The sequence below is a fragment of the Lemur catta genome, chromosome 10 (assembly GCF_020740605.2).
Source record: "Lemur catta isolate mLemCat1 chromosome 10, mLemCat1.pri, whole genome shotgun sequence".
Taxonomy (NCBI): Eukaryota; Metazoa; Chordata; class Mammalia; order Primates; family Lemuridae; genus Lemur; species Lemur catta.
The window spans coordinates 25,471,908-25,543,420 of record NC_059137.1 but is presented as its reverse complement, the minus strand read 5'-3'; the positions used below and the strand labels follow the sequence as shown (position 1 = coordinate 25,543,420).

General features: G+C 47.8%; 1 long non-coding RNA gene and 1 other non-coding gene across 3 annotated transcripts; one reads left to right on the top strand and one right to left on the bottom strand.

Moving 5' to 3' along the window:
- Nucleotides 1-26,188: 26,188 nt before the first annotated feature.
- Nucleotides 26,189-26,295, bottom strand: LOC123646715. The gene has a single exon (XR_006737977.1). It is a non-coding gene; the product is annotated as a U6 spliceosomal RNA (small nuclear RNA).
- A 17,720-nt stretch (nucleotides 26,296-44,015) lies between these two features.
- Nucleotides 44,016-66,903, top strand: LOC123645981. Of its 2 annotated transcripts, XR_006737751.1 has the most exons (4): nucleotides 44,016-44,181; nucleotides 47,620-47,773; nucleotides 49,215-49,294; nucleotides 66,708-66,903. It is a non-coding gene; the product is annotated as an uncharacterized LOC123645981 (long non-coding RNA). The 2 variants fall into 2 exon arrangements; XR_006737750.1 differs by lacking the exon at nucleotides 47,620-47,773.
- The last annotated feature ends 4,610 nt before the right edge of the window (nucleotides 66,904-71,513 follow it).

Below are 71,513 nucleotides of genomic sequence, written 5' to 3'. Positions count from 1 at the left end.
TTCCGTCCTGCCTGGCGAGCTACTGGCTGCTGCCGACAAACAGACAGACGGTGGACGGACAGATGTGAGGCCTTGGGGGTGCCTTCTCTCTGTCCCTTCCTGCCCTCTGCCCAGGGCTGCCTCAGCTGGGGCTCTGCCGGCCTGGGCAGCTGTGTGTCCCTGTGAGTAGGACCAGCCAGGGCGGAGCTCCCGGGGCTCCCTGAAGCCTCCTTGAATGACAGATCTTCTCTTGGGGCTGAGGTGGCCCACCCGGCTGGCACATGCACTCACACTCACACCTGCGTTCACGCACAAGCACACACTCCAGGCACAACCAGGCATCTCCCTTGCTGAGCCCTTTCCCAGAGAGACAGCACTGGGGCCATTTTTTATGGGGGACGAGAAGAACAGCGAGTTGGCTCCAAGGTCCTTTCCGATGTCCCATCTGATCTGCAGGACAGTGAGGAGTTGTCCATATAGTTATCACCTCCGTTTGACAGATGAGAAAAACGGGGCTGAGAATCAATGGCCCCCTTTAATCACCCCTTTATTCAACGAGAGTTTATAGGGAGCGCACGCCTACCAGGCACCGGGGATTGAGAGGAGACTCGGGCCTGGGCCCTCCTCACGTTGCTCACAAAGTCAGGGGGCAGAAGGCCGGCAGGGGCACCCTGGGGTGCATGAGGGCATGGAGTTGGGCGTGGGGAGGGCTGACGAAATGCCCCCACATGGTTTGACCCAGACCCCAGGGAAGCACGAGGAGACCGGCAGAAGGGCTGTAGCCCTTCGTGGTACCCACAGGACGTCCCCGCCTACCAGGGTCCAGGCACAGACTGTGCATGAGGCTCCCACGACATGGACTCCCACAAGGCTACAGGTCTCTCTGCAGTGGACGGCCAGCCTCCCAGACACAGAAGGGGCTTCGCCCGTTCTGTGAACTGTTTTATCTCCAGGCCCTAAAATGGAGCCCGGCCAAGGCACTCGATAAATATTTGCTATTGAATGAATAGACACATACTCCACACACGCACACACACGCACACACACACTGCATGCCTCTCTATATTTCACAGCTAGAGAACCCACAAGCTGAAGGAAGCTTCCAGAATAGTACAGATGACTAGCTGGGGGCACATCCAGAGCCAGAGCCATGGAGACCCGACTCTGAGTCTCGTATGTGTGCCCTAAAGACCATGGCACTAGGGCACCCAGGTTCTGCTCTCATTTATAACATCTTCCGATTTTGTGCGACCTTGTTTTCCTCTCCTGCAAAACAAGAGGGCCCTGGTGGCCAACCTCTGGAAGGCCCTTCCTGCTCTCACATTTGGTGGCTCTGGGAACTGGCAAATGGTACCAGGCAGGCATTTCTCCAAGCAGAGGAGACTCCTCTTTCCAGTCTGAGAAGGCAGGCTTCTGTCGGGTCTTCCTCGCCAGCCCTTGTGGCCGGAAAGATGCCTGGTCTGTGGTCACTGCTGCCGGTCCCTCGGGTTCCTGCTGCTTGCTGGACGGAGGGGCGGTGGCTCTCCATGTGGCTCCACCCCTGGGCCCGGCCTCCGTATTCGCTTCCTTAGAATGTGGTGTCTAGGACCCAGGGTACCTGGGGGTGGCAGAGTGTCACTGGGCTCTGAGGCTGTGGTCACCCCGGGGCTGCCCTGCCTGGCCTGACCTTTCTCCCTGCCCTCTCGTGGCTGCTGCCGCACGATTTGTCTCGAGGTTCACAGACTCCGGCGTGGCTGGGAGAGACTTGGAGCCCCCGAGGGGCCCTCGGCCAGCATCCTCTCTGGGAGGTGGCACCTTGAAGGTTCATGGGGAGGAACATTCCCCATCAGTCGGCCCCACCAGCCAGCCTCTCGCACTTTGAGCCTTTCCCAGCGGCATCCATTTCCCTTCTGTCAGTCACCTGGTGCAGCAGAACTTGAAGTTAGAAGGACTGGAGAGCCTTGAAATCCCTGCCCTGCGACAAACCAGCGGTGTGACTTGAGCCTCAGGCTTTTCATCTATAACACAATTATTTCTTCCCAGGTTTGTTGTGAAGATTCTATGAGATAAAACTTTACATGAAGCTCTGGGCAGGTGCTAGTAGGGAACAACACCATAGAATTAGCTATGTGCTAGGCGCTGTTCCAAGCATCCCTCGACCCTAGGAGGCAGGAACTCTTTTCTCCCATTTTACAGGTAGGCTAAGTCGCGGCCCAAGGTGAGGTAGCTTGTAGGCGGCAGAGCTGGGATCCTGAGTCCAGGAGTCTGGCTGAGAACCAGCGTCCGCTGCCTTGCAGAGATGCGCATGCGTGCTTGCCCAGTGCTCTTCGGGTCCCTTTGCCCCCAGCTAACTTTGGAGCTGCTTGCCTTTTGCTTTGATGAGGATGATTCCTAGCCATCTTGGGGTTTCATCCACCCCTTTTTCTCCCTTTCCCGCCCTCCCACATCACCTCTGCACATCTCAAGCTCTGACTCAGCTCTATTTTCTAGTTCTACACCCAGGGGTGGGGACAGAGCGCCTTAGTCCACAGGTTTGTTGAGAGGCATGAACTGAAGTTGTGTCTGCTTGTCTTTGGGCTCTGCCACTTAAAAGGAGGCCAGTACATGGCTTCCCAGTGATTTGATTCAATAGGCTGCTCCCACGGAGCCTGTAGCCTGTGGTGTGACAAGCAGGGTGCCGCCACAGCCCCTGCCCCAAGGCTAAGTGCCTGGGAGCAAGGGGGTGTGTCTCAGCCTCAGCACCCAAGGGCCTCTGAGACCAGGCCGGAGGGGACCTGGGAGACTAGGTCAGAGTTGAGAAGGGGCTGTGCCCGTTTCCCAAAGAGGAAGGGTGAGGGTCTGGGCCCGAACCCACCACTTCCCACTTGACTGGGGGTCATTTCTTTGACTCCTTTTTTCCTTTTATAAAATATTTTGTCTCTATTTTTAAAACTCCAGAAGACAGAAGGAGGCCCCCAGTGATTCATGATGGATGTCAATCTCACATCTAGAGGAGGGGCCCTGGAAGGAGGCCGTTGTTTGTCCCAAGGAGGAGCAGGGGGCAGGATGAAGCTGAGGGGGGCTGAGTGACAGGAGAGGCGAAGTGACTTGCGCGGGGCCACATAGCCTTCCTGCCTCCAGGAGGGCAGCATCACTTCTCACCTGTCATGCTGACAGTTCCTTCCGGGCAGAGTTTGAGAGAACAAACTGCAGGGGCTCGGTGAGGAGCACCCGGAGCCTTGGGTTTGCCACCTGGCTCTGCCGCGGCGTCGCTGAGTGGTCTGGAGTGTGGCTCTTCCCATCTGGACTCACATGTCCCAAAACACGAAACACAAAAACACACGTTCCACCGACCATACCTCCCACCAGCCTTCGACAAACGGATCCAGGCTCAGTCAACCATTCTCACATCCTTGCATTAAGGATCAGGGTATGGGAGTAGTCCTGGGCTGGGAAAGAGAAAATCTCTTATTTTCTGTTTCCCCAATCCCTTAATTCTTCTGCGAGTCTGTCCCTGTGAGACTCATTACAAGGTCAGAGAGTTTCCTCTTAGTTCCTAACAAGGGATGCATAGTTTCCTTCTTCTGACTTGACGTGGGGAGAGGAAGGCAGGGGTGGAGGTAGGGATGCCTTACTTAGGACAGAGATGAGGTAGGAAGGGGGACCTCAACTCCCTTGCTTTTTTATTTTCTTGGGAGAGCGGCTACAGCTGATGGGCCACCTCACTTCTAAGGCCTGAAGTAAGTCACATTCTCAATTCAGTATCAGCCTTTACAGGGAGAAAGAAAGACACATAGTCGCTGTGCATATCTGCGGTAAGTTGCACCCAGACTTCAGAAATGCTCAAATGTGAAAAAAAATAGGTGTGTTAGGATCGGGGAAATACGATATTTACTTAGAAATGAAAATCGATTGCCTTTAACTTATGATAAGATAATTATGTTCCTCTGAGTCATTGTCATGCATTTGTGTTCATAAACCTCCCTCATTAAGTAGTAAGGGTATGCATTTTATCTTAATTCATTTTTTATAGGACTGTGAATTCCTGCATTTATCTACCTTTGTTTTCCTGTGTAGACACAAGGCTGCCTGGCCTCCCAGAGGTGAGATAACTTATTATCTAGCAAGTATTTCCTTGGAACCCAGCCTAAGGCCGAAGTGGGCTTTAATGCCTGTTCTTATTGCCTGATGGTGTAGCTTTGGATAATTCACTTTCTCTGCCTGCCCCTGTTTTCTTGTCTGCGTGGTGAAGTTAATGTATCATATCTCTCATGGGGCTGCTGAAAGGGTAAATGAGATACTGCTATAGCACCTCTAGGAAGGAAGAGCTGGTGTTGTCTAAAGCCCTGTGTGGTCTTAGCCATTTCTCTCTGCCGTTCCCAAGACTGGCCTTGTAAACATGAACCGGTTTTGGGTGGACAGTGTGATCTTCTGAGCAGGGACAGGGGAAATCTTCGGAGAATGGAGTCGGTTTGGATGGAGGCTCTGGGTTCTCATCCTTGCTCAGCAACTCACGAGCTGCATGACCTTGAATGTGCAATCTTAAAACTTGTTAAGTCTCAGTTTCTTCATCCACAAAATGGGGCTAATAATGGTATTTACTGCATAGAGTGGTTGTGAGGATTCGCTGAGAATATTGAATGCATGTATGAAATCTAGTACAGTGAATAGGAGCTCAGACCTTGTACTAGACACTTTACCTATATTAGCTCTGATGACCCCTTGCAAGGTAGATGTTAGCTGCTTCACGTGGCAGACGGAGAAACAGTCTTGGAAGGGTCAGGCACCCCCTTGGTACGTGCCGGAGGTGAGAGTGGGCTCCGAGTCTCTAGGCTGCACTCCTTCCACCTCACCCTGCTGCCTTCCCGCATCCCCAGGGGTGACCCAGCTCTCCCTGTGACCGAGTGCTGTGCCCTCTCATTCGTTGTCAAGCAGGGAGGAATGCACCTTCGAAAGCATCTCATTGAATGTTGTCTTCTGCCTCAGAGACTCTCAGTGTTGATCTTGGTGGTCATTGATGTTGACCGGGCCCAGGAGACCAGACCCCAGCCCACCTCCCGGGAGCCCTGCCAGTTCCCCCAGTTGGCCACGGGCATCTCCAGCCCAGAGCTGTCTTCAGGCCAAGAAGCTCCCCTGCAGCTGACACCAGCAGGTTCCCTTGAAAGCTCAAGTCACCTCTCCTGGGTTTGTTCTTGGGGGGGAATTCTGGGACTAGATGGAAGCGTCAGTGACTGCTGGAGAGCTCCACGGGGCAGTCATTCGGCATTATCAATTTCTCTCCTGGGGCAAAGCTCACCTGGAAGTCTGGAAAAGTCCCTTCCAATAGCAGAGCCCCCTTTAAACTCTGGGGGCTTAGGGGAGTAGGCTAGCACCATTTGTTGGATACTCTCTCTGTTCCCAGCATCCCAAGATGCTTTATATACATTAGCTCGGTCAATCCTCATGAAAACGCCTCTATCCCGATGTTATTGTCCCATTTTGTGGTTGAAGGACGTCATAGAGTACAGTTGTTAAGACCATGGGCTCTGGAGCCAGACTTCTTGGATCCACATTTAGGCTCTTCCATCAACTAACTGTATGATCCTTGACACTTGACTCTCACTATCTGAGCCTCAGTTTACTTTTCTGTTAAATAGGAATAACAGTAGTAGGATCCCATTTGCTATTTAGTGATGGTCCAAAATGGTGGCAGAAAGCTGATGCTGCCAGGGAAAAGTGACCAGAAAGGGGAAGTCCCACATCTAGGCACAGAGCCAGGATGAAGTGGAAGTAAGTCTGCCGGCATCCGGATAGGCTCGAGTCTGAAGCTTCTGCTCTTATCATCGGCACCACCTTCTCCTCCTTAGCTGAGCTTCCCGACCCAGACTAGTTCCAGACAGAGCCCAGAGCCTGCTGGAGGGTGGCCCTTGGAGACGGAAGGCAACGGTGGCAGCTCCTATGGAGACACCAGTGACAGAGGACCTAACAAGGGTGAAAGACTCACACTTGTTCGAGGAAAACAGTTCACAAACCATCGCGGGCTGACTCTTGTGGTCCACGTAGTGCAGGCATTCAGGGAAAATGTGTCTGGCTTGTGCCATTGACGAGAGAATTACGTGGCACATGTGCTATTTTTGTAGACTCATTTAGGGAATGTCTGTCCTTCTAGAGGGGGAAAAAGGAGGAATATGCAATCCAGGCTGTAGGAATAGACTATAGCCAGCATGTCAGGAGAGGATGGTTGGAGAGGGAGGGAAATAATATTTGGGTACCTACCCTATGCCCAGTACAGAGCCAGGTGCTTCCCTGATTGAGTAGGTACTGTCAAAGGTCATACACAAAGAGGTGGCAGAGTGATGATTCTAGCCCTCCTGGTCAGATTTCAGGTGCTTTTAACACACCCAGACCTTTTCCACTCATGCCCTTGGCACATGCTGGTCTCTCTGCCTGGAATGTCTCCCATTCTGGGCATGCTTCTCCCTTCTAAAGGTATCTTTCTTTCTTTCTTTCTCTATTTCTTTTTGTTTTGAGACAGAATCTCACTCTGTTGTCTGGGCTAGAGTGCCGTGGCATCAGCCTAGCTCACAACAACCTCAAACTCCTGGGCTCAAGTGATCCTCCTGCCTCAGCTTCCCAAGTAGCTGGGACTACAGGTGCACACCATCAGCCCCAGCTAATTTCTTTCTATTTTTAATGGAGATGGGGTCTCACTTTTGCTGAGGCTGGTCTCGAATTCCTGAGCTCAAGCGATCCTCCTGCCTTGGCCTCCCACAGTGCTAGGATTACAGGTGTGAGCCACCGTGCCCGGCCTAAAGGCTTCTTTCTTTAATCTCTATATTTGCTTCATGGTCTCATCACACTTGCCATTATTTATTTATTTGCCTTTTAAAAATGTTTTGGCAGATTTTTCCAGCAAAACATTTAAGTGCCAAGAGAGAAAAGGCATCTATCTTGTTCATCCTTGTTGTCCCAGCCCCTAGAACAATGCTTGGCACTTAGTAGGTGCTTCATATTTTCTCAATGAAAAAAATGAGAGCTAAGATTCTGACCCAGCATCCAGGCATGAGCAGCTTTATTAAAGATATAATTCATATGCCACACAATTCACCTATTTAAAGTATATAATTCAATTGTTTTGAACATATTCACAAAGTTGCACATTTTCATGAACCAAAAGGAAACCCCGTATCCATTAGCAGTCACTTCCTACCCCCTCTCCCCAGCCCCTGGCCACCTTAATCTACTTTCTGTCTCTGTGGATTTGCCTGTTGTAGACATTTCATATACATGGAACCATATCATACACCCACCAGTTAATGGGCATTTGGGTTGTTTCTACCTTTTGGATTTTTGAATAATGCTGCTATGAACATTCGTGGAAAGTTTTTGTGTGAATATATGTTTGCATTTCTCTTAGGTACATACCTTCACCTTGCTTCTTAACTCTCTTTTGCCAGCCAGCTGTAGAAGACGCATTTGGCACAGCCTGGCCTCCTGGGAGGAGCTAATCTGCCTTCCTGCAACTGCACCTACGTGGGCTTTAGCCACCAAGGATGTCTCTAGGAACGATCGAGGGCGGGGGAGCTGGAGCCTTTCCATCAGGTGCCCAGGCAGGCACGCCATCCTCTCAGTGTGGAGTCACCACTTGCAGTAGCACCTCACCTTTCATCTTTATAGAGGGAGACCAAAGATCGAAATGCCCTGTCCCCAGACAAAAACAGACACAGCATTTTAATAATTAACACTGTAACATTGTTATTGGCCTGCGCAGGTCTCCTGCCGTTAATGGGGCAGCAACAGCCCTGTTGCCTCTTGCTTAAACCCCAGGGTGGGGCCAGGCACAATGGCTCATGCCTATAATCCCAGTACTTTGAAAAGCTGAGACAGGAGGATTGCTTGAGGCCAGGAGTTCAAGACCAGTCTGGGCAATATAGCAAGACCCCATCTCTACAAAAAATTAAAAAAATTAGCCAGGTGTGGTGGTGCATGTCTATAGTCCTAGCTACTTGGGGGACTGAGGCAGGAGGATCGCTTGAGCTCAGGAGTTCGAGGCTGCAGTGAGGGGCTCCTTCTGCCATTGAGGGTCTGCCTGGCATGTCCTGGGCAGTTCTGACACTGTCTACCATCACCCACAGTGCAAGACCCTTTTGTAGCTGCGCCCAGGTAGTTTGCTGGGCACTTTGTATCTATTACATCATTTTTCTTCTCTTAGCCACCCCGCCAGGCAGCTGGTACTGTCTCCATTTCATAGATGGGGAAGCTGAATCCAAACTTTAATCTCTCATCCCTACCTACAATATCAAGAATCCAAAAATACCTAAAGAAACGTCTGGAAGTAAAAGCTGCTGCCACAGAGCCAGCAGCTCAACTACTTGTTTGTCTCTTCCTTTTGGGGCCAAATTTCTTTCATTTTAATTTTTCTCGTAGAATCCTCCTATGTCTTAATTCCCCCTTCCCTCCCCGTACCCTGCCCCTTACGTTCTGCTTGGTGTATCTAGAGTGGACGCAGTGGGACTTAAATTTGTCCCAGCACAGTTAGCCCTTCAGCTTCCATTCAGGTGCCAGCTCACACAGTTGTTCATTCAGTCATTGACTCCATGCTCATTTCCTGTGCTCCTTCTCAGCCCAGCACCAGGCTCTGCACCACATACTGTGGCTGCAAATGTGGTTGTGGAATGGTCCTGGTCCTCAAAGTCCTCATAGTCTAGCAGGGAAGGAAGAGATGCAAGCAAGCAGTTTCTGCTTAATCTGGTGAGAGCTCCTATAGAGGGACTCACACAGTGCTGTCAGAATACAAGGAATAGGCCAGGTGTGGTGGCTCACACCTGTAATCCTAGCACCCTGGGAGGCCAAGGCAGGAGGATTGCTTGAGGTCAGGAGTTCGAGACCAGCCTGAGCAAGAGCAAGACCCCATCTCTACTAAAAACAGAAAAATTAGCTGGATGTGGTGGTGCATGCCTGTAGTCCCAGCTACTTGGGAGGCTGAGGCACGAGGATCTCTTGAGCCCCAGGGTTTGAGGTTGCTGTGAGCTAGGCCAACACCACGGTGCTCTAGCCCAGGCAACAGAGTGAGACTCTGTCTCAAAAAAAAAAAAAAAAAAAAAAGAATACAAGGAATAAAAACAAAGCTGGAGAAATCATGGAAGACCTCCCAGAGAAGGTGTCACTAGAGTTGGGAAGTGAGGCACAAATAGGAGTTTATTAATTTCTCATTAATTACAGGACAGGCCACGTTAGTGGTGTTGGCCCACCTGCTCACAGTCTCCTGCATTTAAGCAGACATTGTCCATAGCACATAAGTTTCCATATCACGTAGCCTTTCTTGTCTGTTGAGACAGAGATAGGGCTTGGCTCCAGGAAAGCTGATTCTTAGGTAGGTTGGTGACCACTGATCAGTGGCCTGGCTTGAACCAGATGAGCTCAGCCAATCAGATTCTTTCTTTTTTTTTTTTTTGTTTAGGAAGTTAGACTTGGAAACAGAGGGATGGATCTAGTTAGTCCTGGTGCTGCACTTGCCACGTTGCAAGGCAAGGTTGAGGTTGAGAGGCCACATGATTGTGTGCAAGTGACGGTACAGAGACACTAGAGCAACAAGTAAACACAGGGCACACATGGGGAGAAAAAGGGGATTGGGGCAGAAGCTGGGATGTCACAAGAGTGAGAGAGTCTGGTGGTTTCTGAGAGAAAGAGAGAGAGAGAGAGCACCTTTCATCCTTATGATGAGCACGTTCAAGAGCTATCTGGGGTGGCAGTGTTTTTCCAGCACCTGCTACAGCCCTTTACTTCCCTTCCTGTCCTGTAGTCTCTGTGAGAGGTCACTGGGCAGCCCCACCACACATCCATCCTGTAAAACTGAACTTGAATGAGTCTTGGTTCTTGAAACTCAGTCTTGACTAGGGTGTAACATACTCCATTCCAAAAAATGTTTTCAGGCAGAGCAAAACTTTGCCAGTTGGGTAAGGGGAAGAGATCATGGTAGAATGTTCCAGAAAGGGCCAACATCAGCTCTAAGGAGGTGAGAGGTTCAGTTTGGCTAGACCTAGAGTCAGCTGTGTTGGCTGGTGAAGTCTGGAGCCAGACTGGGGGTGCTTTAAGGAGAGCCCTTCGTCTTCGTGATTTACAGAAGTGCAATTGCAGTAACGAGTAAGTCCTACTAATGAGCACTAGTAAATCAGGATGCACAAGACTGGCCTTTGTCAGGAGTGAACCCATCCATTTCCTTTTCATTCCTGGCCTCACTTTATAGATCGTTCTCATCTGAGACATCTTATCTCAGGTGAACTTTTGGCAACAGCAAATCTAGGAGAAAGGCTTTTATTTTATTTTATTTTTATTTTTTAACAAGTCTCCACTTTTTTACAGCCCCCTGTTGCTAACACTTTCTGTTTTCAGGAGCTGAGAGATTTCATAGTTCTTTGTCATTGAACTGGAGTGTTTTCCTGTCCTGCCTCTTCCCAGTGGTATTGACCTTAGAAAAGTGACTCCGTCTCTGAGTCTCATTTTCTTCACCTGTAAAATGGCAGTAATTGTATTTACCCAGCTGAACTCTAGTGGGGTGCTTTTCCAACTTTCTGTAGGGAGGCATCAGGGTTTTTAAAAAATGTGTTCATTTATCTTAATCTTTAATGTTTCAATGCATCATGTACCAAGTCTAGCAAGGGACTCGGGCCATATGCAACCCAAATTCAACAACACACAAACTGGTCTAGACCCTGTTCAGTGAGACAAATCTGCTAATCCAGTGCTTGAATGTGGTGGCAATGTCAAGGCATTAGAAAGGTCTCTAACTGCTCACTTTCATTTCTGTATTTATTGTGAACTGGAAACAAATAGTTTGCAGACCAGCATGGGTCCATGGACCATACTTTGAGGCCACTGTTTCAGGAGTCTTTCTTATAAAACACATATGGCAACCCATGGGTTAGGACTTTGGGAGCTGAGACTGTGCCTTATATGTAAGTTGTGTGATCCGTGTTTATGGTCATAATATAATGCCAATCTCATGTTTCCTGAATATTTTTAACTCTTTCTTTGGCGTTTCTGGTTATATTCTTACACTGACTTAGTGTTTTCTGGTGTGTCCTTTTCTCATTACTTGTGACTTGGCACTCTGTTCTGCACTGGGAGGGAATTATGTTGGCATGCAAAGGCTGTAAGTTTTAGAGTCAGGCTTGGAGCTTGAGTCTAGATTCTGCTACTTCCTAGCTGTGGGATGTCAGGCAAATTGTTTGATCATGCCTCAGCTTCCTCATTTATAACATAATACCTAGCTGGCAGTTATTGTGAGAATTTAGTGATGTAGTGTGTAAAACTATGCCCTGTGTCTAGTAGTAACCCAATAAAGCAGTTTCCTTTGCCCTCGTACTCTGATGAAATTTTTTTCCCTCTTGTATCCCCTGAGATTTGGAACCCCCAGGAAGAGGCACAGGCAGGCAAATTAACCACGGTGGTGACAGCATTACAAATCACCATGTCAGCGCAACCTTCACACACTTTGCTGAGGTCCCCGGAGGAGCCAGAAGCAAACACCGTGGGTGACCCAAGTGCTGAAGCTCTAACCTTTAACAGCCTCTCTGCCTGAGGGGACCACTGGAACCCACACAGCCGTGGAATCCCGAGAGGGGCCTGTTGACAGGGGCTCGGGCTGTTTTGCACAGATGCCGTTAGTGGCCTGCCCTTTGCCTCCTCTAGTCTTCCCTGCTGACAGAGCCCTGGTTTGGTCCTGGAAGGTGCCTCTGTCTCCAGCTCAGGAGTGAATTCTGATTAGTTTAACCAGTCACTGTAATCCCATTTTCCCTTATCAGCAATTAATTTTGGGGTGGATGTGTCACCCAGTATGGCCTAAGAGATGCAGAGGGGGAGCTGACAGGAGCCATCTAGAAAAGGGTTCTTCTACTCTTCAACAGGAGAAACTACAAGATTCAGTCTCTTTTCTGCCTCTGGATGTTTTTCTGTCCAGATGTGATGCCTGGAACTGTGGCAGCCCTCTTGTGACCATGAGGGGAGCCAGTCCAGGAACAAAGTTGATATATTGAGATATGGAATATACCTGGATCCTAGGTGAACTTGTTAAATCAACCCCGAAGTCACCCTATCTCTGACCTTCATGGTACATAAATTGGGCAAAATGAACTTGCAATCATTGTGCTAGCATTCTGTATCAAACTCCTCAAATAAAATGTGAGGAAATGGGTTTTTTGGTACTCTGTAATGCTGAAGGCAGAGTGATGTTTGAGGATTCCTGGGCATGGTCTCTGCTTTCTTCCTACAGGTGAGGAAATGGACTCACTCATGCTGTGTTTAAACGCTCCCTTAGATAGAAGCCATAGACATCAGGGTAAATTTGTGCAGCCTAGTGACATGAGCCATGAGTAAGACAGGGCAGTGACATAGCCCTTTGAGTCTCATCAGAACCTTGGGAGAAGCCTCACCAAGACATGTGCTCCAATCTGCACCTGCCTGGTTGGTCACTCTAAGTTCATTAAGATTCTCTACCTTTGGATAATTAAAATGAGACTTACTATAATAGGTACATATGTGTAGGAGTGTGTGTGGAGGGGAGAGGGGCCTCTCCTGTAACTTCTCTGAAACTCCTGTAATTGCTGTATTTAAGGTAATAAATTTCCTAATTCTTTAGGCCACATTTAATTGGGTGGTTTATTCTTCACTGTTGAAAACATCCGGATTGGTATATGCACCCACCTACTGTGAGTGCTTGGTCAATGGGTTCAGGGCAACACCAGTGTCAGGGACACAGGATGCTTTCTAAATTTGGCTTTACGTTTTCACAGTGAGAGCCAGGCATGGTGGCTCATGCCTGTAATTCCAGCAACTTGGGAGGCTGAGGCTAGAGGATCACTTGAGGCCACGAGTTAGAGACCAGAGTAGGCAGCACAGCCATACCCCGTATCTAAAAAACAAATAAAGGAAAAAATTAGTCAGGTGTGGTGGCATCTTCATAGTCTTAGCTACTCAGGAGGCTGAGGCAGGAGGATCCCTTGAGCCCAAGAGTTCGAGGCAGCAGTGAGCTATGATCATGCCACTGTAGCCCAGTGTGGGCAACAGAGTGAGACCCTGTCTGTAAAACAAAAACAAAAACAAAAGCAGGTTTTGCAGTATATCTGAGAGATAACCAGGCTTCTGTTTGAAAATGATCCAGTCCACCTGCTTATTCATTCATTCATTCATTCATTAGCTCATTTGAACCCTTGTAGTGCCTCTCACATGCCAGCCACTGTGCCAGGGACTGGGAATACAGTGGGTGAGGGGCCTTGTTCTAATTGACGAACACTTGGTCACACTATATGGCAAACTCTCTTGTAGGATCCTCAATATCTCGGAGACCACTTATGTGTCACTTCAACATTTTTCATTCATCTGAGATGTGCCAGGGAAGGAGAGACTTGTTTCAGCTGTCGTTAGAAAATCCAGGTATACGTGGCACTGTTTCAATAAATGTGTCCATTGCATCTCTCAGCAAGAGCATCACGCCGGGAAGTGTAATAGCCACGTCTTTTCTTTACATGGTTAAAACACACGAAGTATTTCCGTGTGAGGTATGAAATATCCATGCATTATATATCTGGGTCCCAGATCATCATTGCACAGTAGATATTGATCCTCAAATGGGCATCCGTTCAGCTTCATGATCCACCCTAGTGATGGTGGCGGTAATTCCCAACACTCCCGTGCAGGTCCCAATGTACGTTCACTGGCTCTTGTGTCGTCTTGTCCAAAGCATTGTAGAAGAGAAGAGAACGGATCAATTCAATCTACTTTTCAGGACAGTGTCTTTGCAGGTGGACAGGGATAGCATATCAAGCACTGAAGGCTTTGGGCTTGGGAGGCTTTGAGCTTGTGGTCTCTGTGGGGAAAGGAAGGTACGACTTGGGGCGATAAATCAGTTTTTATACAATGAGCCGGTGGCCGGCATCTCTGTGATAGCTGTGAGTCCCAGGACGTGGGTTTTGTTTCTGTCTCACTGGAGCTTGTGTTTTCGCTTTTTGGAGGAGAGCCCCAGTGAGGACCTGGTCCTTTTTTCTCCTTCCTGCGTGACGAGACTCAGAAAAGAGTAGCTGAACCAGGAGGGAGAGAGCAGGGCTTTGGGGCCAGGGGATGGTGATTTTGGCAGCGTGTAGACATGTTGTTCATTTTCCTTCCTTCAAGCTCAGGCGAGGAAAACCAGGTAGGTAGCGGGGTGGTGTGAGGTGCCTGTGTGCTCGTCACAGGGGCCCCCAGGGGGGTGGAGGGCAGGAGGCTGGACTCCCCCCGTAGTGTAGAGCTGTGGTCGGCTGCAAGGAGCAAGGCCTCTTGGTAGGTGCCCAGCCCAAGCGCTACCCTTGACAATACTCACTCCCTTCTTTGTACTCTTACCAGTATTATTTCTGCCACATAATAAACAGTTTATTATATTTCCATTCTTCACAACGCAGGTTTATGGAGCTGGGCTCAGCCAGAGGTACAAGGAAACTGGAATGAATCAGACACTAGCCCTTGCTGGACCCAGGAGCTAGTGCGGGAGACTGACAGAGTGACAACCCTGAAAACCCAGTTTCCAGGTGTCCCCACAGTGAGACACACAGAGCTGAGAGCACAGAGATGGGGCTCCTAGCCAGCCAGGAGAGGTCACGGTGCCTTGGGGGACAGTTAGGAGCTCGGTGTGACCGGGGCCCAGGGTCTGTCTCAGCTCAGGCTGCTAGAGCAAAGTCCCACAGACTGGGTGGCTCATGAACAACAGAGATTTAGCTCTCAGAGATCTGGAGGCTGGAAGTCTGAGGTCACGGTGCCAGCATGGTCAGGGCCTGGTGAAAGCCCAGTTCCAGGGAGCAGATTCCTCGTTGAGTCCTCACATGGTGGAGAGAGGGAGGGAAAGAGCTTTCTGGGGTCCCTTTTATAAGGACACTGTCTTAGTCCATTCAGGTTGCTGTAACAAAATGTTATAAACTGGATGGCTTGTAAACAACAGAAATTTATTTCTCATAGGTCTGGAGACTGAGAAGTCCAAGATCAAGGTGCTGGCAGATTGGGTGTCTGGTGAGAGCCTCCTTCTGGTTCCTTCTTGCTGTGTCCTTGCTCGGTGGAAGGGGTGAGCAAGTCCTCTGGGGTCTCTGTTATAAGGACACTAATCCCATCCATGAGGGCCCTGCCCCCATGACCTAATCCCCTCCCACAGGCCCCACCTCCTAACACCATCACCTTGGGGGTAGGATTTCAATGTATGAATTTGGGTCAGGGGCACAAGCACTCAGTTCACAGCAGTGTCCAGGTGGTGAGAGCAGCAAGAGGTGAGGCTGGGAGCGTGTCTCAGGCTGAGCCGCGGGTAGCCTCACACGCACGTGTCCAGAGTACGGACTGCATCCTAGACACAAAGGGTGCTGAATGGAGGGTTTTATGGGAATGCATATGGCCAGATTTTCTCCTTCCCTCCCTCCCTCCCTCCTTCCCTTCCCTCCCCTCCTTCCTTCCTTCCTTCCTTCCTTCCTTCCTTCCTTCCTTCCTTCCTTCCTTCCTTCCTTCCTTCCTTCCTTCCTTCCTTCCTGTCATTCTTTCATTTTTTATAACTTCCTAACTGGCCTCTGATATCCTCTCTCTGGTCCTTGTAATAACACTAATTGTTGCTGCTTTTTAATCACATTCTATATTCCAGGCCCCGTGCTAAGCACCACCCTGACATCTCATTTAGTCCTCACAACAACCTTTATCAGGAAACTCAGCTTCAGAGAGGCTAAATAACTTGCTCGAAGTCCAAGTCACACAGCTAGGAAGGGGTGGAGCTAGAACTGAAATAGAGACACAGTTTACCATGAGCCTCTTCCCCTAACTAGGAGGGGAAGGTCCAGGGCCTGCTCTAGGCTGCTTGGGGAGGAGGGATGAGAAGAAATAGACAGATGTAAGCGATATTGGGGGGATGAATCAGCGGGACCCAGGGAAAGATTGGATTGCTGTCCGATTCTGTTTGTGGCGTGACAATGTTGTCCTGTGCATAAAGTCTTCTTGCTCTTTAATGGTTCCTGACTCTTCTCTGTGACTTGAGAGACAGTTGTTTGTGGGCACAGACTGTGTCTGACCCTTCACTGTAGCCCAGAGCCCTGAGCCCACGGCCTTCAGAAGAGAATAAACATGACTTAGGCTTCCCCGACACAGTGCCCCGGGAGTAGCCAATAAGTGGTTGCAAACCATTTTGCAACTATTAAGTGCTCTTTTGATGTTACATAGGAATAATAAAAAAAATCCCCTCTCTTGAAGGATCCAGTGATTCATTTCTTTCTACACTTCTTTGCCCATTAAAGCCCTTTTCCCTGCACTGAGTTAACAACAATAAAGATGTAGTCAGCACCAACCAGATCAAGGGATGGGAGAATATGAGGCCTGGTTAAAGTTTTTGTTCTCTCAGCTCTTACTGCTTGGTGATGATAATGTTGGTGATGGTATCTGTTAGTGCTTACTATAGTCAAGGAAGTAAGAACTATGTGAGGTAGATACTGTCATCATCTCCTTTTATGTACGGGGAAAATAGGGCTTACAGACATTAAGTATTTTCCCTAAGGTCACAAGGTAGTGGTATTTTCTCCAGGGTCACATCAGAGTATGATGTGGATCAGCATAATGATTTTATTGTAATTGTCATTATTATTATTAAATTTATGGATGAGACATTTGTGCCAGACCTGAGCCGGGCACTTCTAAATCTAGTATCCTGGCCAGGCATGGTGGCTCACACCTGTAATCCTAGCACTCTGGGAGGCTGAAGTGGGGGGATTGCTTGCGTTCAGGAGTTCAATACCAACCTGAGCAAGAGCGAGACCCCATCTCTACAAAAAATAGAATAATTAGCGGGATGTGGTGGTGCATGCCCGTAGTCCCAGCTCTTCAGGAGGCTGAGGCAAGAGGAGCGCTTCAGCTCTGGAGTTGGAGGTTGCAGTGAGCTATGATGATGCCACTGAACTCTAGCTGGGGTAGCAGAGTAAGACTCTGTCTCAAAAGAATAAAAAATAAAACACCAGTATCCCATTTAAACTTCACAACAGCTCTATGAGGTTGGCATGACTCCAACAGCCCAAACATTCTGCAACATTTTATTCTGCATCTGGTCATTTTGTATGACTCCACACTGCCTATTTATGGTTGAATCAACTTGTAAGGAAGTAAGAAGGACTATAAAAAAAAATCTGAATCCATGGACCTTCCACATCACCTGTTTATTTCTGGACCCTCCCTTCCTGTACTTACCCATGTGTGTTTAGATTTTGATTACAGGTGTATGTTCATTTTAAAATATAAGTACAATCCATATAATGTTTTGTCCTTGCTTTGTCACCTGATGCTGTTCTATAGTCTATACTGCGACATTTTTCTAAAACTTTGTGATTATAATTTTCTTTGACTATAGTAGTCACTTTGTGGATATGCCATTGTTCACTCACTTAAAGCCTACTCTTTTTGGATATTTTAGCTTGCAGTGACTACCTGTGTCTATATTATTATTATTATTATTTTTAGAGATAGAGTTTTGCTCTATTGCCCAGGCTAGAGTGCTGTGGCATCAGCCTTGCTCACAGCTACCTCAAACTCCCGGGCTCAAGTGATCCTCCTGCCTCAGCCTCCTACGTAGCTGGGACCATAGACACACACTATGACGCCTGGCTAATTTCTCTATTTTTAGTAGAGACAGGGTCTCACTTTTGCTCAGGCTGGTCTCGAACTCCTGACCTCAAGTGATCCTCCCGCCTCGGCCTCCTAGAGTGTTAGGAGTATAGGCGTGAGCCACCGTGCCCAGCCCTATATTATTTTAAAAATTTCTTCTGAGTTGCTTTCTTGGAATTGTCAGGAGAAGGACTATCAAGTCAAAGGGTAGTTGACATGTATTTATTGAGCACCTGTTTGTTCCAGGGTATGTTCAGGAGCTGGAGACACAACTGTGAATGGGACAGATACAATCCCTGTCCTCCTCAAACTTACGTTCCTCTGGGAGAGACAGAGACTAAAGGGATGAACAAATAAACAAGATGATGATGGGCTGTGGTGACGCTGACGCTGTGAAGGGGTAGATGAAGTGATGGGATAGAAAGTGACTGCCGAGTCCACTTGGATAGATTTCCTGGAAGCCACCCTGAGAAAGGACCATTTGAACTGAGACACAGAGAATGAGAATATTCTGCCTTTCAGAGTGATCCCTGCGGAGGGAGGGCCCACGTGCAAAGTGAGGATGCCTCCACGTATCAAGTGAGCAGTATGCAGTATACGATGGCCACACATTTCAGTGTAATCACTTGCTGCAGAAATCTGGATTTTGTTTCGTGGAACTTTTTCATTAGCTTCCTGATGGGAAGCTCTCTGTTTCCACTTTTGCCCCCCTTCAATCAATTTGCTACTCAGCAGCCAGCATCACTATGTGAGTGTGCAAGTTAGAGAAATACTGTGTCAAACTTGGTTGAGCAAAAAAAAAAAAAAAAAAAGGAAAAAGAAAAAGAAAGCATTTCAGCATTTTACATAGCTGAAACGTCCAGGTACATCTGGCATCTGACAGAGGACTCAAATAATAGCTTTCGGACTCTTTCTCAGTCTGCTTGGCTCTGGGCTGGCTTTTATTCTTAGGCATGTTCTCCCTTTGTTATGGTAAAATGGTCGCCAGCAGCTCCATTTACCTCTTTATCAACAGTCGGGCTGAAGTCTTATTTATTGGCCTGGCTGAGTTACACGGTGGCCAGGGCAGCGGTGGGTGTGCTGGTGAGTGAGTTGGTTGGGCTGATGGAGTGAGTGGGGAGGGGCAGGGTGGCAGCCAAGTGTGGATTATGTGTCCATAATCCGGTGTTGGGGACTGAGGTCAATACCTCCCAAACCTCATGGGATGAAAATAGTAGAAGGATAATTATTCAGAGGAAAATGACATTCTGTTGTTAGGATAAGAAGATGGGATGTTGGGCAAACAAAAGCAAGATGGTCTCCATCTCCATCACATCCATCACCTCCATCACCTCCATCACATCCATCACCTCCATCACCTCCATCACCTCCACCTCCATCTCCATCATCTCCTTCTCTACCTACATTTACCTCTACAGCTACAGAGAGATTCTTCCTTCTCACTTATTACACTGCAGCCACATTGGCTTCCTTTTTCATTCTGGAATCTCTAAACTGTCTGCCTCTAACACTTGGCACGTGTTTCCTCTCATTGTCTGGATCACTCTAAGAATGACTGGCTCATTCTCATCCTTCAGGTTTTAGCTCAAATCACCTTTTTCTCAGAAGCTTCACTGGCTTTCCTTCCCTGGTTGTCCATCTAAGTGGACTCCTCTATTTAATTTCTTTTTCTTTTTAAGAGACAGGGTCTTGCTATGTTGCCCAGGCTGGACTCAAACTCCTGGGCTCAAGCAATCCTCCTGCCTCAACCTCCCAAGTAGCTAGGACTACAGGCACATGCCACCATGCCTGGCTAATTAATTTTTTTTTTGTGTAGAGATGGAGTCTCTCTGTGTTGCCTAGGCTGGTCTTGAACTCCTGGCCTCAAGCAATCCTCCCACTTGAGCCTCTCAAAGTGCTGAAATTATAGGCATGTGCCACATCTGGATCCCAATTAATTTCTATTCTATCACCTTGTTTATCTCTTTCATGGTATTTATCACAGTCTAGAATTATCTTGTTTACCTCTTTGGTTTGCCCCTTTGGTCTCTGTCTCTCCCATCAGTATGTAAGTTGAGGAAGGACAAGGACTCTCTGTGCTGTTCACTGCAGTTTTTCTAGCTCCTCAGACATAGCCTGGAACATAACAGGTGCTCATTAAATACATGTTGACTAAAGGAATGAATGAATGGACATTAGTGTCTTCAGTCTTCCTGGATTTGATGGAATCACTGGCTTAAATATTATAGATTTAGTCCAGGGTCCCAAACCCATAGACCAGGAGCCACCAGAGCTCAAGCTTTGACTTCAGATATTTCAGACCTGGCTCTGTTTTTTTGTACCTTGGATAAGCCAGTGAACCTTTCGCGTGTTTCACTTTCTTCTACAGTATCAGCACAAAGACCCTCACCTCTTGGGCATAGGGCTGTGGTGAGAATCAAACATGACATGGGGTGTGGCTGGGCTTTATACTCTGAAGGGTGCTATGCAAACGTCGGGGCTTGTTATTGCCAGTAGATGGCTGAGCCCCCCTGGAGGTGGGATTCCAAGTCACATCTGCTTTGTACCCTTTCTTCTCTCCCTTCTTTGCATGTCTGGTTTCTAGATCTCCCTTATACCATTATATATTAATCATTTGGTTTGCCAAATATTTGCTAAGTAGCTGCACTATCCCAGCCCCAGTGATAGGTGCTGGGTTATGGTGGTGGACAAGATGTGCGTGCGTGCGTGTGTGTGTGTGTGTGTGTGTGTGTGTGTGTGTGTGTGGTAGGGAGAGCAGGGACAGGAATGAAGGGCCCCCACACCCAACCCAGCTTCAGGTCTTCTCAGAGATTATCCTGCCTGTTTATTTACAAAAAGCTAGAGGCCCCTGGCTTTCAGTGATAATTATGTGTGTGAAGAACTGGCACATCATCAACTGTAGTGTTTTTTTTTTAATTAAAAAATTAAAATTATCTTCAAAGGCACAGAATTAAAAACACCAGGAATGGAAATCACTAGGTTTCTCACTTGGTCTGGACACAATGCTTTGCTTCCTCCCTCTGTCTCCCCAGAGGCCCAGAGTATGGAGCAACTGCAGGCCAAGCCTTCGGCCCTTCCTCGTTTGGCCCGGATGCTCGCTGAGTGCGGAGCCTTCCTGCATGTGAGCAAACTTTGCACGGTCCTCTCTTTCATCACTGCCTTCAGGGGCTCAGAGCCCCTCTCATGTGCTTTGTAGCTGGGTAATCTTCATTCTCTTATGCACTTCTATCTGTTCTCCAAGGGTTTGGATCTGACGATGATGTGGTTCAAAACTCTAGAGGATTTGTCAAATGTCACCTTAGCTTTCTGGTGAAAATTCAAAGAATATATGCGAGCTGAGGCTGGCACAATTGTCCTCTTGGATATTTTCATCACTGGCTTTCAAGGAAGTGAGTTCCCCATTGGGCCTCTCTGAAATCTCCATACTAAGGTGTTGATGGGAAAAACACTACCTTTTCAGAGCACGCAGAAGGGAGAGGAAGAAAACATTTCTACTTACTCCATTCTGGCTCTGTTCAGCCTGCTCAATCCACCACTTTATGGCTGCCATTTACGAGAGAGGTTCTGCTTCTTCTGGTTCATCAACACTTGGCAGAACACTTCTTGCTTTGCCTTGTTCTAGATTTGTTCAACATGGGACCTTTGGTTGTAGTTCTTACCTTTGATCTTTCTTTTGCTTCTGCCCTCATATTTATCAACTTATGTAGGTTATCCCAGCTCAGTCCTCGGAGTTCTCTGAGGACTTGCCTTGGACTCCATCCTATTGACTTCTCATAGAATTCTCCAGTTCCAGAGGTGACTACCAGGCCCCAGTCCTTAGCCTGGGCCTGTTTAGTTGGCTTATCTTGGACTCAGCTGCCTACCGTGGGCCCAGATCTGAGTAGGCACTGGGTGGTTTGTTTTATCTGGTTGGCTCACCTTGGGGGCACCTTGTTCTTCTGAAAGATTCCTTTCCCTGAAATCCCAGATCGATTCCCTACCTCTCACCCCAACAGGTGTCCAGCATACCTGTTGCCCTTGCTGAAGCAGTAAAACAATTCTTCAGTGCTATAAACTCAAGGGCTCACCTGCTGAAGGTCAGTGTGTTCAGGGATGTGTTTATAGCCAGTAAACACGGCAGCTATTTACAGTGGAGCACGTTGGGTTGTAAATTATTTCACGGATGGCACCAGCTCCTTATTTACAAAGAAATGGGGGGAAATGACACATTCACTCTGCATGGTGAGAAAATGCACTTCTGATTATACCCATGGACTTCCTATCATGCTACTGATAAATTCTTTCTTTTTTCCCCTTCTAGCCTGTTGTTTAACATTGGATTTTTGGCCTATAGGCTCAAGCCACGTTTGCCCAGTCAGTCTTTCTTCTCTGCTGGAACTGCGGCCTTTGACGGGCACTTGTGTGAAGGGTGTTTCTGAGATCTGAGGCTTTATCATCGACAACTAGTGAACTTGGGGACTTACAGGGACCTGGGGCATTGATAGGGACTACTCACGTGCCCTCTTCTGCTTCTGGGAGCCCTGGTCACTTCTACTGTCGGCAAAGGCGAGGCATTCCTGCTCCCTGACTGTGCAGAAGGAAAGCCCCAGATCACCTGCCAGCAAGTGTGTTCTGTCGCTGGGCACCTTGCCCTTTCTTCGTTTGTCCTTCCATCTGGGCCCAGGACACGGGAAACTTGTGTTGAGAAGGATTGAAAAATTATACATCAGGAAAGTAGGTATCTGGCAGCTCCCAAGCCGTGGAAGGACCACTGGACAGGAAGCCAGCCAGACGTGGATTTGAAACTGGGTCTGCTGTTTTTCACTTGGGCATGTCACATCTCCCTGGGCCTCAGTTTCTTCATCTGTAAAATGGACCTAACAGGACCTACCTCCCAGGGGAGAGGTGCGGTGAGAATGCCTGGCCTGGCCCGTGCAGAGAACTGAGCTGCACGTACCACAGCTGGGCTCTCAGTAAGCCATTCAGGGGCTCTGCGTTGTTCCTCCTCCTCTCCCCGTCCTCAGATGGCCTGAGGGGCTGGAGAAGACCATGGACACTGCCTCAGAGCCCAGTGCTTGTGGGCCTGGGCGTGGTGTGAGCCGCCCTGGAACGTGGGGGGCTCACACAGTGTGAGGGGGCACCTGGCCGGCTGACACTTGGAGCTGAGCTTTGGCGGCTTCCCAAGAGTGCTGTCACAAATCTTCCCAATCTTCCTCTGTCAGAGCTCGTCCTGGTCACAGGTTTGGGTTGAATGAACCTGGGGTTCTGGGCAAAGGATTTCTCTCCCTGTGCAGCTGACTTCTAACCACCTCCCAACAGACAGGCAGGCAGAGGGGCATGGGCAGCCACTGGGACACCAGGCAGAAAGCTGCCGGCCCTTCCACCCCGATCAGCCTCACAGCCCTCATGGAAGGCCCCAGAGGCTTGTCAAATACCGGGATGTTACTGTAGGCGTTTGCATGTAGTAAAGGGCTTTCGCCACTGCCTGACTTCAATCCCACATGGGTTTGTGTTGGGGGGTGGTGGTTCTCACTTCCCCTAATTCCTGAACAAATGAATCAGGTTTATTTAAGCTTTTTTTTTTTAGCTGGAGTTCCCCCCACTCCATATTATCTGTGACAGCACACTGATTCCTGACAGCAGCTCCCGCCCCAGGCTGGAGCGAATAATTCTGGGTGCAGAGGGAACTGAGGCCCACGGAGGTGAATTGACCCGCCCGGGGTCATGCAGCCAGGAAGTGGCAGCTGGGATCCAGACCCGGATTCCAGCCCCCAAACCCTGCATGACTTCGCTGCTTCAGAGGCTACGAGGGGGGAAGACTGAAGCAAGGGCTGAGAGGAAGGCCAAGTGGAATAGCGAGGAGGCTGGGGGTCAGGGGTGGCGGAGGAAAAGGGAAACATGGAAAGCAATGCAGTTATTGCCTCCACCAGGCAGATGACGTTTGCCCATATGGTGGAAAATTGTACGACTTGGCTTCGAAAGCGTTCTGTTCGATAGACTGAGGCCTGTATGGCAGTCCTCCCAGCACACGCCCCTCTCCCCCAGCCTCGAGTTAGAGATCTGGTTGTTGGATCATGCTTTCCCACCCAGCTGATCAGAGCTGTGGAAACAGCCCATCTCTTCATCCAATCACCTCTTATTGGCAGTTGCACAAATGCACATATGCCAGCCAGCAACAGGAGGCAGGGGGCAAGGACACACTCTGCCTGTTATCGTAGTGCCTCTTTCAGAGCCCCTGGTGGGGTGGTATTGCCATTTCTGTTACTCGAATAAATATGCAAGTACAGGAAGTTTAGGACACGTGCCCAGGGTCAGACAGCTGACAGTGGTGAGCGAGACATGGAGCCCGGCTCTGCCAGATTCCAGGATCGCTCTCTTTCCATAGTCCCAGCTTGAGGCTGCTTCCTATGAAAATGTGTTCCCATGTATTCTCCAATTCAATTGTCATAATAACCTTAGAAACTCAGGTGTTGTGCTCTTAGGGTCCCCATTGTACAAAGAGGAATTTCATCAAAGAGGTTAAATGTCTTGACTGAGACCTCACATCTGTCTAGTGCACGGTAGCATTTATGTCTCTTTTTGTTCTTTCTGTTATACTCTATTTAAAGAATAAAATTCCCCATCCTTCCACCCACCCATCCATCAATGCATCCATCCATCCATCCATCCACTCACTCACCCAATCATTTCTTCAGTGCCTACTTTGTAGCAGGTTCTATACCAGGTCTAGGTATAGTACTGTAGTGATGAAAACTTTCATTTGCTTCCAGGAACCTCGGTCTGTTGAAAGAACAAATAACCAAATTACATGATATAATGCTGAAAAAAGTGTGGGAATAAAGATGTGTAGATGGAGAGAGATTAGGTCTGCCCAGCTGGTTGGGGGAGGTGGTAATACTCTGCCCCTGCTTGTTGAATACTTTGTTTTGAAGAATGTGTTCTGCATGGATTTTTCAAAATCTCCTAATTGAATGAGGCACCTGCCTCTGTGGCATCTTCGTGGGCAGTGGTTGAGCAGGAAGTCATCCTCCATGCGAATTAGGTTAATTTGGTGAAAACGAAATGAATAGCTCTGTAATCTGGGGTGATGGGAAAGTCCAGGGAGCACAAAGCTGCACTTGTTGCAGAAGCTGCTCATTGAATTGTGACCTTGGGCTCTAGCTGGTTACATAAACCATCTTCAGGTGAGAACTAACCAGAGCTCACCCAGGTGACAGGAGCTGAGCTGCCTCTTCTCATTAGAATCCTGAGTGCATTTCTGTGACTGCCCAGACATGTAGAGAGGTTTCCTTTTCTGGAGTTCACAGGTCCTAGAGGACTCTGGGTGGACTTCAGTGACCTGTGAATCCTTGAAATTGGATGCAAAATGTTGTATGTGTATGTATAGTTCTCTGGGAGAAGAGTCATAGGTTTAATCAGTTCCTCACGATGGTCCCTGAGTGAAATAATGTAAAGAACTAGTGATGTGGTTTCTGGTTGTTATGCAAGCAGAGTTTTGATTCACTAAGTTTGGGGAGAGACTCAGGACTCAGTTTGTGTGTGTGTGTGTGTGTGTGTGTTTTGAGATTTCCTGGTGATTCTTCTAATAGTCAATCTTGGGAACACTTTTTTTTCTTCTTCTTCTTTTTTTTTGAGACAGAGTCTCACTCTGTTGCCCAGGCTAGAGTGCCATGGCATTAGCCTAGCTCCCAGCAACCTCAAACTCCTGGGCTAAAGCAATTCTTCTACCTCAGCCTCCCGAGTAGCTGGGACTACAGGCATGCGCCACCATGCCTGGCTAATTTTTTCTATATATATTTTTAGTTGCCAATATGATCTCTTTCAATTTTTTAAGTAGAGATGGGATCTCTCTCTTGCTCAGGCTGGTCTGGAACTCCTGAGCTCAAACGATCCACCTGCCTCGGCCTCCCAGAGTGCTAGGATTACAGGCGTGAGCCACCGCGCCCGGCCAGGAACACTTGATTGAACTAGAACTCTACTCAAACTTTAATGAGTCTACGAAGTAGCTGGGAACCTCGGTAACATGCAAATTCCAGCTTGATAAGGTGGAGATGGGGCTAGAGAGTCTGAGTTTCTAACCAGCTCCCAGGTGATGCTGCTGGTGGGTGGCCCACGCTTTGCACAGCAAGTCCAAAGCTGTGGTTTTGCTTGGGTCAGTCGTAGGACGTTGGTTATATTCAAACCACATCCAATGCCTTTGCTTGGGATTGAGGCTAATTACACAAGCCACTTCCCTTTAAGGAACATGATTAGAGGGAAGGTAAGAGATTTCTTAGGGTGTGTTGAATACTTCACAGCCAAAAGTTGCATTTTCAGTGACAGTATAGAGCATAAAAAGAGTAAATCGGAGGTTAGATAGACTTAGGCATAAATCCTGGCCCCCATATTGACAATTTCTGTGTATTCTTAGGGATGATATCAGGTATAAGTAACAGAATGATCGACTAACCGTGGCTTAAACCAACAGTGGCTTATTTTCGCATATAACAAGAAGTCCTTCAATAGTGTTGAGATCCTTGGGTCAGCTGCCAGTCATGGAGGACCAGGGTCATTTTGTTCTTCTGCTCAACGTCTTTAGCATATTGCTTTTGTGGGAGAAGAGAACACATCTCCCAGCATCTTGTTTATTTATTTATTTATTTTAAAATAAATAAATATGGAATCCTTCATGAATTTGCATGTCATCCTTGCACAGGGGCCATGCTAATCTTCTCTGTATCGTTCCAATTTTAGTATACATGCTGCAAAAGCGAGCACTTCTCCCAGCATCTTGTCAGCATTTTAGGCAGTAAGAAGAGGATACTGATTGGAATCATGTTGCCCAGCCATCCCTAGCTTTAAGGGATGCTGGAAAAGAATTATGAGAGTTTCCAACCTCTTATTTTGGAAGACAGCAAGAGAGAAGAGATTTGAGAAATGCTATTAGGTGAACTCACAGTACTATCTGCCACATCATGTGATTCTAGACAATTTACTGAATCTTTCTGAGTGTCAGTTTTCTCATTTGTAAAACCAGGGGATTGCTCCTTAGAGCAGTGATTCTCAAGGTGTGATGTGGGGTTCCCAGATAGGTAGTAACAGCATCACCTGGAAACTTGAGTCCTGCCCCATCCCCAGTAAATCAGACACTCTGAGGGTGCCATCCAGGAATCTGCATTTTAACAAGCCTCACTGGTGATTCTGATGTGCACTCAAGTTTGAGAAATACTATTAATACCTTAAAGATTTCTGGGAAGACTAAGTAAGATGGTTGCTTAAGGCGCTTGACAGTCAGTGCTCATAACTTGTAGCCTGGGAGTTCACATCTCAGACTAAAACCAACTGTGACGGAGCCCATTTTTTGGAATGCTGACTTGGAAAAAGAGGTTTAGAAAATATCCAATAAAGAACTTCCAAGGTTTGTTCTAACTAGTGTATCAACCCTCCAATCCCTAGGATTCTTTTCAGAATCTGTTGACCAAGGGCACTAAAAAAGGGCCACGAAGCAGAAGAAAGTTTGAGAGAGTTGGCAATTTCTTTATTTTTTAAAAAATTACAGCCTTATTGAGATATAATTCACAGGCCATAAGATTCAGCCTTATAAATACACAGTTCAGTGGTTTTTAGCATGTTCACTGAGTTCTGCAACCATCACCATTATCAAATTTCAGAATATTTTTATCACCCCCAAAGAAATCTCATACCCTTTAGCAATAATGCCACCCCTCCCCCTCAACCACTAATCTACTTTCTGTTTCTAAGGATTTCCTCTATTTATTTATTTGTTTATTTAATTAGTTTTTTTAACTAACTTGTTTACTAGGAGGAATTCCAAGATTAATAATTGACATCATTGACGAAGATATCAAAATGCTAAGACCAAAGTCCAACATGAGTTCATCCTGTGATACCACTGCCAGTGAAAACAATAGCAACAATGAAGATATTGTTTATTGTTGTGGATAAATGTGGTTCTGTTGTTCTACTGCGAATCAGAGCCCTTGGGTAAATGATTACACGTCTACAGCCTTACGTTTCCTCTGTAAGGCGGGGAGCTGAACTTCCCTAGATGGCTCTGAGAGTCTAACTTGCTGTTTCGTGCTGGGTGGAGCCAACTGGAAGTTCTGTCCACAGCTCTGGTCCCGCAGTGTGAGGGGGACAAACCGGTGGCCGTCCACTGAGGTGGAAGTAGACGGCCAGGTTGGGGAGGAGCCTGAGGTCTCGGAGGAAGAAACTGGGGTGTTCCTTTGGAGGAAAGAAGGGGCTGGGGAGTATAAGAGCCTTGCCTCAAAATCTCTATCCTGGGAGGAGGAAGCAGACCGATTCTATGGGGCTCGAGGGGCAGAAGCGTGACTAATGAAAGAGGCAGCAGACCAGTGCAAAGGAAACCCTATGACAGTCAGGGATATCGAATAAGGACTGGATTATTTGGGCAGGCAGTGAGTACCCCATCACTGGCATTGATTCAAGCATCTAACAGGCGTTGGACTAGAGGGTTATTCGGGTTTTTGCCCAAAATGTGACGTAGCAGGTCTGTGAAAGTTGAGATAGAAAATCTTACCTCTTTTCTACTTCCACGGACAGCAGCCTATGGCAAATCATGAAGCTTTCACCCATCTCCTTTCTAATTGGAGTCTTGCTTTGTAAACAGGAGGTTTCTCCAGGAATGAATGAAGAAAACAAGTTTCATGTTGGCATTCGTTTAGTACTGCAGCAGCCAGCATTCGGATTCAGAGATGGTCCCCAGCTCAGTGCAACGGGAGAACAGGGTATAGACAGACCGTTGCTGTACAGGGGTCAGGGGTCTTTGTGGTGGCACATACATAGCCCTGTGGGGGCCCTTGGGGGGCAGAAGCTCCTCTGCTAGGGTAGCCAAGGAGGTCTTTGCTGCACAGAAGCGTGAGGGCTGAGCCATGTGGCTGGAGCTCCTGCTGGCAAAGTCCCTCCTGGGTCCCTGGAATCCAGGCCGGGTAAGAATGGTGAGAGTGGGTAAGTATCTCAAACGAGGTCTGGCTATATTCTGTTTAAGCACTAACTTGTTTCACCTCATAGACTCTTTGCGTTCACCCTGTGAGAAAGGTACTATTATTATCCTAATTTACAAGGGTGAGAACTGAAACACCAAATGGCTAAGTAGTTTGCCTAGAGACACAGAGTACTGGGCAAATGGAGGGACCAGGGGACTAAGAAAGGCCTCACTGAGAAGGTGACAATTGGAATGGCCTCGAGGGATGCACAGATATTCATTGGGGTGGGGCAGACATTGCAACAGGGGGAAGAACACATACTGTACGGCCACAGGAGAGCCCGAGCCATTAGCAGGGCTTGCTTTTCTGTATGGCCAAGCACTGGCCGTGGGCAGGTGGTGAGGAGTAGGTGGTGGGAGATGTCTGCCCTGGGAGGACAGGCCAGCCTTTGGAGGACCTTGTGTGACCTCGGCAAGCAGCTTGACTTCTGCCCTCTAAGACAGGCATTGACTCTGTCAGGTGAGCTTGAGAACTCTCTCTCTAGGAGGCTGCGGGAGGTGGGTTTTCCTTGACCTGTGGGTCCCCCTTTTGCCCTCCCTGACGTGTCCCCTTGACCTTCTCTTAAGGGGTGGCTATGACTCTGGCAAGGCTCAGGAGTCACGAGGGAGGCCTGTCTCACCTGACTGGCCCTAAGAAATTTCACAGGCAAGATTTTCAAATGTGCAGCCCGATTGCCACTGGGTGAGTCCCCTTCCTACAGGGCCTGCGGCTGCCTTGTCCTCATGGACGGAGAATTCAACTCCAACTCAGCTTCCCAAACCACACACAGTTCCAAGACCAGGCTAGATAGGAGGCTGGTCTTCCTTTGGGGGCCCAAGAAAGAATATGGTAACTTAAGCTCTCAAAGATTTTTCCTTAAAAGCTGGGCTGTTGAGGAGTCTAGTCCCAGCAATCACCATCTGTGGCAGGTGGCTGGCAGAATGGAAAGAGTTAAGGCTTTGGCACCAGGTGGACGAGAATTTGAATACCAGAGTTTTTCTTTCAGAAAACCAGGATAATAATACTGGATTTGCAAGGTTAAAGATATAGAAAGTGCAGGCAGTTAGGAGGTACTGGGACACTGGGTTTTTTACTTTTTGTATTGCATTATTCTTCTCAGCAGAGACATTAACAGGGTGTCTTGAAGAAGCCTCTGCTTCCTGGGGCCCCAGAGTGTGAGCGGAGTTTATGACGGTCCCCTGGCAGTTGGGTCCACCCAGTTTCTTCTGCAGAAAAAAGTTTGGATTGAACTTCACCCTCTGCACAATGAGGAAACCTGTTTTGAAGGACTGACTTGTCAAAAAAGAGTTATAAAACAGACTTAATGAGGCTCCTGGATACAGCAGAGGCCACATGATTGGCTGCTGCGGACAAGTGCCGCTGAAATTCAGGCCTCGAAAGGCTCTGGCTGGGCCACACTCCCTGCGTGCTCTGCCCCGTTCTGGCGGCGTCCGCCCCTCCTGCAACTTCCCCGGTAAAATGCTTGCTTGGATATTGTTCTGGGATGATTGATTGTTAAATGCCCTGCAAATAGAAAACCAGGCTGCTAAGTCACACTCGAGAGAAGTCCAGGAAATCCTCTAGTTTAATGTTACAGTTGGCTTCTTCTGAATAGAGGCAGAGCAGCAGAATCTTCCTAGGCCAACCCCATCGCTTTTTAAATGGGGAGACCGAGGCCCAGAAACGGGAAGGCACTTGCATATTATGTATATTTTACCACCACAACAGAAAAGACAAATAAAAAAAAAAGAAAGAGGAAGGAATCGACAAGGCCCCTGCAGAGCGGGAGGGCCGCAGGCTGCCCCCGCCCCCCACCTCGCCTGCTCCTCCTTCTTGTGTTCCATAGGGAGAAGTTTGTCCTCCTGGTGGAGAAGTGGGTGGTGGCCTATTGTTCCCATTTTACAGACACATTCATCCAATTCCTCAAGGTCACACAGTTTAGATGTGCGGGTGGTGGACGAGCCAGGATTCCACTTCAGGTGTGCCTGGTGGCAGCAACCAGACCATTTTAAAGATGAGCACACTGAGGCTCAGGGCTGGAGGGCTGGCCTCATGTCCTGGACTCAAACCTACGACACAGGAAAGCACTGGTATTTTCCCACTGCCTGGACTGGACTCCTGCTTCCCTGTGGTCAGCTTCTACGAATTCAAGTCTGTTTGTTAAGCCCTGTGATCCCTTGCATTGTTAGGAAAATGTGGATTGCAAAAGGAGGAAGTTTTGAGGGGGGCTTAGCTTCTTTGGGACCGAAGGGGTGAGGATGGGTGTTTTCATGTTCAATTGGCAGCCCCAGGCTGAATTTCTATATGCTGCCTGTTCCCTAGAAGTTTAACCCTTTTCCTGGTACATAGTAGGTGCTCAGTAAATACTTGCTAAATGAATGAGCGAACAGCATAGTGCCTTGCTTTGTGTGAACATGTCAGTTCCTCATTTGAATGTTGGCTCCTGGTTCTCAGGGATGGGGCCTTCTCCCGCCCTCTGGCCTGCAGGGCTTGGCACAGTGCCTTGGCTGGAGAAGGCATTCCGTGGTACGGACTGGACAAGTGCATACATGGATTTCTTTTTAGCCTGTTGGTGCTGAATCACCCAGCTGGACTCGGTCTCTATATAAATTTGGACCCTGCTTTTGGAAACGTTCTCATCTTTGTGCATTTGTAAGGGTGTTCCCATATTTCTGACATGGTAGTCACCTGACCTCTGTGGCAGAGTCATTGTTATCTGTGAATGAACACAGCCCACCGAGAGCATCCTACAGGGCTTATGATCTCACTGAAGGAGAACTGGAGACCGAGGGAGGGCTTGCGGGCATGGGAGGCAATTCAGTGCCAGGCCAGAGGGGTCCTCAGTCAGGAGGAAATAGAGACAGTGACCTGTGGGGCAGTGCTCACCACGTCGTATTCACTAGACCTAAGAACACAGTGCTCGACCCCGGAATGTGGTGTAGACATTAATGACAGTTGGTTAGGAAGAACTGGATTCAGTTGCAAGTATTTCACACATCACTCCTCCTTCAAACCCTTAGCAAGTGTAGCGTTAGCAAGTGAGAGAGCTTTTTCTTTTCCATGTAAAAGTCAGAGGTGGTCCAGTCCAGGGTTGGCATGTGACATCGTGTCGGGGACCCAGGCTCCTTCTGTCTTCTTGCTATTCTCAAGGTCACCTCATGGTCCAAGATGCCTGTTAGAGGTCCAGCCATTACACCTGCATTCCAGAAAGCAGGAAGGAGGAGAGGCAGAGATGAGGCAGAGTGTACTTTACGCACACTTTCTGGAAGTTGCATACAACTTTTCCAATTATATCCTGTTGGTCAGAAATTACTTGCTTGGCCAAACATAGCAGCAAGGGAGACTCTAATTTATTCTGGGAGGCTATGTGCTCAGCTAATATCATGGGGTTCTCTAACAGAGAGAAGAGGACAACTAGTATCAGAGGGCAGTTAGAGTCAGTACCACAAGTATCAGCTTGTCCATCCTCTCTTCCACCCTTCCAAGCCTCTGGGCCAGACGGGGTAGTATTAGCCCCAATTTAGTTTTAAGGAACCCGAGATCCTAACCTATTTCCCCAGGTCGCAGAATTGGATATTGAAGGAGCTGGGATTTGAATCCAGATTTGTCTAGAAGACAAAACCTGAGTTGTTCACATGACCTGCTTTTCGATTGATGTGATGTTTTCCTACAAGCAGGAAGGATGGCTCTCTCTGTGGGTGAGTTACGTTAGTGCCCAGAGAACACAAGAAAATGGCCACTTGTCTGTGTGCTCACTGGGCCGGTGTTTGTTTATGTACCTGCCATGCGATTCATCCTCCTCCAACGTGGCTGTCTGGTTGCTTCCCAACACCGCTTCTCTTCCTCATCTCTGTATTTCCTGGATTCCCGCAGGGTCCAGCACAGACAGATGCCCCCTAGATTTTTGTTTCATGAATTAATTAATTAATTAATAAGCTCAGTCACAGCATCATTTGTTACCCTGGGCATCCTCAGGACTGTCCTCTACATGTCCTGGAGAGCCAGACCATTGCCCATGCATCAGACACACAGAGACCCCAGACACCAGGCCCTCCGCGCCATCTGGGATCTTACCCCGTCTGGCTGTGCCAGGCCGCCGCCTGGCTGCTGGGAACCGAGGAGGGGAGAGCTGCTAATATTTTGAGAGCTGCTGCATACCCTGCCCTTTGCTGAGGGCTTCACAGAATGACTCCAATTCTGCTTAACCCTCAAAACAACCCTAAAAAACAACTTTTTTAGGAAGTGGTCCTCACAGGTGAAGGGACCGAGACTCAGAGTGGGAATGTGACTTTCCAAGGTCACATGGCTAATAAGGGGTGGAGCTAAGAAGCCACCTCTGGCCTGCTGGACTCTACGTCTTTCATCTGTGCATCACTCACTTAATTCCCTTTTCAAATCCTCGCAGCTTTGACAAGCCAGGCATGGAAACAGGCACTTAGCATTACCCACAGCAGCAATGACCCAGGAGCTAGATACATGACAGTTAGAAAACCTGCTCTGTTCTGGACACAGTATGACCCGGACACCCCCTTTGGCTCCTGTCCCTCAATGGCAACAGACACCCACACACACTCTGTTCAGCCTCCTGCAGGCTCAATGACGCCTTGGAGTGAAGTTCCTGGGACTTTTACCCTAGTTCCTTGCAACAAGCCTTCCCCACTAGCCAAGGGCTGTGCGAAGGGGAGGCGTCCCAGGCTGTGGGGCGCGTGTGGGGCTGCACTGTGAGTCAGCCTGGCTGGGAAAGGAGCCTCAGCCGCCTCCTGGGGCCTCCCGCTCTCTGGGTGAGGAAGCTCGCGGCTCACTCGGGCACACACGTCAGGGGCAGACGGCAGGCCTCAGGGCTGCCTTGCGTTGTCGTTGTTGCAAGGGGCTTTTCCGTCATGTCTTTTATTGCCTCTGACCTACGTCTGTCCCAGAAGGGCGGCTCACAGTGAGAACTCATTTCACAGCCCAGGCAGAGGAGGTCCTGCCAGTGTCAGGGAAGGATCTGGATGCAGAAAGCCAACAAATGTCAGTGGGGGCGGGGGGAGCTTAGGGTCTCCTCCAGGACCCGCTCAGCTCATCTGTTCACAAGTTTTCAGGAGTCCTTCTCCACTGGCCCCTTTTCTACCCGTGTGCCTCCTTCTCACCTACTGGGTTCTAAGCATGTCTTTTTGTTCCTGGAGACCCCTTGCATGCTTAGGTCCTGGAGCCTTTGCCCCAGCTGGTCCCCTGCCCGGAAGTCTCTTCTCTCCATCTCTGTGTGATTGGATCCTTGTCATTCAGATCTCAGCTTAATGACCTTTCTACAGATGTCTTCTCTGGGCACTGAGTGTAGGAGCAACCAAGACCCTCTCCACCACAATATGCATCTGTTTTATGGGTTTTTAAAATTGTCTGCCCCCTCCTCCTCGGTATAAATTTTAGGACAGCAATGACCTCTCATGAAGATAGGATGCCTACAATAGTGGTTCAGAGCAGGGGGCAGCAAACTTTTTCTGTAAGGGGCTAGAGAGTACATATTTGAGGCTTTGAGGGGCTATGGAATCTCTCTTGCAACCATTCAACTCTGCCATTGTTGTGTGAAAGCAGCCACAATGTAAAGGAATGGTTCTGGCTGTGCTTCAATAAAACTTTATTTATAAAAACAGGTGGCTGACAAGATTTGGCATATAGGCTGTAGTTTGCAGACCCCTGATTCAGAGAACTGATTGGTTCTGGAGCCAAACTGGTATGTTTGAGTCCTACTTCTGCTTCTCTTTATCTTGGAACCTTATGCAAGTTCTTCACCTTCTCCGTGCCTCAGTTTCCCTATCTCACCTGTACACTGGAGATAATAATAGAACTGGTCTCATGGATTGTGGTGCTGTGAGCATAATATATCTGGCTTGTTCATTGCTCAAATCTCCAGCATCTCAGGTGGTTCCTACAAGGAGTAGAGAGTCACCATATATATTTGTTAAACAAATGAGTGGCTGAGCACCTACTGGGTGCCAGGCCTTGTGCTGGGCTCTGGGGAGATGTTGATGAGCCAGAACTGGTTGGGGCCACTGCTCTCCAGGTGCGCAGAGTTTCAGGGCTATGGCAAAATGGTTTTTACAGCAGGGACAGCAAATGCCACATCCCAGGGGCAGATGACATTGAAGAGTCGTGGGGGGAGAGGTGGGACAGTGGAAAACTGAAGTGTGTAGGTCCCCCCTGAATTGTAGCCATGGGCCAATGCACAACCAAGTCGCAGACACTCTGATTACTTGAAGGGGCTGGAAATCTGGACTTTTAGGTGCAGGGTCTCAATGTCTACAAGTAACAACTGATCTGATAGAGCAAAAAGGAACCAAACCAAAACAACACTGAATGGGCCCCATGGACACATTTGCAGGTTGGATTTATCTACCTCCTTCTCATAATCCCACTTTTTGGGGCTCAGGGGGTCAGACCACAGGCACACAGTGGCATGCAGAGGATCTGGGGCCTGCACCCGGGTTCCCTGACTGCCACACATGTGGCCTCTGTGCCAGTTGCCTCAGCTGCCATGGAATGAAGAGGAAGGAGGTGTCTGGGAAGGTATGTTTTGGTGACTCGGGGCTCAGCATTCCTCAGAATATCACCGTTCGCCCATTTTCCAGCCTTGAGGGTGGGATGCAGGAAGCTGCCTTCGGAGGGGTCACCTCCAAGCCAGTGCTCCTGCTGGCAGGATGCGGTCCCTTGATCCTTCCACGTGCCTCTTCCTGTTTCCCTCCAGCCCCGTCTTCTCCTGCTCGTCTATGTGTGTTTCCTAGAGCCCTGGCGTCAGTGCCCAGCCTTCTTCAGCAGAGGAGCCTGGGCCTCAAGGGTCCTTTCTGCCCAGCACCCTACATGACCCATGAGAGGGAGGGTGGAGGGAGGCTTGAAGATGTGACTTTCTCCGCAGGGGGTCTGCAGGGGAGAAGGCTGTCTTGGGAGCCAGACAGACCTGGATTAGCATCCTGGCTCGGCAGCCATTCCCCGGCTGGGTGACCTTGGAGCAGTTCCTTCACCTCTCTGAGCCTCAGTTTCTTAGTCTTGGAAGCAGGTGCAAGAGCCTGCTCCTTGCAGAAATGTGCTGAGCTAATGTGTGCGCCCAGCTGGGACACAGGCTGGAATGCCACGGACACTCCCAAGTGGCAGTTCCCTTCCTTCTCTCCCTCCTCCCCTTCTGCCTGTCCTCTCCTGCTCTGAGCTTGCTGCCCCCCACTGTGGCTCTCTTGCAGAGATGCTGAGAGAAGTCTGTGGAACCTGGGTGGGTCTCTGCCCCTGCACCCCGTCTCCCCAGTGCCAGGGCTGCAAGTGAAGGGCGTGGGCATAAATTACACCCATCTGTTCCCTCCCTGCTGAGGGAGGACAGGAGGGGGAATCACGTGGGCCTTGGTGGATGTTGTACTTTGCATGTGCAGCCGGCAGGAACAATGGAAGGGCAGAATGCTCGCTTGGTGAGGAGTCCACCGCACCCTCCTCCCAACCCCATCCAACCCCTCCCCTTCGGGGATGGCAGGAACCAGGTTCTTTGAGGGCCCTGCTTCGGGGGACCAGAGATCACCCTTGTCCCAACCCAGACTGTCCTCACGGTTGCCCACGTGTGTTGTACAGTTCATCATTAGTAACACCATTCATTCACTTATTCATTCTTCAGATGTTTCCTGAGCACACACTCTGGGCCAGCCAATGCCCTGGGCTAAGGTTCCAGGCGAGTTTCTTGCCTTTGATGAGCTGCCCATTCAGAGGAAGAGATAACGTGGAAACCAGCCAGATTTGGGTGCTGTGGTAGAGGTGTGTGTGCTGGGCTGTCCAAATACAGAGGAAGGAAGGCTTCCCAGGGTGGCACTTGGAGCCCAGCAAGCGTCATCAGGGACAAAGGGAAGGTACCCACAGGCGCGATGCACAGGGTGTCTGGCGAGCAGGTGCAGAGCCTGCAGGAGGCAGCGTGCTGTGGGGATGCAACGAGCCCTTCTCTGTGCTGTGTCTTCCCATTCTTCCTCCCCACCGGATCCTCCCTAGCAGTGTTTAACCACGCTCCGGTCTGTCACCTTACAGTAAACCCTCCCTTGCCCGCACGTCTCTCTCCAGCTCCTGGCCCATCATTTCCCTTCCAGCCAAATCTCCCAAATAAATGTTCTGTGCTGTGCACACAGCCTCTGTTTCCTTCCTTCCCACTCCCTCAGTCGCCCTCTACCCTCTACCCTCACTGCTTCACGAGTCGGCATGATGTCCACATTCCCGAGTCAGCGAGCATTTCCCAGTTGTTCCATTTTCCAGTGGCACTGGTCGCGGTGGAATGTTCCATCCCGTCAGACACTCTTGCTTCTCATGCTTTGAGACCTCACAGGCTCCTGAAAGCCTTGGCTGCCCTTCCTCAGCCTCCTTCACCTGCTGTCGCCTTTCACCACCAGCAATTGTGCACTGGGATTCCTCAAGGCCAGGACTTACTTTATCTGTCAGCTTCAGGTTGCCTAATCCACTCCCAAATGTCAACGGCTGTCTCTATGCTGACAGCTCCCAGACCTCTCTGCAAAGACCTCTAGCCTCAGACCAGCAGAACCAGGATCCCAGCTGACATCCCCACCTGGATGTTGCCCGAACTTCCCAAGCTCAGCCACCGACTTTGTCACCCTCCCTCCAATCCTGGTACCATCCAGGGAGCGGCACCATCTCACACTTAGCAGTGGAGAACAGAGACCTGGGTGTCACCCTTGGTCACCCTAACCTCATCCCTCCAGGTCTTAGCGCTGTATGTCCGGCATCCCAGGAAATCTCTGAGCTGGGGCACATTGGGACAGTTGGTCATTTTACTAAAATCCGAAGGATAACCCCAATTTCTTCCACAACTTAACAGACATGATCTCTCCCCTGAACTGCCACATCGTGTGCCCCTCTCTCCTTGCTCTCCGGGTCCTGCGTGTGCTCCTGCAGCACCCAGAGCATTTGTGCATACCATGTTCCCTCTTTCTGGAACACTCCCCCTTTCCTTTTTCTTAACTCCTTTCCACCCCACAGCTGTCAGATTAACATCCCATTCTTTGCTTGGGGGAAGCCGTTCTTGACATCCGCCAGAACAGGCTGCGCTGTCCCTCTCGTGAGCTCTCTTAGTGCTACCGCTCCTTTGGCTCTGCCACAGCTGTGGTCACATGGTTAGTCAGTGTCTGTCGCCTCACCAAGAGTGGGACTTGCACATCAGCTGGGACCATACTTTTCCTATTTGCCACAGGAGTCCCCTGTCCTAGCCCAGCAGGTGGGCTGTGGTCCGTGTGCAAAGAGCAGGTTGCCTGAGGGCACCTGAACCCAGGGGCAGGGGCCTGTTTGTGAGGCTTTCGCTGAGGGGCAACGGTGGCAGAGGTGTGTTCTAGAAGGAATATTTTGGTGGCTCTGTGGAGGATGGATTGGAGAACACCTGCCCACGTAGGGAGACTGGTCGGGAGGCTCCTGAGGCATTTTAAGTAGGAGAGGCTGGTGGCATGGATGGGGGATCAGCGTTTACTGGGATGCAGCTATATCCTTAAGAGAAAGACTGTGCATCTTGGAGACTGGCTGCATAGGGGCAGTGATGAAGCTGGAGGAGCTGAAGATGCCCCCTCAAGCTGAAGATTTAGTAGGGTGACCAACCAAGGTGCCGAGGCAGTTTTCAGCTGAGGCTGGGAAGCAGCAACGCACAGTCTGGTGAGAAGGGGGAGGGGTGGGAGCTGTGTGAGGAGGAACAGATTGAAGCTATTAACATTTGATCAGTTTGGTATTGTTCTTCTGGAGACCACAGCTTATGAGGCTGCTTAATAAATGTCTGGTCGGGGTCCAATCCAGAGCCGCCAAATGGGCGTTGCTATGGTTTCTGAGGAGGTTGTTTCCCACACAAGTTACTGCTTCCCACCCTGAACTGTGAAAGACCAGAGTCTTCCCTCTGCTCCTTAACTCTGTCCCTTCCCAGATGAGCCTGTCGCGGGAGAACGTCTGCACGGGTCTGGGCCCACACACTGGCCCCTGTGGGACTGGCCGTTGGTGACATCCCTCTGTGCCAGCTCCGGAAAGTAGGCCTTGTGTGTCCTCACTCTGCCCACTCCTGGTGCTCCCATCGCTTGGCTGGTGTCATCTCAGCTTCCCAGGTTTCAGGTCCCTGTGTCTGACCCTGTTGCCCCTGACCGAAGGAGAGGAGTCGTGGTCAGAGCTTGGGGCTGGCAGGCAGCATGTTTTCGTGTGTGTGTAAGCGTGTACTTGCCAACACAAGCATGTGTGTAGGTTCTTGTGACTCAGTGCATGTAAGTTGATGTGTGAATGTTCATGGGTGAGTGTGTGTCAGTGCATGTGTGTACTTGTCAGTGTGCAGAGTGCGACTCTGTGCATATGTTTAAGGATGTGTGTGTGCATGGCAAGGAGTGGGAGTGAGCATCAGGCAATGCTGCTAAATCTTAACATGTATTATGACAGATTCATGACAAATGAACACGGGTATAAAGTTCAACATGAAAACACCCATGTAAATATCATCCAGCTTAAGAGATAAAACTTTACCAAACACAGTTGAAACTGTCTGTGGACTCTTCCCTGGTGGTATCCCCTTCTTTCCCCCCAGAGTTAACCCTGCTGTGAATCTGGGAATTTATCTGTCTGTTTCAATAAATAGGCTTTTTCCATCTTGAATCTTTCTGTAAGACATAATCAACGAAGTGTGAGTAGGTGTGTGTGCACAAGCACTCTGTGCTGGGTGGCTGCGAGGTGATGGGGAAAACTGGAGAAAACTTGTGAATTTGAAAGTGCCCTTGTAATGCAGTGGAATCTTCTGGATGTGTCGCTGAGGGCAAACTTCCTAACCTTTCCGAGCCTGCTTCTCGTCTATAAAATGAATGAGATGAGCATGAAATGATACAAGATGTGCCAAAAGAAATGGCACATAGCTGGAACTTAACCATCTTTAATTTTTCAAAAAAAATAAGCTATTAAAGAGGAGGCAAGAAGGCCAGCCAAACTTTCAGAAAGAAAACAAACAAACAAATCAGGGAAGGTGGAAGTGTGCTGGCTCGAGCAGGATCCTTTCTGTCTTCCTCCTTTCTTCCTTCCCTTCCTTCTTTTTCTTTTTGATTCTTGTAGCATTTTTCTCTTTTGGAGCAGTGGTACGTCTGCACAGTGGAAATTCAAATAGGGGCAGTTTTTGTCCCAGCAAAAGACTATGGTTGTGCCCTGCTTGCTTAGTGCTAAATACAACTGCATATATATAAGATCATTTGAGCTGTGGTGGATTTTTGAATACACAACCATCAAGGTAAATGTGCATTCCAAATAAATCCCGGCTCTCAGACAATGCCTGACTTAAAATGAAACTTACTTGAAATTAAAGCCAAGCTGCAGCCTTCGGGTTCTGTAAGGAAACTGGAGGCCTTTACTGGTTCATTCATCCATTCACCCATTCTGCTAGCTGCCGCCTAGATTTAAAAAGGTAGAAAAGGTCGTTCTAATAGAAAAGAAAGGTAAATAAGCAGTTAAAGGTAAGACATTTGCTGGCATCTCTGAAAATATACAGCAGCAACAGAAATGCTCAGGCAGCACTCGCTTGATTCTGTTCTGCAAGTCTCTACCATGTGTCTCAGATTGGACCAGACCCCATGAGGAGCTAAGAAGCCAAAGATAAAGGTGCTGACTAGGTAGTGTAAAGACAGGATACATGGGAATAAATAGTTGACAGAAGAAGAGCATAAGCACATTGCCATTTATTGAGCACTTATTTTGTACCAGGAACTGGGGCCGGGGGAGATTTGGCCCAATTAATCCTGCTGACAACTGTTGAGTCAATATCATTATCCCCATTTTACAGGCAAACAAACTGGGTCTACAGAGGTTAAGGTATTTTCCTAGTAAACATCAGAGCAGAGAGTCAAACCCAGGTCTTTCTGACTTTCCAGCCTAGCACTGCTTTTTGAAAATAATTCCATGGCAAGAATCATAACATGACAAGTCTAAGGTAGTTTCCAGTGAATAAGAAAGCAAGAATCTGATACTGATGTGAGTATTGAGAAAATCCAATGCGAGATATAAAATATTTTGGTTAGCATTTGTCTAGGAAAGCTTTGGAAAGCAAGTTGTGTATTTGGCTTTGAAGGAGTGGTCCTTTAATTCCAGGAACCTCAGTTTTGTTATTTTTTGAGGCTATGGTTTAAATCGTATATTCCTGGTATAATGTGAAGGAAGATTCTTAAAACAAAAGAAAGAAGGAAAAAATATTATCTGTCTTGGCATAGGAGCTGAAATCCAAGTTTTATAATCTCTTCTAAACATCCCTGGGCTTTTGTGATTTGCTAGAATCACAGAAAGACTTATATGGCCCAAGTGGGGGAAAAAAAGTCATGATTGCTAAGGTTGCAAAGAGATTTTTCAATTCCTTCTTAGGTTTTCTTTTATTATTATTAAATTTAAAAATATTTGAGCCCAAGATGATGTCCATAGTTAGCTCAGACGGGCTTAGATATGAGTTTCAAGTTTTCAAAGTTCAACTCCATTGGAGTTTCCTGTGTCCTAAAAATGTCTTCAATTAAAAGCAAGAAAGAATGTATTTTTTTTTCATCCTCATCAAACTAAAAAATGGCTGAAGGGATTTTATTCAAACTTTTCCCCAAAATTCACCTTTTGCCAAGACCCAGCATGGAAAATTTCAGCCCAAAAGGATCACTCTTTGGCAAGTTACCCGAGCTAATGAAAACAGAGGGGCATAAAGGGAGTCTGTGTGCAGCGCTAACTATAGTGGTCACTGGAGCCCACATTGTATGAGAAGAAGGGCCTCATTCAATAACCCCCCTTTTAAGTCTTTTTTATCATCAATATGGATGAGACTGGGATTTGACGTGGGCACCAAGCAAAGGCACTTACTTCGTGAATACAACCCGGGTAATGACATTATTTCAAGTGCCTTTGCTCAGTTATGACAGACTTTGGAATAAACTTACTGTAAATAGAAGGTAGGACTTGCTCCAGAAAGTGTTGATTGAGTCACTTGTTCATTCATTCATTCACTCATTCATTTTCCAAGTGTTTATCGAATGCCCGCAATGTGTGCGGCACTTTAATAGATGTTGGGAATACTATGGTGGTTCCTGCCTTTGTGGGTTTATGGGAGGTGGAGAGGAAACAGATTAAATTACACACTGTGACAAGTTCCATGCTGAGATAGAGAAAACCAGGAGGGTGGTGATAAGGGGCTGCCTATATTGTTAGGGGGGCTAGTGAAGGTCTGATGCGCACTCATTAATTCATCATTCCACAAATATTTAGTGAGTGGCTGCCATGCCTCGGAGTCTACAGGGACCTAGATACCATTTCTGCCTTCAAGGTGCTCCCAGAACAATGGGAGAGCAGGTAAGTAGGTAAGCAAGGAGCTCAACATGGAGTTTTTTCCCTTTCTTCCTGAGAGGGACACTGATTGACAGGTGCTTTAATGCAGGCATGTGCACGTCTAATGCCGGGACAGGGAGGAGATCTGAATACACTGGGGTTGGCAGTAGTCAAAGAAGGCTTTGCTTTGGGGAGACAATGCAACAGACATTTGTGAGTGTCGATGGTGGGAATGCAGAGATGAATGAGGACGAAGGGCGGCTTTCGAGGGGCCTGAGGTCCAGTCTGGCTTCCTAACTCACCTCTTGGAGGGCCTGGACCTCATGGCATCTGATCTAGTCCCTCCAGTAGCCAGCATGGAACTTGAGCCAAAAGAGGTGCTTGGTAAATGCTGGGTCCCTTTCTCTGATGTCTCTTAGGGTACCTCTTTGGATTTAGCCTAGTGTTAAGAACTTGCCTTTTTGACTTAGATTGCCTGGGTTCAAATTCTAGAGCCAGTACACCCTAGCTGTGTTGCTTTGGGCAAGTCACTCTCTGCACTACAGGTTCCCTACATACAAGTTCTAAGATTGCCATAAGGACTAGATGAAATCATGCTTCTCCCATCACTAAAGATATGACCAGCATACATCATCCCACGTTTCTTTAAGTGCTGCCTCACACTTTCCACAACCCACCCGTTCATTCAGTCCAACAATGATGGGTTGAGTACTCTTAAGTCTCAGGCATTGTGCTGGGTGCTGTGCATTCAATAAAACCCTGCCAGACTCTGGGGTCTCCATCCTCCTTCGTGGATAAATTCCCAAGTCTCCCTAAACTAAAGTTCTTTGCCTCCTCTACCCAGAGAAACAGGTATTTGTTGTCTCTGTAATACAAAAAAAATTAGAGGTGAGCATCCCTTCATTTTTCATCAGCACATCTGGCTTTTAGGTGAAAAACTGCCAGGAATTTTGAAACATCTTGTTACTTTAGACATCAGAAGGCAGGGAGACTTCCCGTTATTAATTGGATGTAAAAACTTCTTCCTGGCCCAGAGCAAGTGCAAAGCTGAGATTTCACAGGTCAGTGGAATGCTCACCATCATTGTTTTTGCTGGGTATTAATTTTATTTAGGGAGTAGGAGGAGCAGAAGGAAGGTGGTTTCCAGAATGATAAATCAATGTGCCAATGCAAATGCAGTTGAGGGAGGCCCCTGAGGTGGTGGGGAAAGTATCACCCACATGTGGTTTCATCTCCCTGAGCCTCAGTTTCCCTTTGTGTAAAATAAGGACAACAGAACCTCCTGTGTACGGCGGGTTGAGCTTTAAAAGAGAGCATGAACGTAGAAACACACCAGAGCTTCTTGCTTGCTAAATGCTTCTTGTTTATTTCCAGCCCTGCCACATGTTTGCAAATCTTTGTAATGTGCAGTTGGAACGGATCAGGAGGATGTGGAAGGGGGATTTGATTTTGGTGTGCATGTGCACAGTGGTGTGTCTCCGTTGGGGGTCTGGCCAGAGGCAGGTGGCTTTGCTTTGTTTACTGGCAGCTTGTCGTGGGCCTTCCCTTGAGACAGGAAGGCTCTCTGACATCCCCTCGCAGTAAGCTTTGCGCCACCCTCCCTCTGCTACCGCATCTTTCCTTCTCATCTCCAGGGAGGCAGGACACAGAACCGAGGCCCAGCCCAGCGCGCCCGAGCCAGACTGCCGCGGGCCAGCCTTGCCCGGCCTCTCTGGGGCTTTGCGAGGCTCTGCCCGGCCTGGGTCCGCCTGAGTCTCGAGGTCAAGGTCGAGGTCCGGGTCGCGGCGCTGGCACCGGCCCCCTGTGCGCGCAGCGGAGCGCGGAGCCTCCCCGCAGGCTGCGCCGCCGGCGACCTCGGGAACTGACCGGGCCGCGTGTGAGCGCCGGGATTCCTGCTCCTGCCTTAAATATGCCGGTTATTTTTATCTCCCTACGTCAGGCGGCGAAGGCCATCCCACCGGTGGCCGTGGCGGCCGCTACACAATGTTTCTCTTTAGTCGGGAGGGGAAATGGAGGGAGGCCAGACTTCCTGATCACATGGTGCTGAAGTCAATGAAAAAAAATTAAGGGGGACCCCTCCCTTTTTCTTGAATGCCTGATCCAGGCCCCCCCAGCCCGCTCCCCCCACCCACCCCCTTTGGGCTCTCCCAGGCGCGGGGCCAGCGAGGCAGGAGAGGGCGCAAACATAAACACGAGATTGCTGCAGTAATTGGTGGCTCTGAAAACACTGAGGAAATGAGAGGCTTGTACGAAACATCAGCCGACAAGAAACGGGGTGATGTCAGACAGCCTTCCAGGATTAGAAACCCTTAAAAGCTCCGAGCCCGCGGCCGCTGCGGAAAGCTGCTTGGCTCTCCGGGTAGGAAGCCGGGATTTCGCTTTCGCCCGCCGGGCTCCCGGGCCGCTCGCCCTCGCCTCTCTCCCTCTTTCTTTCCTCCTTCTCTCTTCCCCCCTCTCTCTCTGTCTCTCTCTTTTGCTTTCTCTCTTCTCCCCTTTCTTTCTATTTTTCTCCCCTCTCTCTCCCTCTTTCTTTCTCTCTCTCCCTCCTTTTCTGTTTCCTTTTCCTTGGTTTTTAAAACAAAACAGAAACGCCACATCGGATTTCCATTTCTAAGGCACCTCCTACTTTTGTATCCTTTCCTTACTTTGAAACACCAACTGGGACTCAACTCCCAAAGGGGACAAGTGAAACTTGGGTGTCTTGTTGTTTGACTCTGTCATAACTTTCTCCTCTTCTCTGTGCCCCCACTCCACCCTCCTTTCCGGGTTAGAAGGCACATTGCAGTAATTTGCAAACACGTTGGAAGGGGCTGGAAATAAATAAAAAACTTTTACCAAGGAGGAGGACACCAAAGAAAATGGGGAAAATGCTTGCAAAAATCTGGCAGTTTCAAAAGAGAATATAGATTTCCCAGTAACACTTATCCCAGCCACCCAGCTAATAACCCCGGCGTTGCTGCCTGTTTTCTGTTCGCAGTATGAGATAATTAGGAGGACTAAATGTGCTCCCATGTGCGTGTACACACGCACACACACACGGGCTGTGCCCCAGCGCAGGGGCAGGGTAGCTAACAGCCAGTGAGCAGGGCGGGTCTGGTGCCAGGTCCACCAGGAACTTTTGTGTGTCTTTAAGTTGGAGGCCAGACCTCATCTGTTCAGTGACACAAAAAGTGACGTCTGTCCAGGCTTTCTTTCCCGTTGTTTGCCAGGATTAATGAGGTGATGTTTGGAAAGGGCTTGAGCCCCTGCAACGAAAGGCATGCATGACACCTTTTCAAAGGACGATTGATGTCCAGTTTTACCCAAATAGGACCCCAAAGATTGTTTTCTTGTGTTTTGAGCAGGTGAGCTCAGCACCTTGCTCCCTGCTCTGGGGCATTTCAGAAGCCTTAGAATCTGCCTTATTAATTGATCTGTCACCTCTTTACCATGAGGGCAGGTGTTTTTCCCTTTCTTCCTGAGACTCCAGGAAAGGTCACATCAAGGGCTAGTTTGTACAACCTCGCAGCAATGGGACAGGTTCCAAAGACTTTCATTCCCTTTGCTGCCGCTCACGGTGAGCACAATGGCCCCCAAGCTGAGCCACCCTCCCCTGCACACTCATAAATCTTGTGGTGATTTAGCCCCTTTTAATGCTTGACACTTCTAAACTGCAGTCATTTGAGCCAAGTATACATTTTGGTCTTATCCAATATATGTGTGGCTATACCACCCTCCAGGTGGGATATAACAGCTCTGTTGTCAGTTCTCATGGGTGTGTTTCCCACCTTTGATGTTCCCTGATGTCCTGCACATAGTGATGGGATAGGAAGCCTCATTTCTTCCCAGCCTTCTGATGTCCTTGTGTTGGGTAAAGGTGTCTCCACTCCCTCAGTTGCTCAGCCTAGGAGCCTAGGGGCCCCTCGCGTCTGTATGTGCTCTCTCCCCGTGCATACCAAGGTGAGCAGATCCTGCTGCTTATGCCCTGAAAAATCTCAGCTTCTCTGCTACTGCTTTCCATCCCCTGGCATACAACACTGCAACAGCTGTCTCTGAGTATGTGGGGGGTGGGGTGAGGTCTCACAGCTTGATTTGCTACTTAGTAGCTTCATAACTTCAGATAAGTAACTTTCCCTCCACGAGTCTCAGTTTTCTCACCTATAAAGTAGGGATAGTGACAGAACCAACTCACAGGCTCTGTGAGGATTAAATCGGGTAAGGTGTGTAAAGGTCTGGGACCAGTGCCTCCTGCAGAGGAGGTGCTTCTTTTTTTTTTTTTTTTTTTAACACAGATACACTAGTTTCAAGTCAAACAATGTTAAAATATAGTCACATGCTTATACAATCACATACAGGCAGGAGGTGCTTCTTAAGCGGGATCATTATTACACTCTACACGGGTGCTTTGCAAACTCCACCTTGGAGCTTCGTAGAATACAGATTCCTGGGCACCACCCTCGGAGTTCCGGATTCAGCAGGTCCAGGGTGGGGCCCGAGCATCTGCATTCTAACAAGTTCCTGGTGGCGTGGATGCTGCTGACCTGCGGACCACACTGATCCGAGCTGTGGTCAGAATCAGAGTCAGAGCTGACCGTGTCTCTGGCTCTCTTTGTCCTCACTCCTTGGCAAGGCCATGCAGCCCTTTTTCCTCCTGGCCTAACTCACCTCTCCAGGCTGCTGGTCTGTCTGTTCACAGCAAACTTCTCCCCATCCCCTCCGCAGACACCCTGCGGCCCTCCAGCCCCCCATGCTCTTAGACCTGCCTCCTTCTCTGCTGGCAGTGTCCTTTCCCTCTCTGCACTGCCTGGCGAACTGCTCCCCACTCCAGGCCCAGAAACGGTGCTTCCTCTTCTCCGAAGCCTTTCCTGCTTTTCCACCCAGAACCAGCCTCCTCCCTTCTCCCTTCCCCACTCCCGCTCTGACTCCCTTAGTGGTATTCGTTGGACTCCAGTGATCTTTGGATGTGATTGTCTCCTTCACTGGTCACCAGGCTCCTCCACAAAGGGGCTGGGTCTTGTTGGACTCTGTGTCCCAAGGCTCTGACTTGTGGTGGAGCTTAATGAATGTTTGTTGAATGAATAACAGTGAATGAACCAGCAGCCCATCCTCTAGGAGAAACACAGCCTATCTGATAGGATTGTGGAGTGCTCTGGGGCCTCATATGTGCCCCATAACCCCTGGCCTTCAGGGTTCCACCTCTGACCTGAATTGAAGGGTGAATGCAGTTATTTGTATAACTCTAAGCTCCTTGTCCCTTTGTATCACTGAATCTACCTGACATTATTCTCCCACCCACAGGAGAGTGATTGAGGCTTGGCAAGAGGAAGTGACTAGTAAAAGTTTTGGAACCCAGACGTGAGAGAGCCTGGTCCAAGGTCCACTTGGATACAAAGACCTCTCCTAACCCCACCGCACCAAACACGTGAACATGCACACACATGCTCAGACACACAGTCACATGCAAGTCTAGCTGTTACCTCTTTGTGGAGGGTAATGCCAGCAGCCAGTTCTAGAAGGGCTTGGCTAGAACATTCCCTGTGGCAGTACCTGATAATGTGTTACGGGCTTTGCATACGTAACACTCTCTAATTCTTACAGGAACTCAGTAATATAGGTGCTCTTGTTATTCCCACTGTATTGATGAGAAAACTGAGACTCAGAGAGGTAAGATACTTGATCAAGGTCACACAGCTAAGTAGGAAAAAATACATTCTCATTTTTATAGCAAGCAACTAGACCAAGCATTTGGAGGCAGAAGAAGTGGAAAGACTTGGATCCTGATGATTTAGGTTTATTCCTTCTCTGTTTATTATTTCAGATACATGTGATGGTACGAAGATGCTGGAGTCCAAGATTCTTAGAATGGCTGAGTTAGAGAGGCCGATCCATCACCTTATCCAACCTACTTGGTCCCCAAGTGGCCAGGTTGAGGCTCAGAGAGGGCTAAGTGTGTGCCTCGTGTCACACAGCTTGTGAGTGAGCGTCTGATCTACAACCCTGGCAGCTCTCTCCCTCCCTTCTGTTCTCTGGGGGGCCTACACCGGCAGCCCCCCGAGGCCAGGCAGTCATGGTTTTAAGATTGTTTCCCACTTGACCTCTTTGACCATGACAAGAATATGAAACAAGAACTTCAACTACCAGGTTTTATCAGACCTCTGTGGAGGGGGCAGGTGGGCTGGTGCCCTGAGCAAGCCCAGGGGGAATGCTGCGCCGTCGGCTCTTATAGTCGGGCTCACAGCAAAGGCAGAGGTGCGCTTGATCTTTGGCAGGAATGGCAGTTCTTGGACAGTCCTCTCCCTGTATTCTCTTTACCTCCAGATGACCCATGGCGGCAGGACATCCTCATCAGGGTCACCTCTGCTCACTCATTGGAACTTGGGGACATTGATGGCTTCACTTGATAAGCCAGTGACTAGCAGAGTAGGCCTAGCAAGTGATGTAACCACTCTGAGGCTCAATGTACCCATCTGTATAATGGGGATAAATGACCTAGCAAGTGATGTAACCACTCTGAGGCTCAATGTACCCATCTGTATAATGGGGATAAATGAAATAAGTGCCAAGCCCATATGAGTCAGAGAGGTCTGTATATGGCGGGAGGGCTTATGGAGCCATGATCACATATAAGTTGTTAACGTGGCCTTAGTGTCAGTGGACCAGCTATAAGCAGCCAGCTCTAGAGGCCAGCTTCCACGGACAGGGGTGGGGCAGGGTGGGGGCAGAGGCTGAGGAGCAGGGAAAGAGAACTACATCTCTACACTTGTTGGGCACACTCTGTGCCTGACACCCTACCGGGCACCTTCTATTCATGTTCTCATTTCAACCATGCCACAACCCTAGGAAGGAGCTATTTGTAGCATGTTAAGTGGTGACCACCAAAAAGATATATCCACATCCTAACTTCTGCAACCTGTGAATTTGACCTTATTTGGAAAAAGAGTCTTTGCAGATGTAATTAAGGATCGTGAGATGAGATTATCCTGGATTATCCAGTGGCTCTAAATCCAATGGCAAATGTCCTTATAAGAGACACACAGAGGAGAGGCACACAGCGGGAGGAGGTGGCCCTGTGAAGACAGAGGCAGAGACTGGAGTTATGCAACTCCAAGCCAAGGAACACCTGGAGCCAGCAGAAGTCGGAAGAGCAAGGAAGGATTCTTCTATATATATATACACTTCAGGGGGAGTGTGGCCCTGCTAATGCTTTGTTGTAGGACTTTGGGCCTCCAGAACTGTGAGATTCAATTTCTGTTGTTTTAAGCCATGAAGTTTGTGGTCATGTGTTACAGCAACCTGAGGAAACTCATACAGATTATCCTTGTCTCCATTTTCCAAATGGGTACACTGCATCAGAGAGGTTGAGTGCCTTTTTCAAAGCCGCCCAGCTCATAAGGGACTGTTGTTCCTGCTCAGGCTCATCTGACTCCAACGCTGGTACTGAGATCCCCGGTCAAGTGAGAGGAGTTCAAGGGACGCCGCAGAAGGTCTCCCAGGTGAGAAGACTCAGACTGGCCCAGCTGAAGGAGGGTGGGAAGTGGTCCTTTCAGTTCTGAGGCAGATCGTTTAAGTCAGAGAATCCCTCGAGGAAGGATGCCTCTTCCACTAATCCCCCAAAGGCGGTGAGGTGGGGAATTGAAGGGGATTTGGGTGGTTGGATTTCAGAGATGGTTCAAGGCCCATGGTTTGGGGGAACACTGGCTCCACAGCTCATCCACGGGTTCCCAGACAGCAACTTGCCAGTCAAGTGAGCAACAGGGCTCATAGCATTCTGAGCCTGGAAAAACACAGATTTCTTTCTTTCTTTTTTTATTTGTCCATCTCTGTCTCTCTCTCTCTCTCTCTTTTTTTTTTTTAACACAAGCCAGGCTGGGAGGGGCCTCAATAAGGAAGGAAATCAGTAGGAAATGCCTTTAGAAAATGAGATTTTTCAGAAAGCATGTCATGTCATCATTCTTGATGCAAAGGCTTGTGCCCTGCAATTTGAAACAGGAAATAGGAGAAAGCAAAGGCAGCCCATGTGAGGACATGTGGAGGCTCCTCCTTGCAGAAGCCAGCTGTGGAGGCAGGGCTGGCAGCTGTGGGTCTGGGGCCAAGTCACATGGAGGCCAGTTGAGGAAACAGTGGGTGTTGGCGTGGAGAAGGCCCGTCTCGGGCAGGACCGAGGCCTGTCATGGGTCAGTGGGAGCAGGTGTGCTCTCACCGGGCCCAAGGAGCTAAAACCGCTGGGCTGCACGTAGCACATGAAGCAGTAGAATGAAATGGATCAAGGCTCCAGAGCCAGGGGTTCCAATCCCAGCTTTACCACTTGCTGACTTGGACACATTATTTAATTCTCTGGTCCTCTGTTTCTTCATCTGTAAAATGGGAGTAATAGCAACACCTTCCTTATATAGTTATTGAGAAGATTAAATATACATGTATATAAGTAAAATTTAATCTGTTTAACCACTCTATATAGTTACATATAACTATCTATATCTGTGTATCTATAGATACATGTCTCAACAATAGTCTTTCTCTCTCTATATAACTATACATGTGCAGTATGTTTTCTGTATTCGTGGGTTTCTCATCAGTGGATTCAATCAATGGCAGATTGAAAATATTTGGGAAAAAAAAGCATCTGCACTAAACATGTGCAGACTTTTTTTTTTTAATTAAAAAAAATTTTTTTTACCCAGAGCCACGCCCAAGAAGCCTTGAGCAAGTGGACTCCCAGACTTTTTTTCTTATTATTTAAATAATACAGTAGAGGCTGGGCACTGTGGCTTACGCCTGTAATCTTAGCACTCTGGGAAGCTGAGGTGGAAGGTTTGCTTGAGGTCAGGAGTTCGAGACCAGCCTGAGCAAGAGTGAGACCCCGTCTCTACAAAAACTAGAAAAATCAGCCCGACATGGTGATGCACATCTGTAGTCCCAGCTACTCAGGAGGCTGAGGCAGGAGGATCACTTGAGCCCAGGAGTTTGAGGTTGCAGTGAGCTATGATGATGCCACTGTATTCTAGCCTGGGTGACAGAGAGAGACCCTGTCTAAAAAAAAAAAAAAAAAAAAAAAAAGCTAAAAACAACCCCCCAAAACCAATACAGTATAACAACTATTTGCATGCCATTTTACATTACATTAGGTGTCATAAGTGACCCAGAGATGATTTAAAGTATACGGGAGGATATGTGTAGGTTATATGCAAATGCTATGCCATTTTATATAAGGGACTTGAGTATCCTCCTCTTTTGGTGTCCTGGAGGGTGTCCTGGAACCAATGCCCCATGGACGCCAAGGGACGACTATGTAGTTCTTGGAACAGTACCCTCTAGATGTTAGTTATTTTTATCTATTCTTGGAGAGATCAAAGAGGACTTTCCAGAGGACACTGAGGTGGGGTCTGAAAGATAGGACGTAGGTATTTGATACATGCGAGCAATGTGCACCAGGAACAAGGGCAGCAAACACAGAGAAGAGGAGGGCCCCCGCTGGGTACGTTGGGCTGCCCCACGTGGTGTGGCATCCTGTAGGGACAATGCTGAGAGATGGGCTGGAGGAGCTGCCAGGGCCGGTGCATGGAGGGCTGTGTGTCTGAGTTAGGAGCTTGGACGTTGTCCTGTGGTCGATGCTTCTTACTCTTGAGCCTGTGTCAGAATTACCTGGAGGGCTCCTTAAAACACACATTGCTGGGTCCCAGCCTTAGAGATTCTGATCCAGTAGTTCTGGGGTGGGGTTTGAGAATTTGCCTTTGGAGCAAGTTCCCAGGTGACACTGATGGTGCTAGCCTGGGGAACACATTCTGGGAACTCCAGCTGTAGGTGATGGAGGCAATTGGGGGGTGAGGGCAGGTTCGAGAGCAGGTTTCAGGGGAAATGCACCCAGTCTTGCCACTGCTGAGGCCACAAGAACAGACACCTGAGACCAGGGTGGGAGAGGGTTTGGAGCTGGCATCCTCTGCTCTCCGAAAACAGCTGCGGGCCCCTTGACCGGTTAGCAGGCCCCACGGAAGGAGAACTCAGTGGGAACCACGCTCCGAGGGCGGCGTGTGGCTGGGTGCCGCTGCAGGCGTCTTCACACTTTATGTTCCTCCTTTACTAAGTGTGGCCATGGGGACGGTGACCTGCTTCCTGGAGAGCCCAGGGGTAGAGAGCAAACATCTAGGGAGCAAAGGGAAACCTCCCGACTGTGCCCCCTCCAGACCCTCCGCCTGACGCCCACCTGGGTCTCGGTCAGCAACTGTGGTGGCAGCTTCCTGGGGTCACTGAGGAGGGGAGGACAGTGATCAGGCTGCATCCCACCCTCCCTCTCTGTCAGTGCTGGAGGAAAAGCAATATTTAGTTAGTTAAACACCCAGCTACGGTTTCGTTTGAAAAGCTGGCTTTGATTAGGAGACTGCAGGGATTGATTTATGAGGACAGATGAAAAAAAGAACAAGCATAAATACGGGGAACTCACCCAAAGGATGACTAAGGGGGCAGAAAATATACAGAGTCCGCGCAAGTGGAGATGGAAAGGACTTATTAAGCTTTTTGGTCCCGGCTCGGGTTCGTGCAGTCACGGTTCCTGGCAATACTCTTTCAAGATCTTGGTCTGGACTGGCTTTAAATCAAGGGTTGGGGCACCCACTTCCCCCAGGAGATTCTTACCTCTAAAGTAGCAGAGTTTTCATACATATATCAAATGAATATGTTATATATAATGAATAAATTAGATATCAAATGAATATATTGTAATATAATGAATATATTATATATCAAATGAACATAATGTAATATAATATTCATTTGATTACATATAAATATATATGTAATGTATGGAAATATGAATATATTATATAAATATACAATGAACATATCTAATGAAACATTATATATGAAATAAAAATGTATAATGTATATGAAATACAACTTTTTTCTTTCTATAGCAGGCCTGTGAAGGGATAGTCATTGGTGCATAGTTTGAAAATGAAAAATTATATAAAGCCCCCCCCGACTATGGAATTGTATGGGGAGGTTTACAAAGAATGGCTTGGCTGTATTGGTACACGCAGTGGTCTCAGGTTCAGACAGTAAGATTCAGAATAGCACGTATGGTCAATTCCTTTAATATAAAACCATAAACACACACACACACAGAGCTACATATTTCTCCTATGAACAACTGCGGGTAAAAACTCGTAGATGAAGGCTTGGAAGGACGCGCTTTGAAGCGAGCCTGCGGGGAGCGTGGAGGGGGTGGGTGATCTCAGGGAGGTTTCTGCTTTATATGCAATGTTTGAGTTGATGGCTTTGAGAATGTGTTGATGTATTACTTGAATAATTAAAAAATGATTAAAAACATTACTAAGTCCTTCCATGGGCTCTTCTGGGAAGGAAGAGGACAGCTGCAGCCCTGTCCCTGCACATGTGTCCCCCCAGTGCCTCAGCCGTGTCCTCTGCCCTTCAGCCCAGGTTTCTACCTCTTGTCCTGGGCTCCCGTGGACACCCACCTGCACCAGGAGCTCCTCCCTATTGGCTCCCCCGAGACTTAACCGGCCTTGACCTGACCCTCACCTCCGTGTCACCCATGTGACTGGAGATGCCTCGTTTCACCTGAGCCCATGCAGAGCTGCCTCAAGAGCTCAGACTCGGCCGGGCGCAGTGGCTCACGCTTGTAATCCTAGCACTCTGGGAGGCCGAGGTGGGTGGATCACTCGAGGTCAGGAGTTCAAGACCAGCCTGAGCAAGAGCGAGACCTCGTCTCTACTAAAAATAGAAAGAAATTATATGGACAACTAAAATATATATAGAAAAAAATTAGCCGGGCATGGTGGCGCATGCCTGTAGTCCCGGCTACTCGGGAGGCTGAGGCAGTAGGATCGCTTAAGCCCAGGAGTTTGAGGTTGCTGTGAGCTAGGCTGACGCCACGGCACTCACTCTAGCCCGGGCAACAGAGCGAGACTCTGTCTCAAAAAAAAAAAAAAAAAAAGAAGAGCTCAGACTCCTCCAAGAGAGTCCCTTGGACCACTGCTGTCCTCTTAGACTGGCTCTTGCCATTTGGCGTGGCCCCCTTTCTCCCTGCTGCCCTGTCTGCCTCCCCTCCTACCCGTCTCAACTGCAGTAGTGGGGCTGAGACCACACGGGCCACCCCACCACTCAAGGTCACCCTCAAAGGTCTCTCCCTGCCAGGGTCTCTGCACAGCTCCCGCCCACCTCCCTCTCTTTTTGTCCAAGGTGTAGCCCTCCTCTGGCTGGCCCACCGCCTAGAAAGTTACGGGCAGTTGTTGCTTCTGCACCGATTCCAGCGTCTCATTCCTGGGAGGTCTGGCCTGGTGGTGCCCACATGTCCGTGGTGGGCAAACAAGACAGATCTTCTGGGACACTCATGGGATCATGTTTTCCCATTGGCCTCAGTAATCTAGCCAAGGAACACGCCGGCTAAATGCGCCTTGCTTTTCTCATTTGTAAGTTGAGAAGATTGGTTTCAATGGTTTCTGAGCTTGCTTCCAGCTCTGACGCCCAGCGTTTCATTGCGTGTCTTTGTTGGTGCTCACCTCTCCAGTGTGGCTCTTGGACCAACTCACTCCCTCCCTTCCTTCCTTCTTTCCTCCCTCCTTCCCCTCCCTCTCTTCCTTCCTTCCTTAATAGTTTTTCCTCTTTTTTACTTGGTGTAAGTGGCAGTTGGCAGGGACCACCTATTTGACTCCCACAGTGACTCTGTGGAGTAGGCGGGTCAGCTCTGGAATGGGAAAGAATATTTCCCTCATGTTACAGCCGAGGAAAACAAAGCTTAGCAATGTCAAGGGCGGCCCGAGGTCATTCAGCTGGTATTGGAGTCTTGGGCAGGAGTTGGCCTAGAAAGGTCTTCAGAGAGACTCGCCAGGAGCAAGGGTTTCTCTGGTGGAAAAGGGGAAAAGAATTGTCAGGGAAAGGGAAGGGACAGTATAAAGGAGTTGGGGGTGACGGGGGCCCTTGATTAGCTCAGTGAGGCCGGAGCAAGGGAGCGTGGGGAGCGGATGGAGAGGAGGCTGGGACACCTTCCCATCTCCTTATAAATAAGTCTACCTCAAACACTTCCTTCCTCCTTTGGAAAGCCCTCCGGTCAACAGTGTGCTGGTAAATATTGAACAATTGTTCCTCCCTCAAAAAATTAAAATAAAAGGCTTCATTGACAGTGTTTGCTGACTGCTCCCACCAGGGCAAATTTCACGGAAGGCTCGGCTAGGAAGAGACACACACAGTCGGCGCCGGGAAGCGGGTAGGAGCCGCCCGTGGGCTGCTGACTCCTCTGTGCTCTGAGACATCTGTTGGCCTCTCTGCCTTAGCAACGATCACCGTGCTGGGACCATCTGTAAATAAGTCTCACGTGAGACTGGGGCAGTTTTTCAAGGTTAGTGCCCATGTTTGAGGAAAGGATTTAATGATGATTAAGTGAATGAAATCTATTATTAAAGTGTGTGAATACACACAGCGTGCGTGGAAGTGCTGTGTGAGTGAAAGCTGTGCTGACCGATGTTATCTTCGTCTCCCAGTAACGCCGGGAGCGCCGTGGGCACCCGGGGAGCTGTCTGTTCTCGAAACGAATTCACCCGTAACACAAGCGGGCACCCAGGCTTTGCTTTTCCTATTCTGCTTGTTTTTATGAATTGCCCCTTTGCCCCAAATCATTTAGAATTCTATTCAACCTTTTGGTTTCATGTAGAAAATTCTTCCACCAAATCACAATGTGCTAGGGGCCTCCAAATCTATTCTCTCAACGACTGGACGACCATGAGTGGGTCGAGGAGGCGTGGCGAGCTGGACGTGGATTCTGGTGGAGGCTGAGCCACGGTTCTAGCCAGGCATCTGAGTGAGTGCTGTACCTCTCTGAGCCAAATTGCCTTATCGGAAAAGGGACAATAACGACATCAACTTTCATAGGGTGGATGAGACTAACAAAAGTGTTTTGGAGCCTGGGCTGGGGGTTCTATTTGTTTCCCATCCCCAGATCCTGGTTCCACCCTTCCCTGCCCTGCTCTGTTGGTGCCCAAGGCTGACCATGACAGCACCCTGGGAATTCAGCCAATGGGAGGTAGTGGCAGAAGATTGAGAGGCACATGGAGAAGAAAGAGGCTCCCCTCATGGCCCCCTTGCTTCATCCTGGTCTGGCCAACAAGGCATCCCTCCCTCCACCATCCAGCTCCAGCTCCCAGTGGTGGCGGCCAGTCACCACTTGGGCTCCACCTTCTAGCCAGGCATGGTAGTGAGGAGGAATGAGGTCCTCAGTGCTCTTACTGCTAGGATACATTGTTATTCCATGCAATCCTATCTGGACCGTGACAAATAGCTCCTTTAATAAAATGTATTTTGAGTATCCCAGGTGAGTGTGCCAACTGCTTCCTGCTAGTATCTGGACAATGTCAGGCCTGGTGCGTGGGCATGCCAGAGACGTTTAATAGTGACACCATAAGCAGCCACCCTTTATTAAGGATTTAGCTTGGGCTGAACATTATTTATGCTAAGTATTTTTTTAAGAAGAATTATATCATTGAGTACTTACAATGATTGTGTGTGGAAGGTGCTAATTATCATTTATTTTGCAGATGAGAAAAGTAAAGCTTAAAGTTGTTATTTATTTGCTAAGTCATTCAGCTAGTAGGGAATCAGAATTCAAATGAGTTAACATTAATAGTACAATTATTGGTGAGCAGAGACCATGTCTTAGACTCCTACTGCCCCTGCAGAGTTGTACACCAGGTTGCTTGGTTGACACTGGCTGGTGAATGGGGCTTGCAGTTCCGAGCCTTAGGTTTCTGCACCGTCTTTTCTGGGAGCCACCTCTGGCTTCCGGGCCACACTTGCCTCCACAGACCCTCGCCTCTTATTCAGAGAGTGTCTGGCTTGCTCTGTTCCCAAACAAGCCCCAGTGAGTGGGGTTTTCTTTCATTACCTCTTGCCCACATTCCTACGCGCTCTGTGCTGCCAGAGCAACCTCATTGTTGCTCCTCCACCCTCCTGGTCACTCACACCCACTGGTGTTTACGATACGTTTCCAGCATCTGCGGACTTCATTAGAGCCCGTGCTACACACCCTCTTCCTGCTCATCGGTGCAGACTGTGCGTAAGGCCAGATCCAACCGGGCTCCCTGGGGTGCCTGCCAAATGCTTCCACCAGCCACGCCAAATCCCCTCCTCTGGGACACCCAGCCAAGCTCTAATCCAGGTGTTTCTGCAGGAAAAACATCCCGATGGGCTACCAAAGCCCTGCTCTATTCTAGTGTGGTATGGTTAGCACTATTTGGGCAATGACTTAGAAAGAGTATTAGTTTTGGAGTCAGGAAGACCCGCTGCTTAGTAGCTTTGTGATCTTGGTCCAGTTTCCTAACTTCATTGAGCTTCAGTTTCCTCATCTGGAAAACTGGACATAAATAGAACTGAGAATTGGGGTTATTCTATAGAAAGCACCTGGTACATCTTAGATGCAAAATTCTCTTTCTTTGGGGGTACCAAAGATCAAGTAGGGTAGAATATATATTGTCATTTATTTGCTCATTTTTGGAGTGATCTCTACTAGGTGTTGATATATTAGCAGAGCTTACAAGCATAATTATCTCGATTTTATAGATTAACATTCTAAGGTTCAGAGAGTTTAAATTAATTTACTCATAGTCACTCAAATAATAGGTTGGGTTTGCAATCAACTCTAATTTAAACTAACTCTTTATTTTTAATTTTCTCTTGTTTTTTTTTTTTTTTTTTTTTTTTTTTAAGATAAGGTCTCACTCTGTCACCCAGGCTGGAGTACAGTGGTGTGATCATAGCTTGCTACAGCCTTGAACTCCTGGCCTCAAGCAATCCTCCCGCCTCGGCCTCCCAGAGTGCTAGGATTGCAGGCGTGAGTCACCATGCCTGGCCAAAGCTGCAAATGCTCTCTGTTCTTATTAATGTATTTGTCTATCCAGAGATTCTCTCACCAAAGTAGTTGTCATTTGTAACTATAATCTCATTATCCAGTTCCCTCTGTTCCTTCTATTAGCTGAACTTTCCAAATTCTTCTTGACATACTACCTATCAAAGATGGGATGCAGGAGGTCGCACTGTCAGTGGACTGACATTGGAGTGTCTATTCCATAGTTCCATAGGAATCAAGTCAGGACTTGGGGCCGAAGCTGGGGATAGTCTGGATGACAAAATGAGTCTGAGGTCATTGTCATTATTAGACATTTTATCCTCATTAAGCTCAGAAGCTGACAAATGTTTGAGAGTTGTTTTTTTTTTTTTTTTTTTTTCTTCTCACATCATCCTTTTGTTTGAGAATGAACATGGAAGATTTGGGCTGGGAGCTGTCACTGGCCACCACCTTGGGAGCTCCCGTTGGGGTGTCAGTGATCCGAGCCCCGCGTGGCCTTTTCCTACAGAGTTTTGCACACAGTGGTGGGCAAATGTGAATGGATGAATATTTACTGAGCACTGTATTTGTTCTCTGCACTGTGCCGGGTGCTTCCATGTCCCAGGTCACAGGGATGTGGCGGAGGCTGGGTCTGCAGCTGGTTGGACCTTCTGGCTCTCTAGGTAGTGCCCCTTCCTCACACTTCAGCTGTCTCTCAATATCTCCATCAGTGTTGGTTGTTGAGCAAGATTTGTGTTTTCTTTTAAGTGTTGCCAGCAGTGTCATATACGCGGCTGGGAGAAGGAGGGTGAATGAAGGAAGTGTGATCCCTTGTCACAGAAAGGATCATAATGAGCTTCGGCTGTCTGGGTGGTTCGGTCGCCGTGTGAGAGCCAAGAGGATCAAAGAAGCCAATGTGTCACCATGGGAACTGTCCCAGTTTCACAATCTTCCTTTTTCAAAGGCCTGAAAACGAACACATGGAGAGCAGGGAAAACTCAGTGAATGGTGCAGGCTGATCATTTAAATGCAAGTTTTAAAGAGGGAAATCAGAGAGTGGAGAAATATTTTGAGAGCAGGCTTATTATAAAAAGCTGCTCAACTCACTTTTCCAGGATAAGAAATAATTGCCTGCGGGTGAGAAAAAGAATGATGGGCCTGTATCCAGAAAAGATGCATTGAGATTGTTGCTTCTTGGGCAAAAACATATGCACCAAGGAGCACCTTGAGGAGAGGTGGAACAGTCCTCTGCACAGGACGACCTGAGTGGGAGATGCCTGGAAGAGCTCCTGGAAGGAGAAAGGACCCTCAGAAAGATCGTTGATAGAGGTGGTCAGATTGCAAAAAGGGTCACAGATTATTCGCCACCCTGTATATGTGTCCCTGTGCAATGTAACCCGCAATTCCTCTTATCGGGAGGTGGCATCTATTTCTCCAGCCCTGGAATCTTAGCTTGATTCCAACATGTGACTTGTTTGGTCAGTAAGATACTAGCAAAAGTGATGTAGTCAGATGCTTGAAATGTGCTTCAGATGAGGGATGGCCCTCTCCCGCTGCTCTTGGTCACACTGCAACCACTGGCATGTGAATAAGCCTCAGCAACCTACCAGATGACAAGCGACACGTGGCCCGGTTACTTGCATCACCCAGGCCTACAGCCAGCCAGACGTGCATGAAGTTGCTGATGGTCAGCTGACCTCAGGCCCAGTGGAACAAATGAGCTGTCCTAGTTGATCCTAGCCCAAACTGTTGACCCTTAGAATCATAAGCAAATAAATAACTGTTGTTTTGAGCTGCTAAATTTTGGGATGAATTGTCATACAGCAAAAGCTAACTGATGCAAAGTATAAGTGACAGATTATAAGCACCAAGTAGGAGAAAGAAAAGGCACTTTTTTTTTTTTGAGACAAGGTCTCGCTCTGTCACCCAGGCTGGAGTGCAGAGACATGATCGAAGCACACTGTAACTCCCGGGCTCAAGGGATCCTCCTGCCTCAGCCTCATGAGTAGCTAGGATGACAGGTGTGCACCACCATACCCAATTATTTTTAAAACTTTTGGTAGAGATGAGGTCTTGCTATGTTGTCCAGGTGGGTCTTCAACTCTTGGCCTTAGGTGATCCTCCCAACTTGGCCTTCCACAGTGCTGGGATTACAGGTGTGAGCCACCACAGCTAGCCCTATCTGGCTCTTGAGAGAAAAAGTTAATGCAGGATATAAAGGTAAATGGAACTTCAAGTACAAACCATCATTTGAATAGAAACAGGGAAACACATATTTTAAGAGTTTCCAAATAAATATTTATTTTCTAGTTATTAAAAACTGGCACATGTTCACTATAAAAAATAATCAGAAAAAAAGTCACCTGTCTTTCAACATTCAGAGATAACCTCTTATACCTTTAAAACATGTCCTTCCAAACATTTCCTTTTTCCTAGATATTTTTTCTTAAAAAGAAATTGAACTAATCATAGTTTTTTTCACTCAATATTTTGTTAATATCCATGACAATAATTACTTAACCCCTCACTGTTTTAATATTTAGTTTGCTTCCAATTTTTCACCATCGTAAACACTTCGTGATGAATAATATATGTAGATATAAAACACTTCTGGAAAGTCATCCTGAAAGTCAAATTATATATAACAGTGCACAAAGAAATATATACAAAAGGGTAATTTTGGTGCTAAAGATTAGTCACATTTCATATTTTCGTAAACATCCTCTAGTTGCCTTCCAGAAGCTCTGTATCGACTGACACGCTTACCAATAATGGATTAGAGAAAATGTATGCTTTTGACTTGCAAAGTAGAGCATTTCCTTTACTAGAACAGAGAGGAAGCAGCTAGGGGATCGCATCTGAATTTGTGTTATCTGGAAGAACTCAGGTAATCTTGGGAGAAAATGACCACATCATTTTAAAGTTCCTGATGGTCTAAGTGGACAGTGGAGGCACTGTTTGGATGACTCAGTTTCTACAGGGTAAAAAGAGCCCAGTCTAGGCTGATGAGATGCCAGTAGAGGTAAATGTCGATTCCTGTGTCTGGGCCATGTAAGCAAGAGCATTAATACATGAGGGGGACCCAGTGTCTTAACGATAACCCCTGTGTGAAAAGACCAGGGAACCAGTGAGGATCAGCAGTGGGGTGTGTCGCCATTAAAGCTAATCACACCGTTGACCACGTGGTGAGTGCCACGTTCTGCTCTGGGCGGGGGAGGCCACATCCACATCTCTGTTGCCTTTTGGCTACGGTACTTTCAGGGGGATGGAAGTAACCTGGGTGGGGTGGGAGCTTTTGAATAGAGAGGCCAGGACACTGAGGAACTTCAGTTCATTTCTTTTGAAGAAATTTTGAAACATCAGAAGGCTTAGCTTAGAAAAGAGAAGGCTTAGGAGGGATATTAAACATTTTTTCAGTGTTTTTATGGAAAAATACCTTTGTTATTTTGAAAATTGTAAAAATTATAGATGCTCAATACAGAAAAAGGTGAACACAACCAAGAAAGCATAAAGAAGAAAAAAAATTATCTTGAATTATATTATCTAGGAGGAATTCCATTAATATACTGGTGAATATCCTTCTAGTTAGCACACTGCAAATGCACACACACAATATACATATAATTTTACATAAAAGATATGACACTATCTTTTTGTCACTGAACACTATGTAATGGATTTTTTCTGTGTCAACTAGATTAACATATTTAATGGCTGTTTAGAAGTTCATTGAATGATTTTTATCATAATTTATATAAACAATTTCCTATTGGTAGAAATTTAGCTGTTGAATATTTTTGCTATTATAATGTAAATAAACATTTTAATCAATATCCTTGACTTACATCATTGTTCCTTTGGCTAATTATCTTCTTAGAATAAATTCCTAGAAGTAAAACTTCTGGATCAGAATATTTGCATAATTAAAATTTTGATATTATTAAACTGTCTTCTGGAAAGATTGAATTAATTTATACTCTGCAGTGATCTTGTTTTAATTTACATTTTTTAGATCACTTTGGTGCATTTGAATATTTTTTATGTTTAGTACCATTGCATTTCTTAATTTATTGCCAGTTAAGGCTCTTTGTCCATTTTTCTATTGAATAAATTTACACAACTGAGTAGATATAATAATGCTTTATCTCATATATGCTACACACACTTTTTTCCCCCAGAGTGTCAGTTAAACTTTGTGGTGGTTTGTTTGTTTTGGTTGATTGATTTTTTTTTATTGTAGTTTTCAATCTTTATGTATCAATTATATTCATTTCTTTCATCCTTCAGTATTTTTAATGGTTGTCATCTGGAAGAGGATTAGACATTTTACTCAGTGTGTGAAGAAGACCGAACCAGTCTAATGGGAGAAAGCTGAAGCATGGTGGATTTTAACTAAACATAATAAACAACGTTTTTCCAATTAGGACTGTCACATATGGAATGTGATGCCTCACAGGTAGTGAGAGCCTCTGTAATTAGGGGCTTTTAAGCATGGACTGCGTGACTACTGACAGTGACGCTATGCAGGTGAGGCCAGATGGCCTCTGGCATCCTTAATTATTTACCAGGCAGATATTTAAGGGAATGTCGATAATTTCATTCTGCCTGCTTTCCCTAGAAAACTTTCTTTAAAACTACAACACCATCCAACACTCGGGGTTTCCAAGAACAACTGGAGCAAAGTTGATGTGGCAAAGCAGGCAGCAGTGAATGAAAAGAGTTCCGAACCACTGGTTATTATGAGAATGCACACCAGGAGAATGTTAGCGGCCACACACTTGTCATTCATGGGTTTTGCTTTCATCACCATGCATCACCTTGCAGCCACAGAAGTTCCCACTAAACCATATAGAGCGCATAGGAGCTGACCTTCCACACTGAGGAATGCAGATGGATTTAGGCTGAACTGACTTCCTAGCCTTGGGCAAGTGAGGGCCTGGCCAAGTCTTAGGACAGCAACAGAGCAGGGTGGTTCCAGGCAGGGGTATAGAAGCAATCTGGTATGATGCTGCTATTGCAAAATGGGTGAAGCTGAATTACAGAAAGGAGAAGGGAGCTCCCAGGAGATAAGTCTCAGGATAGGATGAGGCTCTGTGTGTCTTGATCCATCTGACCACATGGTTCCCTTTTTGATCTTGGGTTACTGTGCTTGGTAGGCAGAACTGGGAGAAAGTTAGGGTCAAACTTAGACCTGGGAGAATGCTCTTACTTTCTATTCCTTTCTTCCTTTGTTCATTAAATAATATATAATGAACTCCTACCACGTGCAAGGCACTGGGAATTCAGCAATGAAGAGGAAGGACAGCAGCTGACAGCCTAAAGGGAACGATACCTTTAAACTACTAATGACGCAGTAGGTTGAGGAAAGGTCTGAAGTGCGGGGTGCTTGGGTGGCTCACAGCCATGACATCAAAACTTGTCAAGAATATCAGGAAAGGCTTTCTGGAAAGACTAAAATTAAAGCAGAGATTTACAGGCGGAGGAGGTGCTGTCCGTGGGAACGCAGGCTGGGAGGAGAGAAAAACAGATGGTGACTGAGTAAGTGTTTCAGAGGAAGGAAAGGTCTGTGCAGAGGACCAAAGCCAGAGAGAAATCTAGAGTCACACCTCTCTGGAGTTGCATTGGGTGGCTTCTGATGCATGTGATACAGTAGCAAGAAGCAAAATTTAAAATAAGACACCAGAGGTTTGGCTCCTAGCCTTGCCTGTTCCTGGGTATGTGACCTCGGCAAATAACAATCTGTCTTGACCTCAATCTTCTCATCAGTCAAATGGTGATCATAAAATCTACTCCACAGGGTTGTTGTGATAATGGAATAAGCTAAGGGATATGAAATTGGCCAGTGTGGGCAAGGTTTTAAATATCCTAAAGCCTTCTTATCTGTCAGTGACAAAGTCCTAGTCTTTTTACCTAGCCCAAATCTCTCTTGCTGTCTGTGGACACACATCAACTGGATCAGTTCAACAGATTTTTACTTTCTCAGTTCCTACTTTGGGGTCACTGTAGATTCAGGCACTGTGAGAGTATGAAAGAAGTGTGAAGCGGGGAATCTAAACTTAGAATTTAGTTGGGAGGAGATTAGTCTAAAGCAGCGTCTGTCTCTTACTATGTATGTATGTTTCCACTTCCGTCTCGTCTATGAGCTCCTGCAGGGCACATAAAATAGGATCTATAAAATAGGTCGTCTCCTTATTCCCATGTGCTTAGCTTAGGTAGGTGTTCAGCAAATCCTAGTTAGGTAGAACCAAAGAGAGTTTGAGAACATACGGGAGAATTTAAACAGCAGTAAACACACAGCGTAGATCAGAGGGATTATGGGAAGGAAAGTCTGTGTAGATCAGGGAAGGTTTGCAGAGGTAAGGTTGGAACATTCAACTTTGGCGGATGCTGTCAATGAACTTTCAAAGTGGTTGTACCATTTTATGCTTCCCTCAGCGATGTGTGACAAATCTAGTTACTCTCTATCCTGACCTGGTACAGTCTTTTTAATTTTAGCTACTCTGGTGGGGGAGAAGTGACATTTCCTTGTGGTTTTATTTTGCATTTTCCTGATGACTAATGATTTTGAGCATCATTTCCTATGATTATTAGCCATTCGAATATTCTTTTTGTGAAGTGCCTGTTGAAGTCTTTTGCTTATTTTTAAAAAAGTTGTATTGACTATCTTTTTCATATCAATTTGGGAGAATTTTTATATATTATGGATGTAAGACCTTTACTGGATATACTGAGGATACCTTCTTTAAGTCTGTGGTTAACCCATGTGCTCTTTTTTTTTTTTTTGAGACAGAGTCTCGCTTTGTTGCCCGGGCTAAAAGTGAGTGCCGTGGCATCACCCTAACTCACAGCAACCTCAAACTCCTCAGCTTAAGTGATCCTCCTGCCTCAGCCTCCCGAGTAGCTGGGACTACAGGCATCCGCCACCATGCCCAGCTAATTTTTTTTTTCTATATATATTTTTAGTTGTCCATATAATTTCTTTCTATTTTTTTAGTAGAGATGGGGTCTCGCTCTTGCTCAGGCTGGTCTCGAACTCCTGACCTCGAGCGATCCACCTGCCTCGGCCTCCTAGAGTGCTAGGATTACTGGCACGATCCTCCGTGCCTGGCTGGGTTAGTTCTTTTTGAGTACTGTTTATGAAATCTTAACCTACTCTAAAGCAATGAAGATATTCTCCTATTTGTTTTTTCTGGATGCTTTCTATAAAGTTTTTATTTTGAAAAAAATTTCAAATCAAGAGAAAAATTGCAAGAATAATACAATGAATACATGTATGCCCTGCACCTAGATTAACCAATTAAGAATTTTTTAATGAATTCTTTTTTCCTAAATAAAAAATAAATGCATGCATATGTGTAAAAAAATTCAAACTGTATGATGGATAATGAAATGAGGACTACATTTTCTAAGTGCCCTGACCAAGTCTGTCTTCCCAGAGGCAACCACTATATAGAGATACACAAATATATGGGTTGGGGGAGGTGGCTCACACCTGTAATCCTAGTATTCTGGGAGGCTGAGGCGAGAAGATCATTTGAGCTCAGGAGTTTGAGACCAGCCTGAGCAAGAGCGAGACCCTGTCTCTGCTAAATATAGAAAGAAATTAGCCAGACAACTAAAAACAGAAAAATTAGCCGGGCATGGTGGCGCATGCCTGTAGTCCCAGCTACTCGGGAGGCTGAGGCAGGAGGGTCACTTGAGCCCAGGAGTTTGAGGTTGCTGTGAGCTAGGCTGATGCCACAGCACTCTAGCCCGGGCAACAGAGCGAGACTTTGTCTCAAAAACAAACAAACAAATATATGTAAGGATTTTTTTTACTTATTTACCAAATGGGACATATTAATAAGGCTGTCCTGAGCACTGTTTTTTATTGAGCAATGTATCTCAGTGACCTTTCCCTATTGGCTCCTTTGAAATGACCTCACTTCTTGTAAGGGCTACAGATAATTGCTTATAATTTAAAGCTACTGACCACTCCTAAAGGGGTCAGATGAGTTGTGTTCAGTCTTTTCTTATCACAAACAGTCCTGCAATAAACATCCTTGCGCACAGGACTTTCTGTGAGCCCTGAAATGGCTTGTTCTAAGGGTATGGGTGTTTATAATTCTGTTAGCTCTGACTACATTATCAAAAAGTTTATTTTAGCTTAAAATCCTCAGCAGCATGTGAGGGTGCCTTTGCTCTCCCTGGAAAGGCAAGATTTAAGTGAGAAGAGGAGAGGAAAGAAAGAGAACACTGCTCATGGAGGGAACAACACAAAGGCTTGGAGAGGAGTTTCCCCGTCTCGGTATCGTTGATGTTTGGGGCTAGATAATTCTTTGTTGTCGGGGCTGTGCTGTGCATTGGAGGATGTTTAGCAGCAACCCTGGCCTCTACCCACTAATACCAGAGCCACCCTCTCTCCACCTGAGGTGTGACAACCTAAAGAGTCTCCACATGTTGCAAATGTTCCATGGGGGACAAAATTGCCCTGGGTTGAGAACCACGACTTGGAGGTTGGGATGTTTGGGGATCAGGCTGTGTGTGTGTTTGTGCGTGTGTTGTGTGCAAACTCACAGTGAGTCCAAGTGTTACACACTAGAGGACTTCAGAGTTAGCCTGAGGAGAGATTGCTTGTCTCACCTTTCATACAAACTCACATTGTTGAAACCTCCTTCTTTTTTTTTTTTTTTTTGGTGAGGTGAGAAAGCCACAGAGTAACTCCTCTGCCTCTTTGTTAACAGTGAGCAAGCCAGGGGGGTGTGTAAGCGCATACAATGGTTCATGACCTTTCACATCATTTGAATCTCACAACGGCACAGAGGGTTCTGGTCAGTGAGGGTACAGTCTACAGATGGGGAAACAGAGGCTCAGGGAGAGGGGTAGGAGCCGGCGTCCTCCCCAGCCCCAGGGTCGCCGCGCTTCCCGTAGCTCTACCCCGAACCCACGGTATGGAGCCCTTTGCGTGTATTTCAGTCATGGTTTCCATCATCTGTTGAACCTCGGAATAGGCTCTAAGCCATCATTCTCTTTCTCTCCTCACGTTTTGGTTTATTTTTAGAAGTGAGATTAATGGACTGCCCTTTGCTTTCTTTCAGGAACCTCTCTGGTGCATTGCTAACCACACCCAGGAATAGAGCACGTGCTGGACCTTCATGGAATATGTGACAGCCTCTCTCTGGCTCAGTTTCCTGATTGGCTAGATGATAGCTCTGCTCCTGTGCTCTGCCGGTCTCAGTGTGTTATTATTAAGTTCGCTGCTTGGCAGAGATAACCTGCTAACTCACAGGAATAAATAACAATGAATATGTGACTTCAGCTTCTAATAAAGTGCCTGGTGCGTAGTAGGAGCTCGGTCACTGTTTGTGGAATGACAAAATGTACAATCACATGGTTACCTAGGAGCAGTGGGCAGTGGGGCATCTGCCCCAGGTCCTGGGCCTCAGGGATCCTGCACTTTAGAATGCCATCCTCAACATCTGCTAAGCCCCTCCACTGCTTAGGACTGGCCAAGGCCAGCAGTGCCAACCAGGCAAGGTGCTCTGGGGCTAGCTTGGACCATGCCAGCCCCGGTCCCTGTTCTCCCTCCTTTGGCATCGATCCTCTTCTTAGCTGACCAGATGCCCCAGGGAGGCTCTAGGCCTTGTGCCCATGAAGTTGTTCCAAAGACCCATGACCAGGCCCAATTCCAGAAGTGTTGCCTGGAGAAAAGAATTTTTCTACCAGCCAGAGAGTATTACTTTTGCAGTATCACATGACATTGGGCTGTCAGAATGGTGCTTAAACACTGATTTTGGGTGACTCTAATTGCTTGTGTATTCAAGGGCTCCATGAAAAATGTTTGCATGGGCCTCCATGGGTAACCAGATCTAGTAGGTCATTGTTCATGAATTCAGGCTTTCATTCAATGGAGTTCCTGCCTTCAAGTGACCCCTCAATTAAGTAGTACAAGCCTTTTGATAAATGCTATACTATTATTATTATTGTTAGCAGTGTTAACATGTGCATGGGACCCCAGGCAAAGAAGTGGTTAATCCAGCCAGCCTGTGGGTTGTTGCAACCTAGAGTAGGTCACCTTCACAGAAAAGCAAGCTAACACTGGAGCTTAGGGCTTAAAGAAAGGCTAGAATTTTTCCAGGAGAGACATGTCCTGTTCAGGGAATAGAGAGTAATCCTATGGGGCTAAAGCCCGTGGTGGGGGCTGGGGAGGGATGGAACAGGAGCTGGAAAGGCAGGTGGGGTCATAACACGAAGGTTCTGTTGCAGGCCAAGGTTTCTTACGTCTTTCCTGAAGACAATGGAGAGCAATGAAATGGTTTTTAGCCAGGAGGGAGAAGGTCAGATAGGTAAATTAGGAAGCTCATCCTGGTGGCTGTGCAGGCGCTGGGTGGGAGGAAAGCAAGACGGCAGTCAGGGCAGCCCTTCCGGAGGGTCCAGGCACAAGGCAGCCAGCACCCGAGTGAAGGTGGCACCCACGAGGTGGGGGAGGCTGTGAGGCCACAGCCAGTTGGCCCCAAACTCCAAGAGATTCTGCGAGTCAGAGTCAGTACCTCTTCTCCAGGGGGGTGGCTCCTTTTGTAATCCAGCTGCCTGGCCGAGCAACCTCTCTGTTCTTTCCTTCCCAGTGGTCTCACCTTCCTCTTCTCCCCCAGCCTGATGAAATGAGACCAGCTGTTGAATCGGGACTCTGTCCTGCATGGGGAGGGAGCTGAGGTCTGTGGTGTCGTGGGCAGTCCTGCCTCAGGGAGACCTTCCCAGGGAAGCTTGCAGAGTGTAGAGGGAGGCAGGGATCCTGTCATCAGTCTGAGAGGAGAGCCCGTCCAGAGCCTTCTGGATTTATCCGGATTTATCCTCCTCAGATGCCTTCAGAGTGGCCCCAGGCAGGTGGTCCCAGCTCCTTCGGGGGCACGGGTAAGGGGTCTGTGGTTTTGTTCGTGACGTGCCCATCTCTGAGTGCCCCTCGCCTCAGTGCGTGCACGGATTCCCATTAGGACCTGTTGCATCTCTGGAAATGACCTCAGTCTTTAGAATATTTGTTCTTTTTGGCTTTTCAAACAATGTCCTCGTTTTGCCAGAGGAAAAGGGAAAGAGACTCTCCAAACGAGCGGGCCACCCTTTGTTCTGGGCCCATAAATCTGGCGCGAGCACATGTCCGGCCTTCCCGCCCCTCCTGCATCATTGTCCCTGCTGCTGATTAATAGGTCAGAGCTAACTTTAAACCGGCATTTCCTGACCAGCCCATCTCCCAGTCCCCGACCCTGCTTGCCTGCTCCTTAAAAGTCTGCTGTATTTTAGAACATGATTTCACTCCATCCCGCACCTCCTCCTCCTCCTCCTCGCGGTGGGCTCTGCACTGACAGGCTGACTTTGGTCAAAGCCGTCTGTGCTGATCATGAGTTCGCCCAGGGAAGGGCTGAGGTGAGGGGTGGGCATACAGCTGGGTGGGTGATGTCTCAGGGTGTTTGTGCCACTTCTGGCCAATTATCTAGTCTCAGAAGAGTGTGCTAAAGGTGATCAGAGGGGCCGCGTGGAGAGAGGATGTGACAATAAGTATGACAAGTTGCTTTATTTTGCCTTTGTTTTTCTTTAATGTCCTGTGAGTGACTGAGCTGTATCTCAACCCTGCAAAATGACGTAGAAGAGCCGGTCCCAACAGGGGAAGATGTTCTTGGTGTTGGCTGAGTAAGGCAGCATACGAAGTTGAGCGTCTCTGTTATCTGGCCAGATGGTGTTAATAGTTACCATGTTTTACTTGGTTAACAAGGAGGGAGAAGACATATGTACCTCAACACTGGCTTTTGTTTTATGAGTTGTCCCTTAACTCAGGGATAAGTTACAACATCTCCACCTGTCACCACAACCGCCAGCTTGTCAAAAACCCAAATAATAAGAATACCAATGTCATTTTCTACCTTAGGCAATCAGGCTGAAAACTGGCTCACCTGGCAACAGCTGCCACCTGTTGAAAACCTGCTGCCATCAGGCTGCAGCCGAGGGGACGCCAAAGCATCTTACATAGGTTATCGACAACCCAGTGTCAGCCCCATTTTACAGGGAGGACATGCAAGTCAGACCAGGAGGAGACGCTGGTCCACAGTCACGCAGCTAGAGCGAGGGGAATGCCAATCCGGGAGCTTCTGATGCTGGCGGTTGTGTTCTTTCTCCTGTTCTCCTCCCCGATGGCTGATTTGAGATTCCACAGCACAGCCAGCACGTAAAACGCTCAGTGAGAGACCTTCCGCAGGTCAGTCGTGCCTGCTGGTCACTGAGGGCCTGGAGGAAAGGCCGGGGAGGTTGATGAGGTCAGCGGTGCGGCCTCAGGCTGTGTCCCTTACCCTCAAGGAGGATGCCTCTTTCACTTCGGCTTGGGGTTGAGACAGCTACGCACTCCTGGACAGCCTTTCACAATAGTGACATCAAGGGAACTAAAACTGCACAGGGCCCGTGTGGCCAATTTCTCTGCTTTCCGTCATATTGTCAGCTGACTGGGAAAACAGATTCCCCATAAACAAACAGGCTTTGGGAACAAGCAATGGAAATAAACCATGAGTGACGTTGAGCAAGTCCAATTTGGATCTCCAAAAATCCTGGCTTTGGGAAGCCCTAACTCTTTCCACATTTTAATCATTGGACTCTTTTGGAATAAGTTGCCAGATTGCCAGATTGGTGGCAATGAAAGACTGAGATGCACTTAAGTCGCTTACAGGACACTTAAGAAAAAAGGCAAAATACAACAACCTGCTGTGCTTATTGTCAAGTGCCCTGTCTCCCTATCAGTCCTCCAGTGGTGCCCAGGTGTGATCTCCCGAGATAGGCCAGAGTTATTATGAAACTTTAGACGTTATGATAGTCAAGAAGAATAATATGACAACCACTCTCAATCTCATCACAAAGATAAATCCATTTTTTACATTTTGGTGTATTTTTCTTTAAAGTATGCGTATGTGTGTGTACACACCCATCTATGTGGATGGGTGATTGATGTTCAGTCATTCATCGGTATCCTTGGGGAATTGGTTCTGGGACCCCCCCCCACCATGGATACCAAAATCCATGGATGCTCAAGTCCTTTATATAAAATGATGTACTATTTGCATATAACCTACACACATCCTCCTGTATACATTAAATCATCTCTAGATTACTTGTAATACCTAATACAATGCAAATGCTATGTAAATAGTTGTTATATTATATGTGCTGTATTATTTGGGGAATAACAACAGGAAAAAACCTGTATCTGTTCAGTACAGAGGCAACCATTCTCTCTCTCTTTTTTTTTTTTTTTTAGAATATTTTTGATCTGTGGTTGGTTAAATCTTATGGATGCAGAACCCATGGATATGGAGGGTCGACTGTACTCAAATCGGCTTATACTGTACACATTCTTTTGTACTCTGCCCTACTCATTCAATTTCAAGAACATTTTTCCATATCAGTGACTTTTTCTACATCATTTTGCATGGTCGAGCAGTATTCCATTATGCAAATGTACCATACCATTTTTAAACCATTTCCTATTTTGCCTACCACTTCTGATTTTGCTTAGTTTCAGGGATTTATTTACTGAGTAATTCCCACATGCTGAATGCTTTGCAAATACTATATCATGATGGGAGGCAGCACCCCATGATGGAGAGACCTCTGTTCCAATCCCACTGTGTTCCTTAGTAGCTCTTTGTCTAAGTTACTGAACTCCTCTGAGTCTCAGCCTCCTGTGGAGAGTGTGGGTAACTCCTTAAAGGACTACAGTAAAAATGCAGTGAGATAAGGCACAGACAGAGTCTAGGCCACAGGAGGCCCCCAGCAAATGGTGGCTGTCATTGTTGCAGTGGAGAGCTGCACTGTCAAGCCTGAGGCAAAGTGGTCAGGGACAGTGTCTTCTGGGACTCAGAGCCCAGGAT